The sequence below is a fragment of the Sitophilus oryzae genome, unplaced genomic scaffold (assembly GCF_002938485.1).
Source record: "Sitophilus oryzae breed Bouriz unplaced genomic scaffold, Soryzae_2.0 scaffold_1801_pilon_pilon, whole genome shotgun sequence".
In the NCBI taxonomy this organism is placed as follows: Eukaryota; Metazoa; Arthropoda; class Insecta; order Coleoptera; family Curculionidae; genus Sitophilus; species Sitophilus oryzae.
The window spans coordinates 1,977,445-2,049,533 of record NW_022146504.1 but is presented as its reverse complement, the minus strand read 5'-3'; the positions used below and the strand labels follow the sequence as shown (position 1 = coordinate 2,049,533).

Sequence of the window (72,089 nt, the reverse complement as noted above, 5' to 3'; positions counted from 1 at the left end):
TGCATAAGTTAGTGCAGGGTACAGGGATAGGAGAATGGGTGCAGATATAGAAAGGGGACAAACATAATATCTCTATTCTAGTTTCCATGTATCTTCGTTGATTTTTAAAAAGCGGAAAATTATCCAGCTTTTCAAACAGTATTCTGTCTTGTTATTATCTTGCTGGATACGTTTGTAAATATATTTCTGATGTTCTTGCACTATTTCTGTTAAATTTGTAATTTAACAGAAAATGTGTACTGTAATAAAGTTTAATGTAAATGTGTTAAAAGTAATAAAGTTTTAACCAAAGGTTTTAACCATGTCGCCTTTTCCTTTCAAACAACAAAAGCCGCCTATTGAAAAAAAAAGGTTTTTACAAATTATGCCATGTTTTTACAAATTATACCACTACGAATAACTTGTTGTACATACCTCGTGAGAATCGCAATGAATTTATCTATTTAGAAGTGTAAAAATCTAATATGGCGCCTATAAAAAGATATAAAGTTAATGATGGTGATGTCCACTTGTGACTATCAACACACTGAAGGAAGCTATAGAAACTACCATCATGGCCAAGCAGCAAGAGACGTGGCAACACCGTGAGGACTGCGCTACAGCTCCAAGACGTCACCAGAATGCTTCATAGCAAAAAGACAAAAAACTACTAAGCTAGCACAAAAGTAACCTAGTACACATAATTGTAGGTGTTATCACTGGAAACTGCCCCACAGGGCTAAACCTAGTGAGATGGAAGATTTCCAACGACGACTGGTGCTGAGAATGCGGAGAGCTGGAAGTGCTTTAACGCAAATGAGAGGAAGGTTTGGTACAATAATACAGGGGTATCGCAATATATCGTTCTCCGATTGAGAGATCAAACATGATCCCAAACCCTAGTAACCTAACCTGATGATGGTGGTCAAAAGACGAAACGTCGGATGACAAATCTGAAAACACTGTTGTGTAGCTGGAAAAAATGGCAATAAGCATTTGCTTTTAATTCTGAGATAGCATGTCAAATAACGTCAGGAAACATAAAATCGAAATCTTCAATTTTTAAATTTTCTCGAATATCTCCGGAACTACTGGGAATCTTAAATGTTTATAAACTGCATATTATTAGGAACGTTAATGCACAACTTTGCTCTAATTCAACCATCTTCTTTTATTACCATCTTTTTGCTCTAATTCAACCATCTCCTATAGTGTTCGAGATCTCAATGGCAGGGGTCGGATTTCAATTACTCTGTATGGTCGATAAAGGATGTAATAAACGCAAGGAAATATAAAAAAATATTTTTAGTTGCTCTTATCAATAGGCTACAAAAAAGTGCCGATAGCTTCAATATAAACACTTGCAGACAAAATGCATTAGATATTGTTGCTTCTTTATTTGCTTTTATTGTTTATCACAATGTCACATTACATATCCAACATACACACAGAATCTTTTCAACATGTCCATTATCCGTTTTCATTCCAATTTATATTATCGTATCGATATTTAAAGATATAAAAATTGTGTTCTTTTAGTAGGTATTAAAATTAATATTAATATAGTAGTATCTTTGGGTATTAAAAGCCAGCTAGTAGCTTACTCCACGCCACCGTGACTACGCCCATGGTTGTTGTAATAAAGTTATCGTAATGCAAAATTAAAATGCATTACCGTGATGTCTCATCAAATAAATACGTAGCTACACCAGAGCTACTGTGCAGCAAAACGCTACACTATAGCATAGCATTTTATAAAAATGAAATAATACAACACTGTCGAGCAAAATATCTCATCTAAATATGAAAGTGAAACCCCCCCCCCACAAGTCCAACATACAGGAGGGAAGAATAAATAAGACTTCAAGACAACATGAGATTTGCCAACTGACATTTCACCGTTGTTCCAATGTTGTTGGACACTTTCCACTTATGCATGAGCAAAAATACCCATAAAGATATACATAACAACTATCACAAAAATGCAGCAAAAATGTGCGTGCATACGACAAGCGAGCACAATGCTACATTTTTTACCTACATAGACAAAGCACGAATAGTGGTACAAATAAAATTAAAAGATTATTTATTGCATACAAAATGCATTTTATATTGTTGCTTCTCTAGTATATTTGCTTTTATTGTTTATCACATCAGAGCTCCAACATAAACAGACATAAAACGCGGCCAACGTCGACATTTTCACAGAATATTTTCAACAGTCCATTATCCTTTTTAAATCCAATAACAGTGTGCCCATTCAATCTATACCGGGGGCGCCTAAAAAGTGGCTCATCCCAACTTTTTTTATTTTATTTTAGATAAAAAAACTAGATTTGGTATGTTAGTACATGACATAAAGTAGGATTAATTGACGTATTTAATTGTATTCAGTCAAGTGCCTGGTACCAAATTATTCGTAAAAAAATAATTGTTCCAAATATGTCAACGAGCCACCCTTGTTGCATTTGAAAAAATTGAGATATGATTAAAAATACGATTTGGACATCTTTTAACCGGCCAATACAAGACACGAAAAACATTAGACAATCAAATCTATTTTTGCATTTTTTTTAAGCGAAAATATCAAAAGTTGACATATCATATGCCATTTTACTCAGAGTGTCATTTTCTATCGAATAAAGTAGAAATATACCGAGTCTGCAATTTAAAAATCAAAAGTTTTAGTCATTTCCGGTGAAACAGGAAGTGACCAAGAACAATTCAATACGTAAATCAATCCTAATTTCTCATATACTAACGTACCAAAAATCTCGTTTGTTTATCTGAAAAAATAAAGTTATAGGGGTGAGCCAGTTCTGAAACGCACCCGGTATAATTGTATTGATATTTTATAGATGTCGTAGTCTCATAGTGTATTCTGTCTTTTCATGACGATCCTAGTCACTTCATGAAATAACTAAACTAACTAACCTAACCGACTCTTCATGGAGTGACTAGAATCTTCATAAAAAGACGAAATACACTATGAGACTACGATATAGATATAAAAATTATATTAGCTTTTAGTAGATATTAAAATTAATATTAATATAGTAGTGTCGAATGTTAAAGTATGCCAGCTAGCTTGCTCCACGCCGTGGCTATGCTCATGGTTGTTAAAAGTTATAAAGATATTGTAATGAAAAATTAAAATGTATTACCATGATGTCGCATCAAATATTACTATAGAATTTTATTAAAAAAAAAATAATACAACACTATGGAGCAAAATATCTCGTCTGAATATGAAAGTGAACCCCCACCCAAGTCAAACATTCAGCAGGGAAGAATAAATAAGAATTCGAGACAACATGAGATTTGCCAACTGACATTTCAATGCTGTTCCAATGTTGTTGGACACTTTCCGCTTAGAAAACATGTGCAGAAATACACCTAAGCTTATGACCCTATTTTATATAGAAAGACATAACAACTATCACAAACATTCAGCAAAACTGTAGGTGCATACGGCAAGTGAGCACAATGCTTCATTTTCTACGTACATAGAAAAAACAGTGGTACAAACCCTATTTCCGGCAGCTTTTTGACTGGCACCCTGTTAAAAGTATATTCCCCTATTCATAAATATACGTAAAATTAGGTTTTGATTAAAAATATAATGAGCATAATAATCCTGCAGCCAGATCCTGTACTATAAAACTTGAAATATAACTGTTTTCCTACTTTTCCAAAAATAATAATTTTATATGCATAGGTACAGTTGGTTCCAATAAAATTGAATACGATTTAAAACATATTTTTATTATTTCGGGCAGTATATTCTATGATACCAGTCCCCCATTTCTCTACTCATGTCATGCTGACGTTCTGAAAAATTTATTTGCCACTTTGTCAAAAGCAAAGTTGTTTTATACAATCTCACAATTACCTTAAAATGTCAAAATACTTGACACATAAATATACACTGCCCAAATGTTCGAAAAAAATGTGTAAAGAGTCTTATTCATTTTTTTTTGGAACCAGCTGTACATAAATTTAACAGGATGGCAAATATGGAAGAAGTTGAATCATAGTTAGCAGGTTATAACTTTATCCACAGGTATATGATTTAGGGCAGTTTGGATGGACTCACACTATACTTGATTCAACTACTATTTAGCATTATAGTAATACAGCATAGTAATCCGACCATGTACAGGGTGGCGCCTCTCATACGACTGGAAACTCCAAGGAGAATGGTAATTAATATCGAAATGAAATTTTGGTAGGTTAATTTAGAGCATTTTTTAAAAATGTAGAGTTATACAGGGTGTCCCCAAAAAAAGTTACGTATGAAAGTTAGGTTTTTTGTAATAAAACACGCTATACATTAATTGATTTTCGGATTCTACGAAAAAAATTAAAGTGAGTTTTATTAAAGAAGCATTTCATGCAGAAGGTTTTTGACATATTTCACATCTTGTGAAAATGAAGAATAAATTTTAAATTTCAATAACAGCTACCTAAATTGTGATTAATCCTGTATAGCCTGATATTTAGTTAAAATAACCATAGTATGTGAAACCAAATTAAAATTTGACCCTAAAAGTTATACAAGATTAGCCAAAATTAGTATTAAATGGTCACTTTTAAAAGCAAGTTACTCCTTTATTTTAAATGGAACACCTAGTATATTTTTTCGATATTCAATAGAAAATTCATATATCTTCAAAATACTATTAAGGTTGCCTACCCTTCAAACAAAGGTTTTTCTAGATATTTTCATTTTTATGATTTTTTTATGATCTCTATTAATTGATAAAATCTAGGTGACTTGACATACCTTTCGTTAATTTAACAAAAATTAAAAGATGTAGAGTAAAATATTCAACGGTAATTAAAAATATTTTTAAGATAAGACACGTTTAAACAAAGACATTATAAAGATAGACCGAACATCTCATTCATAAATACTCGTTGGTAGTGTATCAAACATTCCAATGTGTCAAACAAGGACAGAAGAGACAGAGAAGTCTAAAATTTCCGACCCCGGCAACTAGGTGCATTTGGACTGTTCTAATGGCCAGTGGCGTATCGTTTTTTTGGAACGAATTTAATTTTTAAAGTAAAAGTAAATTAATTAGTAAAATTTATACTCCATATTAATATACTACATTAACACTTTTTCGTCAGATTAGTTTTTTTATAAGGTCTAACATAACAATATAATTAATATCCCACATATACCTATGTTGAAACGTTAGTAGGTGGTTTTCGAAAATCGCTCCAACGTCGATTTTCAATTTAAACTTTCAGTTACTTTTGAATATTTACAGGGTGACTCAGGCTTTTTGTCCGAAACAGTTCTATATTAGGTTTGTGGTTGGTGACTTTTCTTTCAATTTTTTTTCAGAATATGGAGGCAATGGTAAAGCACATTTTAGACATTTTTGTAAACATAGGTGGCCGGAACATATTTTCAAACCAAAGTTGTAGATTTGCCATTAAATTTCCATTCCAGAAATACCTAGGGTTGCCGCCTGTCCTTTTTTGAAAAAGACAGCCCTCTTTTGGAATAACTTGTCCTTTTTTTGACTTAAAAAGTCATTTTTATTTTCGTATTTTCCCTGAGAAAATTACCTACAGCAAACAGAAATATTCTTTTCGTCCAAATTTAATTAGAGATGTTATAAAACTTAAAAATAATTTTTTTCTTGTTTAGAATAGTCAACATTATTTAGAACTTCCCGTTTAATCTGAAATGATAGTTTAGGTTTTAGTTTTACCTTTTTTGATCTTAAAAAGAACTTCAAAATTAGCAATTAGTAACGATTTAGTTAGTTCGCAATCGATAGCTTTCTGTGAAGTACTGTATGTAATAGTTGTTTAATCTTGTATTATTAATAACTTCCTATACCTATAATCAATATTTAATGAGAAAATGTTTTTTTTTTTGAAAATATAAGACAAGATTTCACTTTCGGTCTTCTTCTTGTATTATGATGGCTCTGATACGAGGCAATTACCTTTTAGTCTCTCAATAGAAGGCATTTATCATTAAAAGTATCAAATCTGTGTGCTACAGTATGGGATTTCTGTCGCATAATAATGAATATTACGTTTGCTTCGTCTACGTTACCGTAGATGGAGCTCAAGGCTTGGTAGGGTTTGTATAAATAAACAAAATACAAGAAGCAAAAATTATTAAGGCCTAACCCCTACATATATGCCTATTCTCTGCATTAAGTTCATCAGACTGAAGGGAACAGCCATTCGACGGCCGGTTTCGGAGATTTATCTCCATCGTCAGGCCGACTTTGCTGTAATTCTCAATCCGACAAACGAAAAGCAGAAAATAGCATTTGAGTACAAAACGTACTACTATGGCGAGTGCTAGATGGCGAGAGCAGCTAGTAGTAATAGGTAAAAAGCTTTTTTGGAGGCCTGGGTCACTCTGTATATAGGTATGTATAAAACTAGTAGCCTAAGAATTATTTACAGTTCGTCCCATTCTAAAAAAAAGGTAAACACACCGTACAAATAACTCTAGGAAGAGGTATTTGTACAGTGGTAAAAAATTGTCTAAACAAGGCCGAAGGGGCAGATATAATAAAGCAATAAAATGTAAAAAAGGCCGGGTAACACCTTTGTTTATTTGTTGAGCAAAATTCCTTTGGAATATGGTATATAATGACCAGAAATGACGCAATTTTAAGAAAAAAATTTCACTTTCTGGCTTATAATAAAATTTCAAATGCAACGTTTATATTCAAATTTGTTATGATCTACAACAGTTACTAGATAGTCATTGAGACGAATTATAATTCAATTACTGGCTACTACGTTCTTGTTTTAATAGATTAATTACAAATATAATTAGAAATTATTTTGATTGTGAGAGGCTCCCTTGTGGGACGCCTATGTACAATGACGAAAACAATACCCACCTGTGAAAAGACAAATTCGGGTAATTTGAGCTTATTTTTCCACACACTTGACACTGTCGTACCATACTGAATTCGCAGATTCAAAAGTAGGTACGTTAAACAAAAACAAAAACCACCGAAAAACATTGAAAGTTCACTTCCGTCTTGATTCCGACTTCAAACACACCGCAAGCTAAACGCAGTACGCTATAACGGACCATGGGCCGTCGCGAGGGGTGGTGGGACGGACGGCTCATTTCATTCTGGAAGACTAGCAGCGACGTTGCCAATAGTTCTAGACGTTTCAACACATTAAACAGTAAACATGTCCTTTAATAGTAACGCATATATCCTCTGGTTAATAACATATTATTACGCATGCTTCTTTAAAAATAAACTATTAATTTAATTAAGAAATTGAGATTTATTGATATCCGATAAAGGTTTTAAAGTCACCTTTTCTGCAAATCAAACTGAGTAGATAGGCGCAAATTTGAGATGTGGCAATGTCGCCTTCTCTATCTCAGTTGGTTTTTACAGTACGTAGTCAACCTCCGATTGTTTGATCGGGTTAAAATGTCTAATGTGATATCTGTTCTTACTAAATCTATGCGTTTAAAACATATTTTAATTATTCTAGTTACTAGTTACAAACGTATAATTAGGTGACAAAAATTACCTAGATGAAATCAAACGCTCAAAATGCTTCATTTTCTCCTCACTGCATAAAATGATTCTTTTTTCAAAAGACCTTTTCATATTAAGAGGCGCATCTGGAGTTCTACTTCGAAAAGCAGTGACAATCATTCCTCTCATGTTTAACATACCTCAGTAAAAAAAAGCCCAAACTAGATAAATCAGGAGCATTTAAGCCAGTGGTTTCCAACCTCCTTGTGCCTGCGCTCCTTTTTAAAAAAAATTGTTGCGCCCCCCTAATTTTTCTAACATCTAATTTCATAAATTCTCAACTGATATACCTTATTTAATGGGCTACAAAATAATATACAATATTAATATTATGTAAAGATATACAAAAAAATAATTATTTATTATAAGAAATAATAATTTTAAATATAATAAAAACAAATCTTGTATCCGAAAATGATATTCTGGAAACAGCTGCATGCCCTCTTGCAACAGTCTAGAGCCCCTAGGGGGGACGCGCCCCACAGGTTGAAAACAACTGATTTAAGCATTCTATTAATTGATAAATACACACTGCCAGTCACCAATTAATAGAATCATATCAATTCTCTCTGATGTAGGAAGTAGGAAAGTTTCCATTTTCTGCAAATTTCTGACAATATTTTTTATTTTAACTGATACAAAATGATAACTAGTTGTTAAAGGTTTGAAACTAATTTGACAGCATGTTGAATATTGTTGAAGTAACATTAGGTATCTGTAACCTAGATTTTATTAAATATAATAAGGATCCACTGACACTAAATCATAAAAATGAAAATATCTATGAAAATCTTTGTTTCAGAGGTAGGCAACCTGTATAGTATTTTGACGAGACATGAATTCCCGTGAATATCGGAATATACTGGGTGTTTCATTTAAAATAAAAGAGTAACTTGCTTTTAAGGGTGACAAATGTTCAATATTAATTTTGTCTCACCCTGTATAACTTATAACTTTTTGTGTCAAGTTTTAATATGATTTAAAAAGTACAGGGTGGTCGAAATTGGTCTGTTTTAACAGAGAAAACCTATTTCCTGACTAGATAGAGCAAGACCGACATAGATGTCATGAGCTCGATTTCTGAGACACATTTAATGACGTAAACCGCCTGTTGATATTTTCACTGCCAATTGAGATACGGCGTCTTTTAAATTTTTTACCATTTGGAAAATTGCCCATGACTTTTGTATTTCGCGAAATAATAAAATTCTGTAAAAACGTTCTTAAGGCACTTTTTTAAGTACAATCCAGTGGCGTAGTGAGTTTTTTTCTATACTTACTCTTTTTGTCAGAAATGATAAAACATATAATTTTTTAAATGGAAATCATAGTTGACTATGAACTTAAAAAAATGCTGGCATTTAACCCTTTCCAACGATATAAAGTTATGTGTATTTATTTCTAAGAATGAAAGAAATATTAGGGTTTTTATCTTTGTATCGAAGCGGGCCTTGATTTTGTGTTGACCTATTTGCATAATTATTTTTTATCACAATTTAATATTCTATATTATTATTTATCTGCATAATTAAAGACTTTTGAAAAGGTAAATCAACATGCTATATTAGTATTACCAATTATAACTAAAACGCCAGGGTTACAACTAAACAAATGGAGAATTTAGAGATAATTGGATTGAAACAAGAGGGACCCCATATCTTAGCCTGCTAGGTCTTGTGATTTAACTCCTTTCGAATTTTTTATGGGGGAAATTAAAATACCTTATATATAACGGAAGAACCATCGGGACAAGAGAAGAATTTCAGAAGGCTACTAGGTAACCTTTTGTTCACCTAGTAAATCGCTGTAACTGTGCGCGAAAGATGTTAATTGTGTATTCAACAAGGAGGGCTGTTTGAATATCTTTGATGTTTTTTTTTAGAAAACTATATTCGTCACTCGAAAAATTTTTTTTTTTAGTTTTGTTCTTTGTTTATTGTATCGATTTCAATTGTAATTATTAATACTAATATAGAATGTTAAAAAGAAACCTTTTCAAAAGTTTTTAATTTTGCAGATAAACAATAATATGGAATATTAAATTGTGATAAAAAAATAATTAAGCAAATAGATCAACACAAAATCAAGGCCTGCTTCGATATAAAGATAAAAAGACCTAATATTTCTTTCATTCTTAGAAATAGATACTCTTAACTTTATATCGTTGGATAGGGTTAAACGCCACCATTTTTTTAAGTTCATAGCCAACTATGATTTCCATTTAAAAAATAATATTTTTTATTATTTGACAAAAAGAGCAAACATAGAAAAAAACTGAATAGGCCACTGGATTCTGCTTAAAAGGTGCCTGAAGAACGTTTTTGCAGAATTTTATTATTCCATGAAATAAAAAAGTTATCGGCAATTTTTAAAATGGTAAAAATTCAAAAAGACCTGTATCTCAGTTGGCAGTGAAAATATCAACAGGCGGTTTACGCCATTAAACGTGTCTCAGAAATCGAGCCCATGACATCTATGACGGTTTTGCTCTATCTAGTCAGGAAATAGGGTTTCTCTGTTAAAACAGACCAATTTCGACCACCCTGTACAAGAGTTATTTTAACTGCATATTAGGCTATACCGGGTAAATTCTAATTTAGGTAGTTTGTGTTGAAATTTGAAATATAAAATTTGTTCTTCATTTATAGAAAAAGTTATGTTAGTAGATTATGTCAAAAACCTTACATTTTAGTCATATACTTCTCTAATGAAACTCACCATTATTTTTCTACCAGAATCTGAAAATCAATTAATATATAGCTATATTTTTTTTCCATTTCTTGGGTATGAAGTTTTGTTAAAATAAATTGAAAGATGGAAACTTTATTTTATGCGATGTTTCGTTCCAACATAGTGGGCTTTTTCAGGCACTTTATTCTTGAAGACGCCTTGCTAGCACTAGTGTGTATGACTATGATTTCTTGTCAGTCTGTATGACTTTTTTTTTCATGTCAAGAAAAGGAAAAAAAAATATATGGATATTATCTAAAGGTTTAAGAAGTAAGAAACAAACTATAGATATATAGGGTGTTCCATTACAAAAAATACAACTTTGGTGTGTAACTTTTTTGGGGACACCATGTAAAAATCTCTATATATAATATTATATATAATCTTCATATGAGAGGCGCCACCCTGTATGTATGTATTCTAGATACAAGAATAAAGAGATAATTGAATCAAAAAATGTATTAAACTATTCTATACAGTTATAAGACTTATAACAAATGTAAATGTAACAGTAAAATAATAACAGTACACTTGTTACATCTAGTGTTATTTCGAATTTACAGTAATAGATTGAAACTATACATATAAGTCTATCTTCAAGGATTACTCCCGTATATATCAAATCAAAAAATATCATATGATTTGTAATTAAATTAAGACTGTGATGGAGACAGTCTATATAGGACAAATAAAAACTACAACCTGAAGTGTTTTTAGTTGCCTGGAGTAGGAACATTCAGTAGTAAGTTTTGGCCTCCTGGTAAATATGAAACCTGTCTTGACCTTGACAATTGATAAGCAATATCCTCTGCAGCTTCTATCCTTCTTAGTTCAACTAGACCTTCTCCAGCATTTCCAAAGGCCTTGGCCAACAATGTAGCAGCTTGAGCATCTCCTTCTGCTGATATAACTGTTGCTTTTTTGGTTTGTTCGGCCTTTTCTACTAAAAATCTATAAATCACATTAATTAAAAAATTATATTTGTAAATGAATAATTTATGGTACTACCTAGCCTTTTCAGCTTCCTGCTGAGCAACTTGTTTTAATTCAACCGCTTGAGTAAATTCTCTTCCAAAAGTTAAATGTGTGATTGAGATGTCATCCAGAATTACACCAAATTGTGATGCTCTTTCTGTTAAATCATCATTAACTTTTTGCGATACAAGATCACGTTGTGTAATCAACTCTCCAGCATCAAATTGTGCTACGACTGCTTTCAAAACTTCTGTTGTAATAGAAGGAAGGACACGCTCTTCATAATCTTGACCAAGAACAGTATATATTTTAGGTAATTCATCAGCAACTGGTCTGAACAAAATACGTAAAGTAATGTTAACGTTCTGCAGATCTAAAAATCAATACAATTTTTATAAAGTCTATATAAATATCATACTAAGCTATATTTAGTGTACCTTTACTTCCTGTAATAACAGGGACATTTCTAGGCCTTGATCTAACATCAAATATAATTGGCCTTTGCACCCATGGAATAAAAAAATGTGTACCTTCACCAATTACCTGCTTCTTAATACCCGCAAATCTATCAAATATAACTGCTCGGTGACCTCCATCAACTAAAAAAATACACTTGATACTAAATTTAATATTTCTTATGTTTGGGGATGAAGTGATTCCTAGATATACACAAAACGACAAAACCAGACAGTAAGTATTACAAAGAAATATCTTTGATAGCAAAATTATATTCATTTTGAAACCATTTTTATACATATTCTAGGAACCGGTTACTTATTAGGTAATAACATTCTATATAATTTTAAAATCGTGGGAACCGCGTTTCGGGTTTAGGTCTTACCATTATAAAGGGCAGAATTTACAACTCCTCCAACTAAAGCAATTCCTAAACCAAATTGTCCAATTCTATTAAAGACTTGAGAAGCCGACATTTTCTAATCGTATTTTAAAAGTTTGGTTATGTTTCTAAAAAACGTGAGACTGAAATGAAAATAAGCAACCTTTATGAATGCATTTTGTGACTTACAAATTACTGCTGCTATAATAAATAAATACCAATAGTCGGCTTGTTTATTAAAAAATAGCAAATTCAAATAAAAATCCTCAAATACATTCGACTTCGCTTTCTGTGTCAACGTTCAGAATTTCAGAAATGCCAACTTCATAGGCCTACTTGTGATTTTTTGACAGATGACAGATTTATGGCGTCTTCTTATTTTTATATATTGACCCAAATAGAAGAGTTCCAACTGTTTTTAATTCATGATTATATATGATCAGAGTATATGATATAGGACTTTGCTACAGATATTACCAAAAATGGGTATTAATTAATTAATTAATTTTTGCGCACAATTGTCCATACCAAAATTAAATAATTAAGTAAAGGTGTGGATCCGGTGGCTGACCTTGAAGCCCATATTTGCTGCATTTGATCATCGATACTACGCAAGCGCACATCGTCGATGTTGCCAAATTGCAGTTTATTTTCGAATTATTTGCAATTGAAAATTTTTTTTTGAGTGTTAATCAATAATAATACAAATTCTATAATTAATTTTATAATTTCAGATTTATCTTGATATCCAAAATTACGGTAAGAAGGATAATGAAGATTGTGAAATGAAAGTATTATGAATATATAAAATTGTAATAATATAACATTTATTTATATATTTACATTAGAATTAAAATTATCATGTACGGATTTTTCTTAATGGTTTAAACTTATTAGAATTATTTTATTTCTTTCAAGTTATTTAATTTCTAGTTATTTACAGGCAACAATAGTTTTGATTATATGTATTGGTATGTTTTGAAATACTACCATGACTAGTCTTATTAAACAATACACGTCAATGGGAGATATTGAGGTAACATTTTACCTATAATGTTACTAATATAATATACTTTGATTATAATGTTTGTATCGTTTGTATCATAATTTCTTAAAAATATCAAGTTAGTGGATTAATGCAATTTTTCGAAGAGTGTGTTGATAAGATTAAAATAAGCTTTATGTTTTATCTTTTTCTCGTTAGAAGGGAGATGGTTTGTGTCGTAGAATATACATTACTTATATTCTTTTCTTAATTTACTGTAATTTGCACCAAATTACAGTAAAACTTATTTATTACTGCAACCAAACCAAATCATATTATGCTAAGAAAAAAGAAAATCACATAAATTAGGTGTAAGAATAGAGAAATCTTAAGGCAGCAGAAAAATTAATGCAATATATGTATAAGCAGAATTAATTAATTACGGAGGCTAAAAGGCCTTTTAAGGCCTCCGTAGTTTTGATGGAATGTTAAAAAAACCTATTATGAACATGACATGGAGCTACAGTTTACAGCATTTAAAAATAAAAAAAAATAAAAAACTTGGACACATCCCTTTTAATTTCCCGAATTTTTAGTAAAGCACTTTTGAAACGTAGCATAATAATCTAGAGCAATTAGATTAATTATAGGAATCTAGAGTTTTATTTCTATTTAATTTTATTGACTATGAAAATACATAATAAGCGTTCACGTTTCACGTGTTGTGCGAAATATTAAAATAATAATATAAATAATATACCGCGTACTATGATTGAAAAAAATAGCGTCAGCGATGACTATGAAATGAAGATCGCTGTCATTTTATGGGAAATGTTCTCAATCGTCATTTCCCAGGCAACTGGACGCCGTTTTTTCGATCATTCGGTATATATTGACAAAAAAAACACAGCACATATTTGTTTTCTATTGAAAATAATTCCAAAATAACTTGCAATCTGGCAACATCGAAGATATGCGCATGCGGAGTGTCTGTGACTATATGCAGCAAAAACTCGTTTCAAGGTCAGCCACCGGATCCACACCATTACCACGGCACATAAAACAATCGGCACGCCAACTCTACTCAGATTCCATTGTTTAAAATTTCTATAAAATTTGACCTTGTCGGCGCCATTATGGTTTCCTAGTCAGGGCCGGATTAAAACGTATTCAAAAATTTCTCAGAAAATACGACAGGGTCGTATTAAAAAAATACTGTAATTGACTGAAACTGAATTTTATTTACAATACTTTTGTCCAAACAAATGAATCGTTAACCGCGCATACTTCTCGAAAATTAAAAATGAAAAGATCAATTAAATATTTCACTGTAGAGAATAGACAATTAAAATTAAAAAACATGCAACTAACAAAAACATGCCAGGAGTTACAAACAAGAATTAAAAAAATACCAATAAAATATTTATTGAACAATATAAAGAGGCTACGTACAAATTATGCCCATCAAGGGGCGTAGCAAATTTTATTAATATTCAAATTTCACAAATTAATAAATCCACAATTTTTTTGAGAAACTTCTATTTTTTTCATGGCAGGAAACAAAGTAGGTACCGCATTGTATTTTATACGGTTACAAAGTGAATTGGTAAACATTTTAAATTCAAAGTGAACAGAACACAACCTGTACCTTTTCTGGGCCTTATTTATATTTTCAACCAAGTCTTCTCTATTAGATGCAATTGCCCATGTTCTTGCCCTAAAAATGTATTGTTAACTTGTTACTAATCTATTGTTATTTTCGATATACTCATTTTATTTATTTTTATAATTTTATTTAATAATTATTAATATAATTATTTTTAAATTTAATGTTGAATGTCTAGATACAACATTAAATTTTACTAAATATTTAACATTTTAATCTTGCTAATATTTTATATACATATAGGGTGAGTCTTGAATAAGTGCAAATATTTTCAGGGGTGGTATATTTCGACCCTAGGAACACGTTTATGGGTTTTTTTTCGCTAAAAAAGATATTGAAATGCATTTTCTTTTAACTTCCCTGTATATTTTTCGAAAACTTTTTAGAACTGCCTGTTCACCGCAAATTTTCCCAGGGTATAATTTCTTAATCTCTGATATTACCATAGTTACGGCTTTACTCTATGGTTGCGGCACTGAAAGGGATGCAAATACAGAAAAAATCCGGTGGCTCTCAACTCAACATTTAAAAAAAAATTTTTTTTTAAACTTAAATAACTCGGTTATTTTGGATTTATCTGAAAAAGTAAGGAGAAAATATGTTTCTTTTATCGAGATCTGCCAGCCCTGAAAATATTTGCACTTATTTAAGACTCACCCTGTATATAAGTTTGTTAACATTTAATATAGATGCTGAACTTGTATATTGTCAAGGTGTATTACTGGTTGCATAACTGCATACTGCTAAAATCGCAACGTGCATTGAGGAACCTGGCACATTCGCCAGAAAGTAAAGAAAATTATAGAATTCTTTAGAAAAATCTAGAAACAACCGCCAGGGGGTATATAAGGTCCGCGCTTTGACAGTTGGACAAGTTTAAAGTTTGAAGTTTGCAGTCTGAAGAAAGTCTGAAGTTTGAAGTTTAAAGTTTAAAGTTTGAAGTCTAAAGTTTGAAAATACCGCGAAATACCGTTAGAGTAATAGTAGTTGCATAAGTTGTGTTGTAAATAGTATAAGTTGTGCGTACAGAGTGAAACAAATAAATTCGTTAAGTATTTTATCGTGAGTTTAAATAGTGGACCCACGGAATCCGTAACAATTGGTGTCGGAAGTGCGATTCAAGAGGGTTTTAAGAAGAAATTAAGTGGATTGGAAGATTTTTAGACCGAATTAGAGTATTTTTATGGTTGGTACAAGGGAGCAGGCGAAGAAAATGGAAGAAGTAAGCAAATTATTGGGCGATTTTATGGAGAATATGAGAGAAGAGAAAGCAGAAGAAAAGAAGTAGAAAAATTACGCCGTCAAGAAGAACAGGACCGGCTTGACAAAATTTTTGAAGATTTGAAAATTCAACGACAACAAGAAAAACAAGAAGAACAAGAAAGACTACGTAAAAAGATAAAGAAGAGGAAAAATTACAACGACAACAAGAAAAACAAAGAAGAACAGGACCGGCAAGACCAAAATTTTCGAAGATTTGAAAATTCAACGACAACAAGACAAACAAGAAGAACAGGACCGGCTTGAGAAAATTCTGGAAGATTTCAAAGTTCAACGAGAGCACGACAAACAAGAAGAACAGGACCGGCTTCAGAAAATTCTTGAAAATCAAGAAATTAGACAAGAACGGTTGGAGAAAATTGTTGAAGATTTAGAAGTGCGTCGCCAGAAAGAAAAATTAGAAGATCAAAACCGATTTAAGAAGAACTTTGAAGAACTGAAAAAAAGGCAAGACATCCACCTTCAAGAAGCCGTAGAAGATCTTGAGGAACGCCTTCAGCAGAAAATGGAAAAATTAGAGATGGACCTACAGAAGACCAAGGTACAAGTAAAGACACCTGGCGTTCATGGAACTGCGAACCTCAAGGCCCCGACCTACGATGGACAAACCACCTGGACGATGTACCACCGCCAGTTTGAAGCAGCCGCCGCTGCCAACGGATGGACTGACCAGGAGAAAGCAGCGGCACTTGTCATCGCGCTGCGTGGCCCTGCCCTGGAACTGTTGCAAACTATTCCTGCAGCCCAACAGCAGGAATACCAAACTTTGGTCGCTGCACTGGACAGAAGATATGGCGACCAACATCGACGCCAACTTTACCAGGCACAGATCAAGACACGCCTGCAGAGGTCCGGAGAGAGTCTGCAGGAATTTGAAGCAGACTTACGTCGGCTGGTACACCTAGCGTATCCTGAAGCACCGGAAGGATTTAGGGAGGAACTCGCTGCTCAGTGCTTTATCAGCGGACTGAGGGACAACGAATTGCAGAGGGCGCTGCAAATATCCCGATTTTCTAACAGCAGCGAAGCACTGGTCAGGGCGCTAGAAATTGAAGCTGCTTTTAGCGCCATCCCTAGACCGAAGATAAGATCGGTAACGGTCGAGGAACAGCCCGAGAGTACCCACAGAAGTTTGGAGGAGATGTGTAGAAAATTCGACAAACTATGTGAGCTACTAATAAACAAGGGAGTCAACAACACCCAGACAGAGAACCAGAGAAGATCCCAGGACATAAGGTGCTATAGATGTGGCAGGAATGGCCACATCAAACGGGATTGCCGCGTTCAAATGCGATGCCGTTCACCATCCAGAGAACGTAGGCACCAGGAAAACTAAAATCAGTCAATACTAAGGGGCAAGTATTGACTGGGGAGAACTGAGAGCCCCAGGATTTTTCCATTAGGAGTCTAGGAAGAACCGCTGACAGTTTGGTGATCGACAGGAAAGTCAATGGGAAGGGGAATTCGAATGACTGTGGACACTGGCGCTATGGTATCGTTGGTGCGGGCTAACTCAGTGCAAGGATTGAAGCTGATGCCTCTGAGAAAGAAGAGTGTGTTTACGTACAGTTACGGGGAAATGGCCGTTGTACGGGGAGAGAGGCTATCGTCGAACTGAAGTTAGGAAATTTAAAGTTCCAGCATAGCGTTTTAGTGGCAGATATTGAAGATGACTTCATCTTGGGCATGGATGTGATTCGTCAACATGGATTTTCGTTCGATCACCAAAGAAATATCCTAAATATCGGAAACGAAGAGTTTATGTTATCTCCAGACGAGGGACCAGGAAGAATGGATGTAAGATCAACGGAAACTGTCGTGATACCTGGTAATACCGAGAAGATCGTATTAGGTAAAGTGGAGAAAATCGCTGGGTGCTGTGTTGGACTGGTACAAAGTGGCGACAAGAAACAAGATAGGTACTTAGTAGGAAAATCATTGGTGAACACCGACAAGAATATACCGATCAGAGTTGCGAATGTTTTCCCGAATTGTGTCAAGATTCAAAAAGGTGACAAGATCAGAGACAAGATAGCCATCTGCGAACCTGTAAGAAGTGTCACCCGATGTGATGAAGTGCCGTCAGCTGTTACACAAATGGCATCCAAAGAAACACTAAAACATCTAGAGCAGCCATGGGATCACCTAACATCTGAGGAGAAACAGAAGGCTAAGCAGTTCTTGCTAAAGCATGGCAGTATTTTTGAGAAGAACAACAGTGGAAGAACGGATTTTGTGAAGCACCGGATTAATACTGGTCATGCTCAACCGATTCGACAACGTCCTAGAAGGGTGCCCCTTTCCAAACAACAAGAAATGGAGACAATGGTAGATAAGATGTTAGAAGATGGAGTAATCGAAGAATCATCAAGTCCATGGTCGTCTCCTGTTGTTTTGGTGACGAAGAAAGATGGTAGTACACGATTCTGCGTGGATTATAGGAAGCTCAATGACGTCACTAAGAAAGATAGCTACCCACTGCCACGTATAGATGACACATTAACAACTCTGGCAGGTTCGTGCTGGTTCTCTACTCTCGACTTAAAGAGTGGATACTGGCAAGTTGGTCTAGACGAGGAAGACAAAGAAAAGACGGTTTTTTCTACAGGAAACGGACTATATCAATTCAAGGTCATGCCGTTTGGATTATGCAATGCTCCAGCCACTTTCGAACGTCTCATGGAGGTGGTGTTAAGAGGATTAACTTGGAAAACGTGCTTGGTTTACCTCGACGATGTATTGGTTATGGGAAGAACTTTTGAGGAGCATTTGCGAAATTTAGAAGAAGTCTTCGGCCGCATAAGGAATGCGCACCTGTACTCGAACCCGAAGAAGTGTAGCTTATTCCAGCGACAAGTGGAATTTTTGGGCCATGTAGTCTCAGCAGACGGAATTTACACCGACCAGAAGAATATCGCTGCAATCAAGGATTGGCCTAAACTTCGCGACAAAAATGAACTTAGAAGTTTTCTGGGTTTATGCACCTATTACAGAAGATTTGTCAAGGGATTTGCCAATATAGCTGCACCCTTACATAGACTTACAGGTGATGAAGTCGGCTACGAATGGAACACCGATTGTGATGTAGCCTTTGGAAGACTTAAGGCGGCTTTATGTTCAAGTCCTATTCTAGCCTACCCGCAACAACAAGGGAGGTATATCCTGGATACCGACGCCAGCAATATCGGCATAGGTGCAGTGCTATCACAAGTGCAAGATGGCGAAGAACGAGTGATAGAATATTACAGTCGAGTTCTATCCAAACCAGAAAGGAATTACTGCGTTACCCGGAAGGAGCTGCTAGCAATTGTGAAGGCAGTTGATCATTTTCATAAATATCTGTACGGCCAAGAATTTTTAATTAGGACAGATCATGCGGCTCTCAAGTGGCTTATGGAGATGAAACAACCTGAAGGTCAAATAGCACGATGGCTCGAGAAGCTCCAACAGTATCACTTTACCATCCAACATCGTGCTGGAAAAATGCATGGTAACGCAGACGGTTTATCCAGAAGACCCTGTCAAACCGATTGTAAGCACTGCTGTAAAACGGAACAACGTGAAGGCACTGTCATGATAAGGAGTTTTAAACTTGGAACCGATGAACAGTGGACGACGACACAATTGAGGAAAGATCAAATGGAAGATCCAGACATCGGAGCAATACTACGGCTCAAGGAAGGTAACGGCGAGAGACCACCGTGGCAGGATATTGCGGACAGAGGGCTAGTTTTCAAAGCTCTCTGGGCTCAGTGGAATTCACTGGTTATTGAGAATGGATTGTTAAAGCGCATGTGGGAAAGTGCGGATGGCAGGACAGTAACAACTCAGTTACTGGTACCAAGGAAGAAAGTTACCCAGGTATTGGAAGAAATTCACGGTGGTAAAACTGGAGCCCATCTTGGGGTAAACAAGACCTTGAGCAAGCTGAGAGATCGTTTTTACTGGGTGGATTATTGCGAAGATGTCAAGAAATGGTGTCGACAATGTAAAACTTGTGCAGCCAGCCAAGGACCAAGCACTCGCTCTAGGGGAAAAATGAAACAATATAACGTTGGACTGCCATTCGAAAGAATCGCTGTTGACATTGCAGGCCCATTCCCTGAAACGCACAAGGGCAACAAGTACGTTTTAGTAGCGATGGATTATTTCAGTAAATGGCCAGAAGTTTTTGCCATTCCAAACCAAGAAGCATCGACTGTAGCTGAAGTATTGGTCAATAATGTCTTCAGTAGATTTGGAATTCCCTTAGAGCTTCACACTGACCAAGGAAGGAACTTCGAGTCAAGACTGTTCCAGAAGATGTGTGATCTGCTTGGTATTCACAAGACTAGGACAACAGCTTTACATCCGCAGTCTGATGGGATGGTCGAAAGATTCAATAAGACCATTGAAGAACACCTCTCGAAAATGGTGGCCGAACATCAAAGAGATTGGGATCAACACATACCGCTGTTCCTAATGGCGTATAGAAGTGCAGTTCACAACACCACCGGACTTTCACCATCGAAGATTTTATTTGGTCGAGAATTACGGTTGCCTTGTGACTTGGTGTTCGGATCACCAGACGACGGCACCACAAATGTAGAGGACTACGCGGATGAACTGAAGGAAAGGTTAATGGAAATTCATAAGGCCGTAAGAAGTAAGATTACGCTAGCCAGTGACCGGATGAAAGCTCGTTACGACCTCAGAGCCAATTCTACGGGATTTCAACAGGACGATATGGTATGGTTATATAACCCACAGCGCAAGAAAGGGAGGTCCCCAAAGTTAACTCCAGCATGGGAAGGTCCTTATACAGTCATCAAGAGGATAAATGATGTTGTGTACCGGATTCAACGCAGCCCTAGAAGTAAGATGAAAGTAGTTCATCTGGATCGATTGAAGAGATACCAGACAGGAAACCTTGATCGGGACGATCAAATTTGAGAAGGGGGCAATGTCAAGGTGTATTACTGGTTGCATAACTGCATACTGCTAAAATCGCAACGTGCATTGAGGAACCTGGCGCATTCGCCAGAAAGTAAAGAAAATTATAGAATTCTTTAGAAAAATCTAGAAACAACCGCCAGGGGGTATATAAGGCCCGCGCTTTGACAGTTGGACAAGTTTAAAGTTTGAAGTTTGCAGTCTGAAGAAAGTCTGAAGTTTGAAGTTTGAAGTCTAAAGTTTGAAAATACCGCGAAATACCGTTAGAGTAATAGTAGTTGCATAAGTTGTGTTGTAAATAGTATAAGTTGTGTGTACAGAGTGAAACAAATAAATTCGTTAAGTATTTTATCGTGAGTTTAAATAGTGGACCCACGGAATCCGTAACAATATTTTTAATTAGATCTTTCTATTTAGCTGAATGTCCTAATATGTATACTACTGTTTTTTTTAACTAAAATATGTTAAAATAATTAATCACATATGTATATACATACCTAATCGGATCTCTAGAAAACAGAAAGAAACTTTTATTGCAGTTTAGTCCTCTACTCGGGCAGTTTTTGCTGCACAACTTCCCCAGGCACTTTAAAAACACGTAAAATTAACGATTTAAAAATGTTCAGAAAAACAAAAATAAATTATATAACACAAGAAACGAAAATAAACTAGAAAAACCAAATATATAACACAATAAACAAAAATAAAACAACAACTATAAAATATAACTCAAGAAATAAACAAAATAAATTAATCCGTACGCTACTGACTCGAATCAGCCGAAAGTGTGCGCAGGGGGGTGACAGTAAACCGGAAAATTGGAAACAGTTCTGGCGCGGTCTTACCCAGGCAGAAAGCATGGCCTTCTAGACTGTCCTAGACAAAAATCTGAATATTTCTATATGATTTCTGTCAATTTCAATTACGGAACATTTTTATGCACGTCGGCGTCCTCTTCTTTTGTCTGTGTGTCAGCCATGTGTCAACTCCGAGGCCTCTGGCAAGGTCGGGCGCCATTTTAATTTTGCCGTTTTAGATTTGAATGGAAGTTTGTTTATGATATTTCGGCTGAAATTTATAAGTACAAAGATGTTTTTGATATAAAGTTCCTTGTTAACACTTTAATAAAGTATATATGATATTAATTACATGAAGAAAATGATGAATCGACGTTTCTGCGTGTAGTAGGTATGGAGCCATATTTTTATGTAAAATAGGTATAATAAAATTAACTGTTTTATATTTTTTTTAGCTTTTAGATCAAGATCTTGGGATATTCTTTACCAAGGATTTTTCCGTATCTCTACTTTAAAGACTGATCGGTGATTTTGAGCAATTGAAAGCAAGTTAACAAGGTAAATTATGATTATTGAACTATTATTAGCCTACAGCCTATATTAATTATCTACAAGATGAACAGAAATGCGTAATTACATATCACATAGGTACCTATTATGTATTTTCATAGCAATAATGCTATGTATGTAGATTATTTTTAAAATATAAATGAGGTATTAGATGTATATGTATCATATTTTTTATTCATTTTATTTTCATTCAAGTGCTGTTTCATTTAATTCACAAAAGTCTTATGTACCTATATTTATGTTTTTTTTACATATTTGTTTTTGATTCCAGGTTTCGCGTGGGTTCCTGTTTTCTTTTTCCTGCTTCCAGTTAGTTTTACGCCCGTGAAGCTGTGAAAACATTTATTTATCTTCAAGTTTCTGTAAGTCAGTGCACTGTTACTTTACTAATTCACTTTAACACGGCATCTCTGATGTTATTTAAATATTTTGATATTGATACAGTAGTTTATGGGATTATAGCTCTTTAATTGTGTTGATTTGCATATTTACATTGTTCTAAATTCCAAATAAATATCTTTGAGTAATTTTGTTGTATTATTTACAACTAGAAAAAGTAAAAAGCATATTAACCCTCATTTAAACCTCCTGAACAGCCCGCCATTAAAAACCGGAAACGGAAATAAATTTCATAAAATTGAAATTGTCATGTCTATGAAGTGTCTATGTCATGTCAAATGTCCCAGCCGCCATATCTGAAAATTAGTTACCCAGGCAGCCACGCTGTTTCCATAATTTAACATTGACTTGACACTTCTTCTTGTATTTATTATTTTATGAGTGTGCGCAGTCGATGAAAGAAACTACGACACTGGTTACTTTCTGTTGATGGAAACCCTAATGGCAGCGTGCGCGACGGTATGCGCGTAGCGTTCCCGCCAAAGAGAGTTAGCCTGCCGTGTGATTTATATGCCGTGCCATTACTCCATAACCATTACCAATAATTAATTTTGGTATGGTGTGCTTTAGGAGGTTGTGCTAACCTTGAGCACATATCTTGCTGAGCAATATGCTGAACGAGCAACTTGTTTTACACCCTTGCGCTTCGATTATCTTCGTCGTTATCCCTTTTTTATATTCTAGTGCAGTGTTGCCGATATATACCATGATTTTCACGTAATTCCGGTAATTCCTTGAATAAAAACAAGTTGTTCTTTCTGATTTCTGATGGTCGTCTGTTGTCTCGTCTGCTTATTAGTTCTGTTATCTATGGTCCAGGATGGTCTGCTTTGAGACTTGCATCTATATCTAAACGTGACTCCGCATACTACGCATAGACTAATGTCATGTACTAGAGATAGATTGGACACTGACATAAAACAAATGGGTCCGTCATTTAGAGCCACCTGGTGATCCGGAAGAAACTAATGGAGAGTTTTGGCATAACATAATTTTAGCGTTCCGTTACTTATTAACGCTAACTAAAACGGTAACGTTATTCAAGCTCAAAATTACTCCTTGTAGAATATAAAATAATAAATATAGACTTTTTTGTTGCCATTTTATGTTTTATTACATCATTAGAAGTGTAACATAATTAAAACAAAATTAAAATATATACATACATTTTAAACACCAACAATAGAGCACATAGTGCCTATTTTTTGATTTAACAAATAAATTATATATAGCAAAAATATTATAGACTACTAATTAACTGTTACAAAAAATACTATATATTACCAACTATGTACTTACTTATTTATGATTAAACTATTTTTTTTATTTGGTTCATAAATTTATACGTTCTAAAATGTCAGAATGACTTTAATAAAAAAGTTTAGTTTCTAACACGAACATGATGATCGACTCTAAATATCAGAATGCACAAACTAATAAAAACACAAACTATAAACACAAATCACTGAAATCACCGAACTTTCCGATAAATCAGGAATATCTGAATTAATGATTATTTAAATAATGATCAAAATAATGATTTAAAAATAACTTGACGGATCACCAACATTTTGCCAAAATGTCAACATGATGTCAATTAGACAAAAACTAGACCACAGACAATAGTCAACATAGAGACTGTCATGTCATCTTCATATATAAATTAGAAACCTATACTTTAATGTCTTTTGCGCCCTCTGGCGATGCGGAAGAAACTAAATTTGGAGTTCTATAAAATTACCATTGAGTGTCTAGCATAGATAAATGCAACAAGTTTAAATTGGTAAGCCCGTATAAATTTTGGATCGCGAAATTATTTTGGGTCGCGACCGTTATACGCGATCTGGCGCTGCTATAGCGGTCGCTAAGAACAACGGCAAACAAAAACAGAAATAATTTTCTCTTGTCAAAGTCAGAATCTTCAAAAAACATAATAATCTTTCAAAATCTAAACCGCTCTCACTAAAGAAATTCCGAAAAGTGTTTATAGCGTCCATTTTCAAAGTAATTATTGCTATCTTGTGAGTTTAATTCAAGTTTTATTTACTCCAACCGGTAATAATTGTGAAAAAGTGGCATTAAAAACTTAAAAAGCTGTGCTGAGAACTGTAAACTGCAAAAACCATCGTGGATCGTGGCATAACGTCGGTTTCCAATGTTTCATAGGTATTTCATACATGCGTCCTTATATAAAATAAAGTTTCTTGTATGCAACACACTGTATTTTATTTATAAAATTAAACGAAAATAATAATAAATTTGAATAAACAATATTTGGCGATATAATTCCGGAAAAAGCCGAACCGCTCCGAAATTTTCAAAAGTTTTGGGTCGCGACCGTTGCAAGAATAGCGCCAAATAGTGTTTACATTGTCCTTATGGGCACTTTCCAATCTAAACTTGTTTCATTTATCTATGGTGTCTAGGGCATGATACTACGCAAGCGCTATACCGCACGTCGTTTTACGATTTCGTCTTGGCGCCTTCTTATTATAGTTTAATGAACGAAAATAATAACAATCAACCCAATGAACACGAAATTATTTCCAATCATTTATTGGACCGGAAGGCTTTAAGGAATTCAAAGGAACTTGAAACATAATATATGTATACTATAATGATGTATGTATGCCCTTCGTTTTTGTTTAAACATAATATTATTAAAAAATAGAGTTTTATATCATTTTCTTAGTCTATTAGACAAAAATATATATATTTTATTATTTTATTCTTTATTTGTTATGTTTTAATTGTGATACTAAAAGTCATAACTACATTGCTCAACAATAGCTGATGAGGATCAACATTAGGATTTTTTCGGGTTTTCGGTCAATTCAGGGTTCAGGCTTAACTTAAAAACGTTTAAAACTATTATTCAAGCACGTGTAATAAAGTGAAATGTGTGATGAATGTCACTTGGAAATGCGGCACAAAGACATATCAATGAATTTCATATGCTACAAATTATTCATTAAAAAAAATTAAAATTTGATTTAACTGGAAATAGGTGAACATTTTGATTTTTCATACATTTTTTTTAAATAAATTCGTTTTTTTTCCTGGACTAGTTTTGAACCCGATTATTTCTAAAAAAATCAAAAGTTACACATTTAAAAAAATGGAACTAAAAATATATCGCGATATAAGTTCGTGATCCTTATCAATTGTTGATCAGTGTATTTACAAATGACATATTTTGATTTTTATGTATTATATCCAATGTTCCTTAATATTAACGTGAATATAATAATTGTGTTGATGAAATAATTACCTATTATGTGTCTTATTTAATAGAGAATTTTAATTCACATCAAAATGTACATACATATTGTATTTCAGCCACAAAACACAAAAACTATGATTCACAAGTAAAATAATGCCCACTACATAACAAAACTTTAATTCATAACTCGCGCGAGAATATATTGGCGCTTGCGTGGTATGCGGAGTCACGTTTAGATATAGATGCAAGCAGTGCCTTCTATTAAAAGATCTTTTAATAGAAGGCACTGATGCAAGTTGCTTTGAGTGCTTTGTCGTCTGTCTATTGTCTATCGAAACAATAACCTCATTATCGAAACTGTGGTCGAAACAGATATCCGACAATTTTCCGTGTTATGAAGTTAGTTTTAATATTTTGAATGATTCTATTAAATTAGTTGATTGTCAAATTAATAAACATGATTTTTCTATTAAGGAACAATTTTTGTCAGTATCTGAACGTTTTAAAAATTCGGTGCTTGTCAGATATAACACCCTTCGAATTTAGCATTTATTTATATATCAGTCGAAAGCATACACTTAAATAAGAATGTTAAGCAAAAAAAAATTGCGGATGAACCACAATTTATTGAAAAATAAATAAATTAAAAGTGAATTTTTACGTTATGGTGAAGTTGTATAAGCGTGTAATTATTGTAAAATATGACGATTATATATATATTATACATTTTTTTATTAATATAAAGGTCAGAATTAATCATTGAGAAGCATTAGTAAGTCATAAATCAAAAATAGAGTTGGTGATATCTTTTGTAAATTTGCCTGATCGATTTACTCTTTCGATTCAAACTTGCCGCCGGAGCCGTCTGTCACCATTTGTTGTTACGGATGTAAGCTGCGTAAGCATTGTTGCCAAAGTCATTTCTTGTTTGTATGATACCTAATACTGTATGATCGAAAAAAAACGGCGTCCAGTTGGCTTTGAAATGACGATCGATGACATTCCTCATATAATTTTACATATAAAATGACAGCGATGTTCATTTCATAGCCATGGCTGACGCCGTTTTTTTTTTCGATCATATGGTACGTTACATGATACAAAAAAAGAGTTGAAACCGAAAAAGTTTTGATTGCGTTGGTTTCAACCTTTTCGTGAGGGTGTAAATCTTTTGTTTTGTTTTTTATTTTAATACGAATCTGATTGCTTTCGCTTGATTTTACGTACCGGTCGCCTCTTTATACAGTAGCGCTGTCACGAGAAGAACAGATTATAAGTTATTTTAAAATCGAGACATTGAAAGCACTCAGATTCGTATTAAAATATATAAAAAACAACAGATTAACCCCCAAAGAAGTTGAAACCAACGCAATCAAAACTCTTTCGTGCAACTTTGTAGTTATCAATAGTCAGATATCGTAGGCAAAATATCAGCTATGGGTAGGAGCAGTTCCTCAGGCGATCGCCTTTTCTTGATTTTAAAATAATTTATAATCTGTTCTTAACGCCAGTTTTCTTCCGACCAGCACACGTGTTTTTTTTAATGAACCTTTCAACACAAAATAGAAATCAATAGTTGATTTCTATTTTGTGCTTTCAAGAAGAAATGAATGAATCTGGCAACGCCGACAAAATTTGGAGGAGTTTTCGCATAGAAAGTAGCCTGTTGTAGCAATAATTATATGTTAATTTTTTCATTAAATTATGGATCATCCACCCATTTTTTTGGCTTGAAATACTTATTTCGATGTATGCTTTCGAGTGATATTAAAAAAAGTACAAAATTCGGAGGGTGTTATATCTGACAAGCACCTAAAAATTCTCATATTTTTATTTTTAGAGATGCATCTAAAAAAGATAAAAGAACAGGATTTGGAATATATATTCCATATATAAATTTTAAATTTTCTTCGCGACTACCTGATTCTTTAAGTATTTGTAAGGCAGAAACCATAGCTATTCATGTTGCAGTAAAGTTTGCTATTAAAAAGAACTTGCGTAGTGTTATTATCTTTTCTGATTCCAAAAGTTCAATTCAAAAAATTAGTAAAAATCTCTTTAAAGCATCTGCTGATTATTGGACCTTAAGAACCAAACGTTTAATTTGTTTAGCAAATTCTAATGGTTTTGACATCAGGATTGCCTGGATTCAGGTCATTCCAATATCTTGGGAAATACAGAGGCAGATTTGTTGGCTAATATTGGAAAAGATTTAAATATTCCGAAATCTATGGAGATGGATTCAATAGATATTTTTAATTCAATTAAAACTGATATTTTGTGTAATTATAAGGAAAATTGGAAATCTCGTATGAAAGGGAAAAAAGCATGTGTATTTTAATACACAAACAATCTTCCCAGATAAACAATGGTTTAAAAATTTCCAGTATATAGATAGAAGACATATTACAACGTTAATTAGAATGCGTACAGGCCATTGCTTAAAAAAAAAACCATTTATATAAAATTAAAGTGAAGGAAGATCCATTCTGTGAGTGTGGCTCTGTTGAAGACCTAAATCAGATCTTTTTAGAATGTCCTATAAATTTTTTGTTTAATTTGGATTTATATCAAAAATTTATTGAAATGAATTTTCCTACTCCACTATCAATATTTACAGTTTTGTCTAAGCCAAGTGAAAAATTAATAGAAACTATTATGATATTTTTTAACATTAATAGAATTAAATTATAATGCTCAACTTTCTATTTTTTATTTTCTTTTTGTTTCAGTTTCCGAATGCAGTCTGTTTGTGTGACCTCTATCCTATGTGCCTTTGTGTGTGATATAATCTTCCTTTCAGCACGTCATTTATATATTTAATAAATAATAATAATAACATTTTACAGTCACAGGTCACAGGTTACCTTCATAGAAGTTAGTTATATTAAAATTTACCCCACAGAATATACTAACGAAAAAGAAGCCCAAGTTCCTTGTAATAAATCGGTTCCATTTTCGTAACGCCATCTCTCGACATAGCTGACATTATAGGTTAGCCAAAGGGGTGCGGGGCCGGGGGGAATTGTAAAATACACTTTTTTATTTTAATTATTTTTATTTGCTATTTGCAATTTTATTTTTAAAACATATTATGTGAAACAATCACATAATATGTCTTAAAAATAAAATTATAAACGGAAACAAAAGGAATTAAATAATCTGAAAATTTACAAAGTTTATTGATAAAAAGTTAGGCTATGCAAATTGATAAGTATATTAAGTATAACCTCTTTGGTAAAACATTGTTAAACAAACATTAACAAAGTACTATTACATAAAAACAGGTGATACAATACTTCAAAATTAATTTTAACATAATATCAAAACCGAAAAATCAAACTGCAAACACAACCATACTTATCACAACAGAAATTAACACACACGTCCGCGGCAAATGTCCAAGAAAGACTGATCATTCTGATTGGTCCTGGTCCGGTCGTAGCTCACGTCGTATTGTCGGTAAGCAAAATCCCTGTCCAAAAATTTGACGATCAGCGCCATCATCCGTCATAATTGGGAAACTTTTGCTGGAACCATTTTTAATATTTCACTTACATGGCCCTGGACTGATCCACAAACTGATCATTCTGATTGGTCCTGGTCCGGTCGTAGCTCACGTCGTATTGTCGGTAAGCAAAATCCCTGTCCAAAAATTTGACGATCAGCGCCATCATCCGTCATAATTGGGAAACTTTTGCTGGAACCATTTTTAATATTTCACTTACATGGCCCTGGACTGATCCACAAACTGATCATTCTGATTGGTCCTGGTCCGGTCGTAGCTCACGTCGTATTGTCGGTAAGCAAAATCCCTGTCCAAAAATTTGACGATCAGCGCCATCATCCGTCATAATTGGGAAACTTTTGCTGGAACCATTTTTAATATTTCACTTACATGGCCCTGATTTACCCATTATACATTTTACTCAGATAAGAATCAGTGGCCTTGATATGGTTTAGAGCCAGTCAACATCTTGGTCACTCTCAAATTGAGCTGGCGGTTGCCTTGTAGCAGAGCCATCATAAAAAAAAAGAAGAAGAAGAGATATCCGACAGATTTTAAATTATTTAGTTATTAGTTTTTCTATGATAAATAGTTATCAAGATCAAGCTGAAATAGAAGAGGAACGCAGATTTTAGGATATCAAATACTGCAAATCTTACCAAACCATCGCAGCCCATTAACCGACTATCGCCCAACATAAAGGACACAACCTTAAAGAAAGAGTGGTATACCTACCAATATCTATAATACGTGATATGTGTGATATGTGATAGTGATACTCTGATGATATTTTAGAGCCTCCTATCCTATGCTCCCATCTGTAAAGCCTACTCCAGGCTTACGAAAAATAGTTGATATTTTTATTTTGTCAGTTAGGTATGTCAAAGAGGCACAATATTGCTTACGTTAAACCTACCGAGCCTACTTTTATAAGACAACTAAAAGAACAAATTGGATATAAAGAAGGACTGACTGTTGATACTAAACGGGAGGATATTGGTCATGTCGATGAAGATGATTTGCAGGACACCGAGGAAGAACAGCCCCAAGTAGTAGTGCTAAATTCGGGGGATTTAAATGCTGAAGAAGTTGCTCAAGAAAAACTTAGGTTAGAAAGAGAAGAGCAAACAACGCCGGCAGATTTAAATGTTCCCATAGTTTTTAAAAAACCTACCAAGAAAACCTCTACAGCATCTGAAGGTACTTCGGATAGTTCTAGGGACAGAAAATGTACTAAAAGGAAAGATGAAAGTACAGAAAAAAAGAATAAAAAACATAGAAATTACAGCTTACTGTCTTTTGATGATGAAGAAGGGACTTAATAATAGTTATATTTATTTATTCAACACTTGGTTAATAATTACATAGGCATTTACGAATAAGTATAATATAATATATACAATGTACGCGTCCAGGGGACACAGCAGCTTACTGACCACTGAGAATTTTGCTCAGCGGCTGACCTTTGTTGCATGTAAAAATAGACTGTTCAGGAAAGTTACTTACTCAACCACCCAGCCGCCGGCCATCCCTGAACGCGCACAATGAAAGAATCAGATATTTAATTATTGCTAGTAAATACAATTACAATAAATGAAAAATTATACAGGGTTGTTCACATACGGCACGGAGTATTGTAGCTAAACGATTAGATTTTTACAAATTTGAAGTTTTGGGTTCGTTGAAGGACTATTAGAGCTACAATTTAGAAATAATTTTACAAGATACAGAGTGTCCCAAATAAGTAAAAAATGCTATAGTTGTATTTTTTTAAATGGAACACCCTGTATATTATTCTATTTTTAGATTCTACGATTGAAATAAAGGTAAATTTTATTAAGGTTTATCACACTTAAACTTTACCGTTTTTTAAATATTTTCAATTTTGTGAAATTGCAGTAAAAATTTTAAGGCTTCATTTCTCCAAGGGTATCAAAGTTTTTAATACTAAATATTTACTGAAGTTTATTTATTGATCAGTTATTGTGTTGCAATAATAAAAATTATACTACCTTATACAGAGTGTATAAAATTTTATTTTAAATAATTACTAGCTTTAAACGGCAATAACTTGTTTAATTTAAATAGAACGCCCTGTATATTTTAGAAGAATGAGATGCATAATTTAATTGTCTATCAAATTGTATTATACCACTTTTTACCTATCCCTTCAAGTTTTCGTAAAAAATGCATTTTCTTATAATTTAGACCTCATTTATCAATATACCCATGGAATATTGACATTTTAGATTGTTTTTAAAGCAACAAATGTACAAAATGTACAGGCTAGTAATATTATCGTTTTATCAAAATTACTAGCCCATTTGTATGTAAAAAGAAAACTATTCAAAATCTTCATAAAAGAGTATACCATTAATTAAATATACCACCATTATTTCCGCCCAAATACTAATTAATTACATACTTAATTATGTTCGTGAATAAATTATTCTAAATAAATGTGGATTTGAATCAGAAATCAATATAATAATAAGTTATAAAAATAAATGTCTGTGTTGTTACAAATAAGCATTTGTCAAAAAATGAAATATCATTGTTAAGGTGTTACTTTTTACCACACTGTCTAATACACATAAAAATTCAGTTTTTATTTTTTGGAGCAATTATTATTAATCAACGTAAACAGTCAATTAATGTAGTTTGAATACTGGAATCATATTAATTGGTCCTCTTTAACAAATATTTAAACAGTTTTTTTTTATTTTTTAATGAAATAAACAAACTATATCGACAATATTAGTATCTGTACTCTTTAAAAATAATCTAAAATGTCAGTATTCCATGGGTATATTGATAAATGAATTAAAATTACAAGAAAATGCATTTTCTACGGAAACTTGAAGTTATAGGTAAAAAATGGTATAATACAATTTGATAGACAATTAAATTGTGCATCTGATTATCATAAAATATACAGGGTATTCCATTTAAATTAAACAAGTTATTGCCGTTTAAAGCTAGTAATTATTTAAAATAAAATTTTAGACACTCTGTATAGGGTAGTATAATATTTATTATTGCAACACAATAACTGATCAATAAATAAACTTCAGTAAATATTTAGTATTAAAAACTTTGATACCCTTGGAGAAATGAAGCCTTAAAATTTTGACTGCAATTTCACAAAATTGAAAATATTTCAAAAACGGTATGGTTTAAGTGTAATAAACCTTTATCAAATTTACCTTTATTTTAATCGTAGAAACTAAAAATGTAATAATATACAGGGTGTTCCATTTAAAAAAATACAACTTTGATATTTTTTATTTATTTGGGACACTCTGTATCTTGTAAAAATATTTTAAAATTGTAGCTCTAATAATCCTTCAACGAACCCAGAACTTACAATTTGTAAAAATCTAATCGTTTAGCTACAATACTCCGTGTCGTATGTGGTGAACAACCCTGTATATATTCTTTACGTTACTATAAGCCTTGTATATACATTAAAAGCTAATTAAACATCCATTAATGTTTTATTAAAACTTTTTATACCTAGGTACATTATGCTGTTGTTTCTTCTGTTACCCCATAATATTTTTTATATATTTTTGAAATAGTCTAATGTGTGTCTAAAGTGGTTATGACGCGCGATTTCGAACGGGAAATGTAAAGTTCATTTGCAAACATTTCGAAAGTAAGAAAAATAACCTAATTCACTTCTCGCAAGATTTATGTTGAATTTCTACATATTGTTATTAACTAGTGTTAAAAATATTTTACATTTATATCACGGCATATATGCCATAACGGCAATAACTTGTTTAATCACATTAATAATATCTACTAAAAGGCGCAATTTATAATTATTATTTTAATTATAAATAAAAATACGACTTAATATAAAGATTGACAACATTGCACAAGAATTTCTAAAAGGGCGATGACGAAGATAGCCGAACGGCGACAATCAATGTCAGCCACTAATAAGAATCAAGAGAGAGTGGGCATTATACAGGCCATATAGTTCTGGCAGCTCGGGCTTTGAAAATGATCTAAGAACGAAGAATTTGTTACACGTAACCCTATTTATTTTTTCTATTTTTTTATTCTAATTTGTGAATGTAATAAACAAAGTTCACTATATTAAATTAAAGTTTTAAGTATTTATTTAGCTAAAATGGCAGATAATGTAGATAACGACAGGATAAAATCCGAAAAAAACAAGATAATTCCTAAAAACAAAATAACTTTTTTTAGTAGTCATAAAGGTTTTTTAGACAACGATTTGGATAAAAGTTATTTATTTTCATTTCCTAATCCACTTGTTAGGATAGAATACCCCGGTCATGTAAAAAATGTTTCTAAAGCAATTAAAACCTTGGGAGGAATACAAGATATTCAAAGAGTTAGTTTTGTTTTATTCCTTTTATATTTTTAATGAAACTATTTCTTTTTAAGTCTGTGGAAGGCAAAAGCAAACTTGAACTTAATTTTCACCCTAATAGCAAATATAGTAAAGGGTGTGTAGCAGATAAAATATTCAACATGGGTATTTTAATAAAAATTACTAAACCAAATGATTGCAGTGATTACTCATATGAAATTGTGAATGTTGCTAATGTTAGTTTTAAATTCAATAGTGAGTATTTTATAGAAATGTAATGCAGTTTTATAAAATACGGTTTCATTTTAGGAATGTCTGATTTTCAATACCTACCTTTAGTTGCAAAAGAGACACCAGAAAATGAGCATTCTGAAGTAGAATATTTACATGATAAAATAATACCTAATCATATTCCTACATTGGAATGGTTGACGTTAGTATATTTACATTACAATAAATAAATGATGTTAGCGATGAGTATAATCAAGATCATTACTTTATTACATAGATTATTATATTTTAAGACAAATTTTTATTTGTTTACTTAAAAATAATAATTAAAAATGTAATAATATATCATATATGAAGATAAAATCAGAATTTTTTTAACTGTGTTAGTTGAACCGATTTCAATTCGATGCCGATATATTGTCTGCTTGGAAGTGAATAAGTCTAGGCCACAAATTTTCAAAAAATTGGTTACTTCATTAATGAAACTACAAAACATCATATTTTATTATGGTGAATAGATCAAACTGAAAATACAAACTGTTAACGAGTAACAAATTTTCAAAAAATTGGTTACTTCATTAATGAAACTACAAAACATCATATTTTATTATGGTGAATAGATCAAACTGAAAATACAAACTGTTAATGAGTAATTTGACATTTGCTAACAGTATCATGCCACATCCCGTTATGGTAAAAAGGGCTAAATGACTCACTTCTATTCACCACTACATAAATTAAATATTCTTGTGCTTTAACTTTCAGAAGTGAAAAGTTCTAATCCACATATTTCACGGAAAACACCGCTGTTGTCAATTTTATTGTCAAATTAAGCAAGATTTTCCTTTAACGACAAATATTAAAATTGTAATTTCACAGAATATGTGGGTTAGGCCTATTCACCTCCACGCCGACGATATGTGTGTATACTGTTAACGTGAGACGTCACTACTCTCTATCTCGAACTTCCTTAAGTTGAAATATCTCTAAGCCGAATAATGCAAGTATTAGATTAATTTTCACAATCTGAATAGGTGTTTTTATACATACAGGGTGTTTCCTAACTAGTCTAAAATAATTTAGTGTGATTATTCCTCATGTTTTTAAGAAAAAAAGTTTATATTAATATGGGGTCTATTACTTCTTTTCTGATCTACAGGGCTACTAAAAATTTAAAAAAAAATCTTGTAATATTTATTTATTTTTTTTTTTTTTTTGAGGATGAACAGTACCCCTGTATCCCTACCACGTGTATTATCTTAAGCCGCGTCCAAGCTAGGCGAAGAAAACGTTCGCGAACATATATAATTAACGAGATATAAAGTGAAAATTGTGAGATAGGTAGATTTATAAATAATAAAGCTAACAAGTACAGCTAGCCTAGGCTTATTAGGAGCGCGGAGCGCCGAACGGCTAACTTGTACACCAGAGCGTGCGTCTGCCTGCATGCTAGAGCGCGCGCGTTCTTTTTCCGACGGGTGTCGGTAGTCGGTACATCAAAAGAAGTGAACGGCTTGGAAGGGTCTCATTTAATTTCGGGCGTCTATCTGTGATTTTTATTTTTTACCGAGTATTCGACAATGGGAGACGCAGTTATTGACTAGGATCGTAAAAAACATTACAACTAATTTGTTTACACGCAAAGAAAATATTTTATAATTTTAATTTTATTGTGAGTGTGAATAGCTATGTAGCTAGACTTCGTCCATATAATTTCATTTTTGTTAATATAGAACTTAAAATTAAAAATTACTACTTAATAGGAAGTTTGACACCGGAAATGAAATTTTATCATTACATTTTTAGAAATAAATATACCGGGTGTTTCTGAAAAGTGGTTCACTTCTATAACTTTTTTAATTTTTTAGATAAAAAACGAGATTTGGTATGTTAGTATAGGACACAAATTAGGATTGATCGACCTTTTCCATTATTTTCGGTCACCTATTTTACCGGAAATGACAACAACTTTTGATTTAAATGGTACCCTTGGTATTTTTTTACCGTATATGACAGAAAATGACATTCTAAATAGAACGATATATTATATGTCAACTTTTGACATTTTGAATTAAAAAATGGCCATAAATAATCGTAACGACAATTTTACTCCAAATACCAAGTATGTAGTACCAAATTATTCGCAAAAAAATGCTTTTTCTAAATATGCTGAACCAGCCTCGTACCATTTATAAAATTTGAGTTATCATTAAAAATACGATTTGGGCATCTTTTCAGCGGCTATGAAAGGATACGAAAAAAAAATACACGATCAAATATGTTGGGCTGTGCCGTTGTTTACGACCTGCTGCTATGTATATAGTGTTAATTATATATGTTCGCGAACGTTTTGTTCGCTTAGCTTGGACGCGGCTTTAGAATGTACCTACAATGTTTTCTTCATAATACATCGATACAGATTATGTAAAAAAAAATTCACAAAGATTTAATATTATTACAAGAATAATATACAAGTAATAAACTAAGATAATTTTCGTTCAAATTGAATTTTTCGAAAACTAATTTAGATATTTTCTTCAGTTTTGGTATGTAGTATCCAGGTATAAAGGCAGTTTCTTTCCATTATCTGTTGTTTCTCTATTTAAACCAGTGAGTGGAGTCTGTACGCACACAGCCCTGGATTATTTGATTAAAATAAATGAGATGAAATGTCGTATGAAGGTATTTTTTGAGTATGTATGATTTTTTTTCTGTATAATGTATATTTTTTTCTTGATTGTCCTTCCTCTTTAAACAAAATTCATCTTTTGATTTTTTTTTGTACATCGAACAGTTTTTGAGAAAAAAAAAATCAACTAAAAGCTTGCCTTGACGTTTATGTATGCTCGTTTTCTAGTGATTTTGAGATATGCAATGTAGTTGATTTATTTTTCTCGGAAACCGTTTGATGTACAAGAAAGATTCAAGAGATCAATTTTGTTAAAAAGTATTTTCTTTAGCCCGCGGTTACACTGGACGCGTGTCCGTGCGTTTTTTATACGAGCGAGCTCTGACGGAATTTACTCGCACGACTATTTTATTATAGTGGTTACATTAGATGCGCGTTCATGGTTTCTTGTGTGTTGAGTTTGTCAAAACAAGCGCCACTACCACAGTCACTACTTTGATGCTGTGGAGGATATAATGTTAAAATCTACTCATGAAAAGAAGAAAATATTGGGTAAATGATTTATATAGAAGACACGCATCCAATGTAACCATTAAGCAAGAGTGTCGATTTTATTTGAGTTTTTAACACCTTGTAAATCAGAAAGGAAGTACTTTAGACCCCATGTGCGTATAAACTTTTTGTCTTCGAAACGTGAGGAATCACACCCTTAAATTTGTTAGACTACTTAGGAAACACCCTGTATAACTCGAATATCTTTATCTCTACAATTTGAATATTTTTGTTTTGTAGGTATATAACAGTTTGTATTTTCAGAGTGTAACTAAAACTGAAATTTAGAAACATGACTATATCCAATTTCCCCTGAAGGTGCCTTTAGACTGGAGCACGCACGCACTGATCCGTCGCGAATGCTCAAGTGTAAACAGTGTAAACTGTCTGTACGCGAGCAGCCGCGAGCGGGAATCGTCTGGTGTCGGTGCTCAAAGGGATTTTATGTGTTCGCGAACGCTCAGTTTGCACCGGCAATTTGTTGTGTGTGCATGGGTTCCTACGTTCACCAACACAACTCTGTTGTTCGCGCACAAGTGGATCACTTCATTCGTCGAAAAATAAGTTACCTTACGCGTACGCGTCGAAATGCTGTTGGCGTACGCTCAGCTCGTGCGTGCTCAATTCTAAGCGCACCTTAAGAATATCTCACAGGATTTTGGGTCCTATCGGATTTATCGCATGACGGCATGACAAGTTGCCAGGTTGCAACATATACGCACAGTTCGCAAATCACGAGATTTTTGTCAGTTGCAGTAAAGGTGATGCGATTTGACAACGATTTTTTATGTGTGCTAAAAAAAGATTAAAAGGCGAAGCTAAAATTAAAATCAAGTATTCTATATTGTATTTGGAGTCGACTTTTTCTAATAAAAAAATAATCCGGAGTTTAACCATATTTTTTTTATTGCAAATAATTATTAATCTTCATACAATTTTATAACACCCGTATTTTTTTATTTTATTTTAATTTCATCCCATTTTTTTTAAAAAATTAATCAATATTAAGAATTTCAAATTTACACTTTTGCAATCTCTGACGTCACCTATCAAAAGTCTCACGGTTTGCCACCAGGTACAAAGGTAAATAAAAACCATTTTTCTAAATGTATTTTAAAATAGATATAAAATTAATTGGAAAATAAAACTTAAAGAACTTACGTTAAAATGATCTTCACAGCAAAATCTCGTACTTTTGCTGACATATTGTTGTCTTGCCGCTTCAAACCAGGCTCTTTGACGGCTTTCATCCAAAGGAACAGTTATAAAAACTTTTTCTGGAGAGCCTTCAGAGTTATTTAGACAGCCCTTCCCAAAACAAACTTTAACACCCTTCATTACAAAAATAATAAATAAAAAGAAAAGCAGAAAAGTACTTTGCCAGAATGGTCCTGGCAATCTAGGCAACGCAACTCTCTTGAAAAGGAGAGTTTGAGAAAAAAGAAGAAGAAGAAAGAGGGTACAATAATAAAAAATTGAAAACTCAAAGTATTTAACGCCAAACGCAAAATCTACAAAATACAAATCTAAACTCGAACCCTCGAACGCCTCGAACATCCGAACAACTTTGGTAGTGTTTAGTGCTTCGATAAAAAATAAAAATGGCAGTAACCTGTTAATTATAAAAATTTTAATTTTAATTTCTAGTAGTAAAAATATAAAAGTAAATTTAATATTTAGGTAATAAAGAATAATCCCATATAAAAACGTATTTTTTAACGATCTTAATAAAAATAGAAAAATCTAACGTGATTTTAAGATATATGGTGTAAATACGGTAGCAGAGAACTAGACACGCCATAATATTATTCTTCAGAGGCTCGCGCCCTCTCTCAACTATTCAGTCAAATGCTGATAGGTGAGGTCACAATTTTCTACGCGTCACTTCAAACCAGTGAAATTTGTATTGAATTTGATTTATTATTTATTCCTTATTATAACTTCGTTGCATTTCTTTTTGTATTGAGGGAGTACTTTTTAATCACTGCAATTGAATTTTATATTAAAAATAACAAAAATTTACTATGGCTAATCACCGGATTTAGCACATTTTTCTGCAATTCGAATTTTCTCGTTTATAGTTTCGTTTCTTTGGAGATTCGAATTAAGGAAGTTCCACTGTGTAACACTTAGAGATGAGCAAAAAATGGCAAATTGCGATTCAATCGCAACGATTCTAAAATCGCAATCGCATCGATTGCCTTTTATAGTCAGCTGCGACTCCGATTTCTTCTATCTGTGAATTTCAATTTTTACGCAACCAATACTACTATAACTGTGATTTGCGATTTTGTTGGGACTGTCATTTTGGAAACCGCGACCGTGATTTAAAGCGGCCCTCACACGATCAATAATGTCAATATTTTGGATTATTGACAATATTATTGAGCGTTTGAGCGTACATATTGAAGTACTTTCAATATATTGATGGATTTTCGGGACCCTGAAAATACTCGACAATATTAAAGGCGGAGCTAGTCGTATTGACAATATATTGATCATTAGGTCGCATGATTGATAAGATTTGACTAGTTTATTGATAACCATGGCGAAAGACGGAACATCGCCGTCGTTGTTTTCACCAGTTTTGGATCGCAATCATCAGCCTCCTGTTTATTAACGTACTCTAGAAGATTTAGTTGACCAAACCTTTTTCTTTTTGATATCTATTTTTTTTTACCCAACGCCTTTTTATAAATTTTTTTCTCGATTTTTTCTCACTTACAAATGCCAAAATGATGGCAATACACGCTTTTATTATCTTTTATTTTTTGATATAGTGTATAATTCACACTTAATAAATATTGATAAAACACCTTTCAAATATTGATAAAACATTGACAATAAAAAATATTGGCAATATTATTGATCGTGTGAGGGCCGCTTAACTTATCTGCGAGTTTGAATTTTCAGGTAACCAATATTAACATATAGTTGCGAATATGATTTTGTGATCTAATGAAACTTTAAATGAAAGTTTCCAGCGCCAATTTCATAATATATATTATTGCCTAGTGATTTCAAAAAGATAAGTCTTTTAGTTTTTTAAGTTAAGTTGAGTTGTTAATATGATGATGTGCACAAGACTTTGACTTAGCCAAGTTAGAACATTATTATTTAAAATTAATTAATTTCAAATGAATTAAAAATTGTCGTAGAAAAAGGTGTTATTGTTAACAAAGAATTATTTTTTTACACAATAGCATTTTTGATCATTCCTAATTATAATTTTTTTCCACAAACTGTAACTTTGGTTATTTATTATAATTTCAGAAGGAAGGAAACATCTGAACTACCCCCTCTACTTATTTCTCCCAAATTTGCAAGATTTGATCTACCTCAAGTTAAATTTCAAACAAATTCATCTAGAGATTTTATAGCTCTTGTTAGACCAGAAGGCATAGCTTTTCCCGATATTAAAAAAAAGGGACGACCAGACAGACGTGTTTTGTCATTTCGTGTTAGTTTTATTAAGCCAGACGTCACAATACCTATCCAGCCATTACCAGCAGCTGTAGAGATAGTCCAAGATAGACATCTAAATAATCACTTAGCAGTTATACAAGAGGTGAAACATTTATTGATTTTATTTTGAATGTGGTAGACAATGATTCAGTATTGAAAGTAAAAGAATTTCGGACTTCCATTGTCTTTATTTATTTTGCTTACATAACGTTTCGGTCAAAAGTATTACTGACCGTTATCAAGTGGCGAACTAGTCTAAATACTATACTAAAACTACTGAGCTTATATACTAGAGTTTTATAAGTGGTTCCCATATTGTTGAGATATCCATTGGATTGCTAAAGATTTTATTATTGTTAGATATAAATAATACTCTTTAAATTTACGCTTTTTCCAATGGGGTTCTTTGTGGACAACCCGGGCTTCCGTCCATTTTATAATGTGGTCTGCAGTGCCCGATTTATATAACGAATATAAAAAACATATGCATAGAGGCGAAATAATGCAATCGGGAATTGCAGATTATGTGTGGTTCAAGCACCACAACATAAAATGGTTAGAAGCCCGGGTTGTCTACAAAGAACCCCATTGAAAAAAAGCGTAAAGTTTAGAGAGGCCGTATTTATATCTAACAATAATAAAATCTTTTATCTACGTCAGTGAGTTAAGAAGCTCGAATTTTGAGTGAGTTAAGAGCTTCTTAACTTACGCATTTTCATCACCGCACTCCTTGTTTAGATGACTACCAAAGAGAAAAAAATATTTTGTAAAACATTTATTTTGCACTAAATTGGAAAAATATGTTGAGTACATTTTCATTTCCATAGTTGTGTACTTTTTTTTCGGTGCACCATTTTTCATACTAAGGTAAGTGTCCATTTGAGAGTAATTCGTGCGAGTGAATTCGATAGTCACTCTAAAGAGAGTATCCATTTGAGAGCGATTTAAAGAATTTTTGCTATCGGCTAGATATTAAAAACTCTCCAAATGCTTACTCTCACACATATCTGCCAGGAGGGTATCCATTTGAGATTTCCGTTTCATCAACTGCCTTTCTTTGTGTATTCAGGTGTTTTGTGTTTTTTTTATCAATTTACTTATTCCCTCATATAAAACATATATACAACACATAAATAATGTACAGCATATACATATTGTTGCGGACCGGTGTGGACTCGACCTAACCTAACAATATGGCCCTCTCTCGGATGACCTTAACATCGCATAGACACCGCAATGCTTCATTCGAAGATTCGAGAAGGATCGAGTCCCACTGAAATGGAGTAGTACATACGAGAACATTCGAAAACCTTCTCTATGCACCAAACGATCTATGGACTATTCTAGTAAACTTTAACTGTAGGTATAAAAGCCGGCGGCTGTGGCCTAGAGAGGGCAGTTATAAATATAGCAGTGCAGTTGACGCGCTAAAATTCAAAATAAATTTTTAGTTATAAATCGTTTGTAAATAGTTCTATAAGTCTTTTATCGTTATTGTTTTTGTTAATTAGTGTTAAATAAATAGTGTTTAAATAAATTGTGACTTTCTATCCACACGGAACCGACGAAAAACGTAACAATTGGTGTCAGGTGTGGGGTGTGTGATAGAGTAGGAAAATAAAAAGACAGACAATGGCTCCGAAAAAATTGTTGAAAGACTTGAAAGTGTCGGAATTAAAATGCGTACTGGAAGAGAGGGAATGCGAAACAGATGGAAAGAAAAGCATTTTGCAAGCTAGACTGAGAGACGTTTTGATTGAGGAAGGTGAGGAGCCTGACACATTTTGCTTTGAGCTGGAAGGTGACCTTGACTCGCCCTTACAAAAATTAGACGACAACTTGAACAATTTGAATAGTAAAATAACTGACTTGGAAGTTAATTTAGAAGATAAAATCAGTGATAAAATGATGGAAAATTCCCAAAAATTAGAAGATAAAATTAATATTTTAGAAGATAAGATTGCAGAAAATTCCAAAGACATACAGACCAGCTTTAATAATAAAATACTTAATTTAGAAGAAAAGTTAACAGAAATCCAGGAATCTTCCAGGGAATTAGAAGAAAAGATTATAGAAAATTCTACAGAACTACAAGACAAAATAACACAAATTGAGGACGATGTAAATAGAAAAATCGAAATTTTTAAAGAACAAATAGCAAAGGCAAATTCACCAAACTGTCAAGAAACATCGGAGGGCCCGACACTCGTCGAAAATAAGTATATATCAAAGTCAGTTATTAAGCCTCCACAGTTTGACGGAAAAACCGCTTGGGCCAATTATTTTTGCCAGTTTGAGGCCGCTGCGAGAGCGAACGGATGGACAATCGCTGAAAAAGCTACCGCTTTGACTGTTGCACTGCGAGGAGATGCGACTGATATCCTGCAGACACTGTCACCATCGGAACAGAGAGATTATCAGCGATTGGTACGACATTTAGAAATGAGGTACGGCCAAGCTCATTTGGAACATGTCTATCATTCCCAGCTAAAAAATCGCATTCAAAAAGCAAATGAGTCTCTGCAGGAGTTTGAAGCCGACGTAGCCCGTCTCGTTCGCCTTGCGTACCCTGCTACGCCCGAGAATGTTATGGAGCGGTTGGCAGTACAGGCATTCTCCGACGGCTTACGTGACAACGAGACAAGACAAGCGCTTCTCCTAGCCCACCCAACGCACTTGGTCGATGCTTTAGCACGTGCCCTAGAATTCGAGGCCGCGAAACAAAGTTCTCGGTCTTTAGGAAGAGTACGGGCCATCGACGAATGTTCCGACGAATCCGTGGAAGGGATTGTTCGGAAAGTAATGGACCAGTACATGGGCAAGAAGGGACCGATTCGTTGCTGGAACTGCGGACAGGTAGGACACGTGCGAAGCTGTTGTAAGGAGAAGAACGAAGAACCGGCTTCGTCGAGGTCGGAAAACTACTAAGGGTCGAAATGAAGGGGCACACGTCGACCTGTACCCAACATGCCCCAACGAAAACTGCTTTAAGTCGCCTCGCTACAACACAAATTCAACAGCATTTTTGTGGATGGTTTTGTTGATGGAGAGTTCCGGACTATGCTGTTGGATACAGGTGCGACGAAAACTATCATCAGACCGGATATTCTTAAAACATCGAAGAAGGTTAAAACAACACAATGGCGACTACGTACAGCTACAGGAAGCTCCGCTCTCATCCATGGAGAGGTAGATCTTAATTTTGTTATCGGAAGCACCTATTTTAATCATCGAGTGTTAGTAGCAGACATCGAAGATGAACTTATTCTCGGAATGGACATCATGACCACTAGAGGTTTTGAGCTAAACCTCAAACAAGGAATTTTGAAAATAAATGAAGAAGAAGTGGTTCTGCACGAAAATGTGAGGAGACGCTTCGCGTGGTGGTAGCAGAAGATGTTTCGATCCCTGAGCGCTGTGAGATATTTTTGGATGGTTGCCTAGAAGGTAAAATGAATAATGGGAGTATTATTCTGTTGGAGCCAAGGAACCATGACAGCGAAATAGGACGAGGGATCGCTGTTGGAAAAGCCCTGCTACGAGCGAAGAAAACTGTACCGGTGAGAGTAATGAACACGAATTATTATTCTGTATCCTTGAAGAAGGGAACCCTCTTAGGGTACTGTTGTTCGGTCTCCTCAGTCGTTCGAAGCGTGGAAGCCTCCAAAGTTTCGACTTCAAAAATTCCGGACAAAATGGTGAAGGAGTTAGTAAACGTTAAGGGATTATCTCCCGAAAATAGTAGAAAATTGAGAAACCTGATAATCAAGTATCAAGATGTGTTTGATAAAGGAGAAGCAGGACAGAGAGGTCGTACCAATTTAGTACAACATAAAATTGATACAGGAGATGCGCGACCAATCAAACAAAATCCGAGAAGACTTCCGCTCGCCAAACGTGAAGAAGCTGATAAAATCCTTCGAGAAATGAAAGAAGAAGATGTCATCGAACCATCTAACAGCCCGTGGACATCGCCGGTAGTACTAGTAAAGAAGAAAGACGGTACCACCAGATTCTGTGTTGATTATCGGCAGCTCAATAATGTTACCAAGAAGGATAGTTATCCCCTGCCGAGGATAGACGATACTCTAGACACGCTGGCGGGGTTAACGATATTCTCTACGTTAGATCTGAAAAGTGGATATTGGCAAGTCGACATGGCGCCGAAAGATAGAGAGAAGACAGCGTTCTCGGTGGGCTCCGGACTGTGGCAATTTACCGTCATGCCTTTTGGATTGTGCAACGCGCCAGCTACCTTTGAGAGACTAATGGAGTCTGTGTTAAAGGGACTATCCTGGACTACCTGTTTAGTGTACCTGGATGACATCATAGTGGTTGGGAAATCCTTTGACGATCATCTGAAGAATTTGGAAGAAGTTTTCAAGCGACTAGGGAGCTCTGGTTTGAAACTTAGCTCCAAGAAATGTCATCTGTGTCAAGAAAAGGTACACTACTTGGGCCATGTAGTCTCCTTCCAAGGAGTTGCGGTAGATCTACAGAAGACCAAGACAGTGGAAGAGTGGCCAATACCTAAAGACAAACATGAACTCAGAAGCTTTTTGGGGCTATGCACATACTATCGCCGTTATGTACAGGGTTTCGCCACCATCGCTAAACCAATAACCAGACTTACCGAAGGCGAGAGGCGTTTCTCTTGGGACTCAGATTCTGACGAGGCATTCCGAAAATTGAAGAAGGCCCTGACTAGTGCGCCCATACTTAGCTACCCTCTTGGCAACGGAATCTTTATATTGGATACCGACGCTAGCAATGTTGCGTTAGGCGCTGTTCTGTCTCAGATCCAGGATGGTCAAGAAAAAGTCATTGGTTATTTTAGTAAAACCTTGTCAAAACCGGATAGGAACTACTGTGTAACCAGACGAGAATTACTAGCAGTAGTTAAAGCAGTGGAACACTTCTACAAGTATCTCTTTGGAAGAAAGTTCTTGTTAAGAACAGACCATGCTGCTTTGAAATGGCTGTTGCAGTTTAAGAATCCTGAAGGGCAGATAGCTAGATGGATTGAACGATTACAAGAATTTGACTTCGACACAGAACATCGAGCTGGGGCAATCCATCGGAATGCCGACGCACTTTCCAGAAGACCTTGCGTTAAGGACTGTAAGCATTGTTCCCGAGCAGAAGAGAAAGAAGTGAAACTCCTAAGAACAAGTGTGGTTAATGATAGTTGGCAACCCGAAGATCTTGCAAATGGCCAAACCAGTGACCCAGAATTAGGTTTAGTAATTAACTGGAAAAACGCGGACCAAAGACCAACGTGGGAGGAAGTTTGCAGATATTCGCCGAACGTGAAGTCGTACTGGGCCCAGTGGAATTCCTTGGTAATAGATGATGGGTTACTCCGCCGTGTGATTGAGAGGCCAGAGGGACAAGAAGAGAGAAGGCAGATCGTCATTCCAAAGAAGAGGGTCCCGAAGGTCTTGGAGGAAGTTCACAATGGAACCAGCGGTGGACATCTTGGTGTTACCAAGACACTTGGCAAGCCGCGAGAACGGTTCTATTGGGTGAACTGCAAAGAAGACGTGAGGGCTTGGTGCAAGAAATGTGACGTTTGCGCTGCTATCAATGGTCCACAAAAGCGCGGTAAAGCTCCAATGCGCCAGTACAATGTAGGCAGTCCTTTCGAACGAATAGCGATCGACGTGGCTGGTCCTTTCCCGGAGATGAACGATAGCAACAACTACATTGTGGTAGTAATGGATTACTTCAGCAAATGGGTCGAGGCCTACGCGTTGCCAAATCAGGAAGCGTCCACCATTGCCGATGCCCTTGTTAAAGAATGGATCTGCAGGTTTGGTGTTCCCATGGAGCTTCATTCAGATCAGGGAAGAAACTTTTTTGTCCAATCTGTTCCAAGGCGTCTGTGAAGTCCTTAACATCCGCAAGACCAGGACGACTGCTCTACATCCACAATCCGATGGGATGGTTGAACGCATGAACAGAACTATCAACCGTTATCTGGCCAAAGTAGTCTCTGACCATCAAAGAGACTGGGACAAATTTCTTCACCTGTTCCTGTTGGCCTATCGTTCATCCGTCCAAGAATCCACAGGGCAAACTCCAGCCAGCATCGTTATGGGACGGGAAGTGCGCCTACCTTGTGATCTGAAGTTTGGTTGCCGACCGGGAGAAGATGTCGCTGGAGAAGATTATGTCCACAGACTACGTCAAAGGATGGACGACATCCATCAGCGAGTCCGCCTAAATATTCAAAGCGCTAGTGACCGAATGAAGGAGCACTACGACATTCAAGCTGAGCATGGGGATACCAACCAGGGAATTTGGTGTGGCTGTACAACCCGCAGAGATGTCGTGGATTATCTCCGAAGCTACAATCCTCCTGGGAAGGCCCATACGAAGTCATGGATAGGATTAATGACGTCGTATACCGTATCAGAAAATTGCCAAAAGGAAAACCGAGGATAGTTCATTTCAACCGTTTGAGCCCCTACCAAGGCGAAATAGAAGATCGTGCTGGGACCGTGAGAACCTGCAGCTTTGATCCCCCTGATTCGGAGATATCCTTTGACGATTTCATGGCCCGATACAACAGCAGTGAGAAGGCTCGCTATGGTGTAACTAAAGAACATCAACGAGACCTCTTTTCCGTGCCTCCTGATTATTCGCTCGCTCATTGTGTGGCCCGAGATTTGCGGATGTCTAGAGAAATCGCTGCGACGTTCAATGAGAAGTTTGGGCGTGTCGGAGAACTACGCCGACAGGATCCAGAGGTTGGAAGCGTCTTGAGGCTAACCGACAATGAACATGGTCAAGCAAGGCACATTTTCTACCTAGTCACCAAGGAATGGTCCCCAAGTAAGCCGACTTATCTCAATCTATGGAAGACCCTGATTGAACTGAGAGAAGCCCTGCTAAACAACATTACACGATTAGCCATTCCGAAGCTGGCTTGTGGACCTGATGGTTTGAGTTGGCGTACAATCCGGAACATGATTGAAGTCTTGTTCAGATTTATGGGAATCGAGATCCTCGTTTGCTGCTACAACCCAAAGCTGAGATCGGGAGAGAAAACTGTAGACTGCTATTTCTACCAGACTTCTCAATGTACCAGGGGCCAGCTTTGCAAATACCTTCATTCACCGTGTACATCTCGGGTCGAGCATGTACCTAAGAAGGGGGCAGTGTTGCGGACCGGTGTGGACTCGATCTAACCTAACAATATGGCCGGCTCTCGGATGACCTTAACATCGCATAGACACCACAATGCTTCATTCGAAGATTCGAGAAGGATCGAGTCCCACTGGAATGGAGTAGTACATACGAGAACATTCGAAAACCTTCTCTATCCACCTAACGATCTATGGACTATTCTAGTAAACTTTAACTGTAGGTATAAAAGCCGGCGGCTGTGGCCTAGAGGGGGCAGTTATAAATATAGCAGTGCAGTTGACGCGCTAAAATTCAAAATATATTCTTAGTTATAAATCGTTTGTAAATAGTTCTATAAGTCTTTTATCGTTATTGTTTTTGTTAATTAGTGTTTTTTTTACTAATTTTGTTAATAAATAGTGTTTAAATAAATTGTGACTTTCTATCCACACGGAACCGACGAAAAACGTAACAATATCATAGAAGATCTGGGTGTCATCCTTCTTCATCTGTCGCAGCATCAGTGACCTGTTGGTACCAGATCCTGGCCAGATGGTATCGAAGGCATTCTTTTCTTAATTATTTCTGTCGTCGATTTCTGGATTTAGTGTATGGTTTTATTTAATATTAACCATTTGATCCTCTTTTCGAATTGTATAAATTTCAATTTTTTTACCTCCTCTGCTAAACTATTGAATGTTTAAATTGTTTTTGTTGTTAGTCTCTGTGTTAATGTCTTATTTTTTACTTTATGGCATCTAATATGTGAATTTCTCCTTGTTTGGTAATTGTGAACTTCCTTGTTTGTATTTAATTTAATATTTAGCAAGCTATTAAAAAGTATTAATTGTTTTATATCTAGTTCTTGCACTGTATCAAATAATGTGTGTGTTGGTGTTCTTTTGTGTAATTTATATATTAATTTTAAAATTTTATTTTGTTGACGTTGCAATGCGTTGAAATTCTTTTCGATCGTATTACTCCATATATTCATTAAATAGTTCATCCTTGAGGTAAACAGTGCCAGATATGAAGGTTTTCTCATGTTATTTGGTATCAATTTTTGAATTTTTATTAAAGTTGCAATTGTGCGTATATTTTCATTTTTCGGCTTTACTACATGAGCATCCCATTTCAAATTATTTTGTATTTTTAACCCTAAATAGTTGATTGTTGATGTTTCTCGTAGAATATGGTTTTGTAGTTTTATTTGTAAGTTTAATTTTAGTTTTGTGGTTTTAAATATCATGTATTCTGTTTTTAGCTCGTTTATGGTTAGGAGATTAGTGTAGCACCATGTTTGCACTGTTTGCAGGTCTTTGTTGATGTTTGTTTCGAGGATGTTCTGATCTGTTCCTGTATATACTAAACATGTATCAACGGCATATCCATATATGACGCCATTTAATGCTAGTTCGCAGAGATCGTTTGGATAAAGGATATACAGGAGAGGTGATAGGGACGCGCCAAGTATTTTCGGCGCCGTCGTGCGAAATATGGGTAGGCGCCTTTCTCCAATATTATAATAGTAAGCCAAAATTTCCAATGACCAGCGGCGCGGCGCTCGACATTGGTGGATAATATATTTTACCACTAGCGTTCATAGATAAAAGTATTACTTAAATTTTATGTTAATTTGTTGATAAGCTCCAAAAAATGGTTTTAATATTTTTTTAAAGTCGGTGATCGCAGGAGCCTTTAGGGCCCTGGCGCCGTCGTGCGCCGCACGACCTTACCCATATGGCGCGTCCCTGAGAGGTGGTAGATTTCCTCCTCGCGGTGTCTCATATGGCGCCATGGTAGTTTTACTTTCAATATTTTCCATGCAAATTTTTTGTGGGCGATTTTTTAAATAGCTTTCCGTTAGTTCTAGTATGTGTTGATTCAGTTTGTATTTTTGTAATTTTTCATTTAATTTGTTTATGTGTAGTGTGAAAGAAACATAGAAGTGCAGATAGTTAATCCCATGGTATCCCACAAAACTGCATTTTCCTCTATATACTTATCAAAGTATCATCTTTTGACAACTCTTTGCGAGTAGCTGCCATTTTAAATTAATAATTCTCTGCTAGAACTATTACAATACGAAACGTAAAGGTAAGTGTCCATTTGAGAGTATTACTCGCGCGAGAAACTCTCGATAGTAGTTCTCGGATGTCGATACACGTCTGCGACTACTTATCGGAGAATATTCATTTTACTATCAATAGTTTACTCGCAACGATTTGTTCTCAAGTATATACATATTATTTTTAATAGTGGATAGTTACTTCTGAAATACGATTACGTTTCGTATTGTGATAGTTCTAGCAGTTATTAATTTAAAATGTCAGCTACTCGAAAAGAGTGGTCAAAAGACGATACTTTAATAAGTATATACGAGGAAAATACAGTTTTGTGGGATACCATGGGATTAACTATCTGCACTTCTATGTTTCTTTCACACTACACATATTATTTATTCATTTATTCATTCACTAACAAATTAAATGAAAAATTACAAAAATACAAACTGAATCAACACATACTAGAACTAACGGAAAGCTATTTAAAAAATCGACCACAAAAAATTTGCATGGAAAATAATGAAAGTAAAACTACCATGGCGCCATATGAGATACCGCAAGGAGGAAATCTACCACCTCCTGTATATCCTTTATACAAACGATCTCTGCGAATTAGCATTAAATCATTAAATGGCATCATATATAGATATGCCGATGATACATGTTTAGTATATACAGGAACAGATCAGAACATCCTTGAAACAAACATCAACAAAGACCTGCAACCAGTGCAAACATGGTGCTACACTAATCTCCTAACCATAAACGAGCTAAAAACAGAATATATGATATTTAAAATCACAAAACAAAAATTAAACTTACAAATAAAACTACAAAACCATATTCTACGAGAAACATCAACAATCAACTATTTAGGGTTAAAAATACAAAATAATTTGAAATGGGATGCTCATGTAGTAAAGCTGAAAAATGAAAATATACGCACAATTATTGCAGCTTTAATAAAAATTCAAAAATTGATACCAAATAACATGAGGAAACCTTATATCACGCACTGTTTACCTCCAGGATGAACTATTTAATGAATATATGGAGGAATACGACCGAAAAGGATTTCAACGCATTGCAACGTCAACAATAACAGGAAAATATTGAAAGTAAAACTACCATGGCGCCATATGAGACACCGCGAGGAGGAAATCTACCACCTCTCAGGGACGCGCCATATGGGTAAGGTCGTGCGGTGCACGACGGCGCCAGGGCCCTAAAGGCTCCTGCGATCACCGACTTTAAAAAAATATTAAAACCATTTTTTGGAGCTTATCAACAAATTAACATAAAATTTAAGTAATACTTTTATCTATGAACGCTAGTGGTAAAATATATTATCCACCAATGTCGAGCGCCGCGCCGCTGGTCATTGGAAATTTTAACTACTATTATAATATTGGAGAAAGGCGCCTACCCATATTTCGCACGACGGCGCCGAAAATACTTGGCGCGTCCCTATCACCTCTCCTGTATATCCTTTATCCAAACGATCTCTGCGAACTAGCATTAAATGGCGTCATATATGGATATGCCGTTGATACATGTTTAGTATATACAGGAACAGATCAGAACATCCTCGAAACAAACATCAACAAAGACCTGCAAACAGTGCAAACATGGTGCTACACTAATCTCCTAACCATAAACGAGCTAAAAACAGAATACATGATATTTAAAACCACAAAACTAAAATTAAACTTACAAATAAAACTACAAAACCATATTCTACGAGAAACATCAACAATCAACTATTTAGGGTTAAAAATACAAAATAATTTGAAATGGGATGCTCATGTAGTAAAGCCGAAAAATGAAAATATACGCACAATTGCAACTTTAATAAAAATTCAAAAATTGATACCAAATAACATGAGAAAACCTTCATATCTGGCACTGTTTACCTCAAGGATGAACTATTTAATGAATATATGGAGTAATACGATCGAAAAGAATTTCAACGCATTGCAACGTCAACAAAATAAAATTTTAAAATTAATATATAAATTACACAAAAGAACACCAACACACATATTAGCTTTTTTCGTTTTCCTGTTATTACCGATTCTGAACCGTCCTAGAACTGTGATGCGTATGCGCAGAAGGAAATATGAAGACATTATTTCATTTGCGCATGCGCTGCAGAGTTCTAGGACGGTTCAGAATCAGTAATAACAGGAAAACGAAAAAAGCTATTATTTGATACAGTCCAAGAACTAGATATTAAACAATTAATACTTTTTAATGGCTTGCTAAATATTAAATTAAATACAAACAAGGAAGTTCAGAATTACCAAATAAGGAAAAAGTCACATATTAGATGCCATAAAGTAAAAAATAAGACATTAACACAGAGACTAACAGCAAAAACAATTCAAACATTCAATAGTTTAGCAGAGAAGGTAAAAAAATTGAAATTTATACAATTCAAAAAGAGGATTAAATGGTTAATATTAAATAGAACCATACACTAAATTCAGAAATCGACGACAGAAATAATTAAGAAAAGAATGCCTCAGATACCATCTGGCCAGGATCTGGTACCAACAGGTCACTGATGCGGCAGATGAAGAAGAACGACACCCAGATCTTCTATGATATGTATATGCTGTACATTATTTATGTGTTGTATATATATATATATGTTTTATATGAGGGAATAACTAAATTGATTAAAAAAAAACACGTTAATACACAAAGAAAGGCAGTTGATGAAACAGAAATCTCAAATGGATACCCTCTTGACAGATATGTATGAGAGTAAGCATTTGGAGAGTTTTTAGTTATCTAGCCGATAGCAAAAATTCTTTAAATCGCTCTCAAACGGATACTCTCTTTAGAGTGACTATCGAGAGTCACTCGCACGAATTACTCTCCAATGGACACTTACCTTAATCGTATTTCAGAAGTATCCGCTATTAAAAATAATATGTATACACTTGAGAGCAAATCGTTGCGAGTAAACTATTGATAGTAAAATGAATATTTTTCGATAGGTAGTCGCAAACGTGTATCGACATGCGAGAACTACTATCGAGGTTTCTCGCGCGAGTAATACTCTCAAATGGACACTTACCTTTAGAGTATGTATATTCATACTGTAAGGCTATTTCTTTGGTTCTGTGAAAAATAGCCTTATTGACGCCTAGTGGTAAATCTAGATCTCTCGGGCGCCACCTCTGTGATTTATAGTGGCAGAGGCCCACGTTTGCCAGTACGGGTAGCCTTTAAACAGTGGAGACTCCAGGTATGAAGGGGTGCAGGTAAAGTCAAAATAAAATTGACTCTCATATTGACATTGTCATGCATGGTGTTATTTGAATAAAGATATTAAGGTAATTGATTTTTAGGATAGGTATATATTTAGTTAAGGACAATAATTTTTAAAATTCATTGTGTGTTTTTATAGTTAGACGTAGATAAAATATTGTACAATACACGCGAGTTACACACAATATGAGGAATATAATATGTTTTTTTTAACGTAACACCCTATTTTTCTCTTTTACATTTAGATTTACTTAGAACATTTTAACTTTTTAAATACATTTGAATTATATGCTACAGGGTGTTTTCATTTATCATTTTATCATATCATTTTAATAACATTCAAAAGAATAATGCCTATACATTTGCGGTAGGTTAATTTCTAGAAAAATAAAGTTTAAAATGTATTTTTTTAGACTGCTGAAAAATCTCAATTCATATTTAAAGTTTCTCCAATGTTTGGTTTGGTTGCAGCCACCATTTACTTCGTTTCGCCTATTATATCAGTTATATCATTTAAATAAGCACCTTGTATAGTGTAAAATAATTAAGAATTCTTTATCGTAACATTCCCTAAACCTACTGTGTGAAATATGTTTCAATAATTTTTCAAACAAGAGTTAACATTGCTCTATGGTTGAGTCACTACCCTGGACAATAGTTAGTTATTTAAAAAAATATATTCGAAATTAAACTTACTCCATTCACTATGTAATGTATTTATTATAAAATACAGGGTGAGTCTTAAATAAGTGCAAATATTTTTAGGGTAGTATATTTCGATCCCAAAAACACGTCTGAGGTTTTATCCGCGAAAAAAAAATATGTAATTTTTTGAAAAAAAATTTGGAATTTTTTTTAGTTTTTAATTAAAAAACATAATATCTTCATATTATGGCAACATAGGTAGTATATTAAATGTACCAGAAACAAAAACCCAGAAAAGAACTAGTGGTTATCAAAATTTAAGCAAACAATATATTTTTTTGCAATTACCTTAATTTTCAAACTTGAATAACTCGGTTATTTTGGACTTATTTGAAAAACGGTAAAGAGAAAATATGTTTCTTTTATCGAGATCTACCAGCCCTGGAAATATTTGCACTTATTTAAGACTCACCCTGTATATTTCAGCTATTTCAAAAAAAGCCAATATGGAGGAAGATAAGTATTATGCATAAAACAGGAATGAGTAATGACACAATAAGAGTTCTTTTACCTTGTGTCTCGTATTACTGTAGCGGTGGACCTTGGCGACTATGTTGGATAAAATTTGATTATAACCCATTGAATGACTTTAATTCTCGTATCTATCAAATACTTGATTTCAGAATTCGTTCTAAAGGTAAGTTGTTTTGAAAAAGTTTATATATAAAAATTAATTCTTAAAGTGACCTAATCCGGAATTTTAGCATATTTTTATTATTGGGAATAAAACTCTTAACTCTAAACTCTCTAAAACCACTTCAAAAATTTCGAATTCTGAGTGAATAGTGGTGCTTCTGTCGTCACTTAGGGTAGTTACATGGGGTAGTACCACTCACTGCCGTCAAAGAGATAATTCTTGCCGATGATAATTTGAATGATAATGAAAATTACAAAATATTAATAACAAAAATCCAAAAGCTTTTATTCGCGATTAAATTATTAAAAACCCTATTTAAATACCGCATGACGGAGAAAAAAGGTTGGCGTGAAAATGACGGTCAATGACATTCTCCCTATAATTATTAAATACATAATGAGCGATCTTCATTTCTAAGCCATCTCTGTTGCCTTTTTTTATCGTATTTAAAAAAGTAATTCCAATTACTAGACTAGATCTTTTTAATAATAAAATAAGCTTTACATGTGCGATCACTTCATGGCTGAGCTGCATAATATCCCCATCTTAACATTCTGTTAAATGTTATTTCTTGTTTTAGAGGGATTGCATCTTAAAGTCGAAAGAAAACGTGGCTTCCTGGCAAAATTGTTTAGGGATACTCCTAATGATACTGTTTCAGAAAAAGATTATGTTATAAGGCCCAATATAATTCCACCGGCAAGACAAATGCTTTACCAGGTAAGATATTTTTTGAAATAATCATTAATTTTTTTTCATTGAATTTGTATATTATTTTGAATTTTATGCATGGCCCAAAATTCCTGAAATGAGCACAAACCAGGGTTGGCATGATTTAAATCAAGTGATTTTTTTAATTTTGATCATGTGATTTAAATAAAAAAAATCAACTTTTTTAAAACTTTACAATAAATCGAAAAATAACTATAAAAGTTATAAAAATGTGTCCTAGAAAACTATAAAAATATTTCTATAACATATATACCCTATATCTATTCGTTAAATGAAATGTTACACTTACTATTGTAACGTTTAAATACGTTTAATAAATTGAAAACAAATTGTAAATGTTATAAAACTATATAAAAATGGTTTGTATAACACGTATACCTATTACATATCTATTCATCAATTAAAATGTTGGGCCGATATTTGAAGTAATTTCGTATGAATCCATTAGACTTCTAAAGGGCAGGGATTTATTTTGAAATTTATGTACAAGTGACAAAAAAATGCTGTTCGAATAGATTCCATTCGCAACCTCTAGTGCAGAAAAAGGTTCTTTTGATGTTAGACTATATCTTCAAATCGTTATCAGAAAATATGCTGTTTTATATCTTTTTATTTTACACTTTGACAATAGATAATACTAATTTCATTCTCGACTTAAGACTATTTTCGAACAATAATGTATTGTGTAAGGAGTAAAAATTATACTTTTTTTGGCGAAGTTGTACGTTTGACGGACTATATAGCGTAAACAGGGACGCAAAAAAGTACATTTTTACTCCGAGTAGAATATACTATATTTTTACAAATTAAACATTAAAAATAATTTTTTTATCAATTTCAAACGTTGCAAATAATATAAAAAGCAATGCCTTGTAAGTAATCGAGTAACAATTTGTACACTCGTTGAAATTGGCGCTTAATATCAGTTTAATAATATATTTTGGTACTTTTGTGCTTAGGCGTAAAAGTGATTTACTTTTATGCCTAGGCGTTAAAATGACAAAAATTAATACTCTTGTGGCATTTCAAAAAAATCCTTTTGATCTGAAGCGAGCGACTTTTTTTGCAGAATATATTGGTGACCGATGTCTGGGAAAATGACACGCGCCGTAGAATTGTTAATGTTGTCAGTATTGGGCAGAGTTATGACGATTTAACCATTTAGGATAAGAATTTAATTGGAATTAAGTCCTAATTATTTGGAAATCCGATTTAAATAATGTTTTCTATTAAAATCAAAAAAAATAAAAAAAATCTGATTTAAATAAAAAAAATGATTTTTTCCAACCCTGGCACAAACTGATCAGTAAATAAAATTTATTTCAGTTTTTATTTACAATAGCCAAATCGATCTTATATTCTCTCCAGATTTAAATCGGTTTTTTAATTTTCCGCTTGCGAAATTACTTTAATTTCGACTGACCAATCATCAAAATTCTAAGGTACTTTGGAAGTTTCAGACTTCAAATTTTGAATTTTAGGTAGCTTTAGGTAACTAAGTATTTTGGCATCATTGTAGACCAACACATTAAATGGCAACCTCATACCGACTATTTATGTAGTAAAATTCGGAAATTAATTCATAAGTTTTACTTGATGAGGGAATTTCTAGATAAAAGAACATTAATAACTGTTTATAAAATATTCGTTGAATCAATTCTTAGATATGGTATTTTTGTGTGGGGCGGAGTTTATGGTTATATAATAATTTTGGCCTTATATAAATTAAACATTGTCCAGAAGTATATTTTGAAAATATTTTTAAAGAAAAATAAATTATATCCCTCAAAATTATTGTTTACTCCAGAAATATGTAATATAAGAACACTTTATATATTAACAATTTGCTCCTATATTCATATTAACAAAAAAAATTTGAATTGCATTAATCACCATTATATAACTCGGGCTAATTTAAATAATGATCTGCAATTACCAGTGAGCAACAACAACTTGAATTTGAAATACCTGAGTTATATTGGCCCTAAACTTTATAATATGCTTCCAACCATAGACTTAAAATAAAATATAGACTACACTATTTACATCTAAACGCGGTCAAACAATCATTTTTGTACACATGTTTACTTCTGGGTACACTCGACCGCAGCCGACCAAACCTTCCTCGTCCAGCCTATGTTGTCACGTCTTTAATATTATCAATATTTTTTTACTTATTATACACATATATTGAGCTATTAATACTGCATTTTAATAAAGTAGGTTCTAATATTCCATAGATGTATGAAATAGTCCTTATACTACTTAATTATAAGTAGAATAATATGTAAAAAGGATAAATCCTTTACAATATGGCAACACCGATTAGAGGCGAGGTCGCCTGTTCATTCTTCTATTAGATAGTTAAAGCAAGGCACAATACATATACGTATCTCTCGACACGTATCGCAGAAACCTACGTTACGTCTGCCGTTGCGTTGTCGTGTAAACAAGAGTTAAAGCAAGTATTTTGACGTACGTAACGCAAATGGTACATTTGTAATTCTAAATTATTTTGTAAAACAATTTATTTAATTTTAAAACTGAAAATGGATATCTATTATTCCATTGATTCCACATTAAGCTCCGCGCGCACTGAATAGGTATCGGCGAGAGCGAGCGACACTTAATTTTCAGTTTACGTTGAAATAAATGTAAGCCCGCGCACCGCATTAGATCGGCGCGCTCGGTGCGCTCGGTGCGCTTCGAGCTATCGGCGGTACTCGCGCCATCAGGCGAAATCAGAGAATGCATGGGAGGAGGCGAATAGTCTACGCCGAGCGACTGTTTTTAGTGGAGCGGTTTTACATTAAACACGTCCGATGAATTATTAATCGAAAGTGTACGAGACCATATCATACTTAATATGCGGTTTTTTATAAAAATTTCTTACAAGCACGTAACCTATATTGTTTACTACACTTATTCAATAACTGACTTAGAAAACCTTCCGATTAAACCCATTTATTTCTCATCTCGTTTTGATTATCTCACATTATTTTGAAAATCGAATTTAAATATCGTCAAAAAACTTATCATATTATTTAATTTTTGGTTTGTTTTGACGTTAGTAATAACAGCTGATAAATAGTCATCCTATGTTACTATGTTGATCGCTCCGTAAAAGGTACAAATAGAGAAAATAATATTTATGTTTGAATAATAATCGCTGATGCCGTTCCTTTTCGATAATACGGTACTATAAAAACTATTTATATTTTTTCTTTTTTCAATTTTCTTTGACTTTGTTATTATATTTTAAGTTTTTAAAATCTTGGTTTGAAGTCAGTAGGGAATAAAACGAAACTTGTGTTTACATTTTGTTTAATGATTGACGTTTCTACTAGTTTTAATTCGGTCTTCTTTAGAATCTATAATATACAATATAATTTTATCAATAACAATGTGTTTAATATATTATTTTTTCTTACCACAAACGTAGAAAATTATTTATACGGAAATTATTTTATTACAGAAAGTAGTCCTTACAACTTAAAATGCTCTTAGTAATAAAAATATTGTAAAACAGACACAGTTTTATGATTATTTATTAGATTCCATCTTTTAGAATCCTCATATGTATTTTGGCTAAGAACTAGCATTTACTGAAATAGATTCCAAAATGAGTTTATTATGATGCTTAATATTTTCATACTAATTTATTGTAATAAAATAGGCTCAGTTCTGTTACACTGGCCCCAAAATTTATGAAATAACTTAATTACTAGCCAGTTGTGGAAACAAGTTGTTTGTAAATTTGTACGTTCGGCATCATTCGGTTGAAAACCGAAACTCCTTCGGCTCGATTCGTTTGCGTTTTGTACGTACGTAAAGGCACGTAAAGATACGTATCACGTATCCGTAAACGCAAGTGAATTTCTCACTGCGCAAGCGTACATGTCAAACGATACGTTTACGTCTACGTCTTTGGCCGTGCTTTAACTGTCTATTATCCTGTAGTACGCGTCGCACGTGTGTAGTAAAGCATTGTTGCCGCTATTTCTCTCTGGCTGTATTATTGCATTTTCTTAGTTTGTAGTCCTTAAATGTTTATTTTATTTACTTTTTGTATTCAAGAACTATAAAATATGGTTCGCCAGTGCCAAATTTGCAAGAAATTTGACTTAAATAATCCATTTGAGTCTCGAAACAACTTTCGACCGGTAAGCAACTTTCAATTTACGATTTGGGAGTCAGTGTCTTTGTTGTAGAAAGGCACTTATTTAGATAATATTTTAGTAAAATGTAAAATCTGAATTTTTTCTATTACATAATCATTTATATAAAAGTTTTTGTAACAAAATCATAATTATAACCCCGTTATTATACAAGATAAATTATATTAGACATCGGTTAAAAAATTAATCATTTTTTTATTAAAAATATATTCCGGTTTATTCTAAAACTATCTTCAGAATCTAAAATAACATACAATAATTTTAAAATGATATTACATTATGAAACATTATTTTTTAATATACCGGATGCGTCTCAAAAGTGGCTCCCCCCTATGACTCTTTTATTTTTTCAGAAAAAAAAACAGATTTGTATATTAGTATATGACTTAAATTAATTATTATTAATAGAATGGCATATCATATGTCAACTTTTGACATTGTCGCTTAAAAACAAATCGTATTTTAAATTTCAATTTAGGGTACCTTAAGTTTTAATTAATGAGCCTTGGAAAAATAGTTTTGATCGTATAATAGTGTCTAATCTAGGCCGGTTAAAAGATGCACAAATCGTATATTTAATCATATGTCAATTTTTTTCAAATGGAACAAGGGTGACTCGTTAGCATATTTCGAAAAAGCTTTTTTTATGAATATATTGATACTTGGTATTTCGAGTCAAATTGTCGTTATGAACCGCGTGTTACAATTTCAATTAAACCATATGCGATAATGTCAAAGTTGACATATGATATGTCATTTTATTCAGAGTGTTATTCTCTATTGAATAAAGTTAAAAAATAAAGAGGGTGCCATTTAAAAATCAAAAATTGTAGTCATTTCCGGTGAAACAGGAAGTGACAGAAAACAATATAATACGTCAATCAATCTTAATTTATGTCATATACAAATATACCAAATCTCGTTTTTTTAACTGAAAAAATAAAAAAAAATTATGGGGGTGAGCCACTTTTGGGACGCAGCCGGTATAATAAAGACAGTACCGAGTTAAATAAATGTAGTTTTTATTTTATCCACTTCCTAAAAGCTTGTTTTAATGAACAGATTTGTGTTTCCTCTAATTTGCATAATAAGACATCACTTACCAGAAAAAAAAATACAACAATCATATGAAGTTTCTTCTCTTTTCATGTCGCCTATTCTATTATATCTATAGAATAGATAGTTTTTATTTTTAGACAATGTTTGACTAAAATTAATAATTTATTATTAATTTCAAAAATTAAATACGTAATTTCGATTATTAAAATTTTTTCTATGTATTTTATTATTTTTATCGTTTTTTGACGTTTTTCTCTAAACTTTTATTCAAAAAACCTCTCCTAAATTAACCTAAACCTCTCCTCCTTATTAAGAAATAAAATATAAAAAAGTTAAATACGGTATATTTTTAATTGAATTATAGCTTCATTAAAATAAAAAAAATTACCCGGCTATGGTACGGAGAGTTCAGGTGTACTGAGGAACGAAAGACAGTGTTGAATTTTTCGTCAGAGTCGTCAGGGAACGACCGTTACGACGGAGACAACCTATCTATCGCTCGTGTCGCACTCGTTAGAGCCTAAAACAATGACACAACAATAACAAGACATTGTCTGACCGCATTTTCCAGCTATTTATGAATGAGATGCTCAGTCTATATTTTATTTTAAGTCTATGCTTCCAACGAATATTAGAAACACCGCTAAAGAAAAAACATTTAAAAATTTATGCAAAGAGTTTGTTATATTTTTAAAATTATAGGTAGTTGGAGGGTTTCTTCTGGAAATAAAACTTTTTTTCCTTTTCGGTACTTGTTGGATTCTTTGTGTTTGATTGCTTAAACTCTTTTATATTGCTTGAATGTTTTAAGATATAAGTAATACTGTTATAATTATTACATTTTGCACATACAGCTATTTAGTTAGCTAGGTGCTACTTCAGCTAGTAGTGTAATAAATTGTAAAAAAGTATTTTCAAACAAGTGAGACTAGATTCGCGTTCTTAATATAGTGTTAAATATCAAAATATTTACAAAGCAAAATCCTCTACATTCCTTAAGTTATTGAACTTATTTATAGATGAGATATATTATGAACTGTATTAATATAAAGCTGAAATTTATATATTTCCTTTGAACTGACTGTTTTAAAACTGAGGTGAGTGAAATGTTTACAAAAGTCGTTGTTAAACATGAAATCTAACAAATAGGTTAAATCTCTAAAGAGGTTAAATCTCTAAGTTTCTAGAGAATATAATATCTAGATCGGAGATTTTTTGCATATCATTGTTTCACAACACAAGTTTCACAAGTCGACAGAAACTTTCTTATTTTAAATGAGTGCCTCCATTTTTTATTACATACTTAAATTCTCTGTAAAATTTTATAAATTTTAATATTAACACTCTATACCTAACATTATCCGTTTTTGAGAAAAAAAAAATATTTAAAATTTTTGGACGCAAAAACTGCCTGTCAAAAATATGTGTATAGCCTAAACGTCAAATTTACTGATTACCACAGCCACTGTGCCATAAAGAGAAGACATGTAGCTATCTATTTCAAAAATGAAATTGTTCGAATGTAATGACCGCAGCTGTCATGGAATTGAGCGATTAAAAAGTATCATAAATCATTTTATCAAATTTTTCAAATGAAAACCCACTTTTTTTATTTCACTAGTGAAACGGCTTTTCAATTCTTTACTTTTTGACTATACTACATATTCCTATACCTAAAATAAATTGTTTTTAAGTTATTTAAGATTTAGTTTTAAAGCGTATATTTTTCTTAATTTTAACTAGTGGCCTATGACTTTAAACGTCAAGTGATCTAAAACAATAGAACTGGTCATGTCATATTGTGATGTTTTGTTCAAAAAGCAGTATGTTATCGATCATCATTTCCAACTTTGCGCTGTTTTTTTTTCGTCATACGGTATATTAATGATATCAACTATTATACAGGGTGGTCCGAACTGTATTCCGGAAACTTCAGCAGCATATTCTGCAGATAAAAATAAGTAAAAAAGTTCGTATAAATATATGTCCTAAGATGCTTAGTTTCAGAAATACAGGGTGTAGAAGTTTCATTTTTATTTCGATTTTTTCTAAATAATTTCTGAAATAACGTCAATATTTGGATGAAAATTGGGGTCTGGGAGTTTTTTGACATGACAAATTTGATTTTGATGTCAATATGTCTCCTACTAGTAGAGGGCGCCACCTACATGTGTTTTAACTATTTTGAAGCGTAATAACTTTTTGTCCGTACCTGTATAAAACTACCGAGCGCAAGAATATACATCTCTGTGACTTTTTACGTAAAAAATATCTCTTTCTAAAAATCGCTACGAGCAACCGTTCTTAAGATATTTAGAATGGAAATAGTCAATATATGTCATTATTGACGAAAAATAAACACGTTGAGTAGATAGTTATTTCACTGAATTAATAAATTTGGGAAATTTTAATTTTTTTAAATTAATCATAAATTTTTCAGCAAAAAATGATGGTAAAACAATTTCTGTTGAACTTTTGGCACAAAAACATTTCAAATTTATGATTTCAGTCTAATAACTATTTAGCCAACATATGTTTAATTATGTCAATGATAACAGGTATTGATAATTTCGATTCCAAATATCTCGAAAACCATTACTCGTAGCAATTTTTACCAAGAGACCTTTTTCACGTAAAAAACGTCGTGAATGTATATTTTTTACTCAGTAGTTTTATACAGGTACGGACGAAAAGTTATTACTCTTCAAACCAGTTAAAAAATATGTAGGTGGCGCCCTCTACTAGTAGGAGTCATATTGACATCAAAATCAAATTTCCCATGTCAAAAAACTCCGAGACACCAATTTTCATCCAAATATTGATGTTACTTCAGAAATAATTTGGAAATAATCGAAATAAAAATGGAACTTCTACACCCTGTATCTCCGAAACTAAGCATCTTAGGACATACTTTTATACGAACTTTTTTACTTATTTTTATCTGTAGAATACGCTGCCGAAGTTTCCGGAATACAGTTCGGACCACCCTGTATATCACTAAAACGAGCGAAAACACAAGATATGTTTTTATAAATACACCTTTTAAACTCTTAAGCAGGCAGTACTATTTATAATATAGGAAATTCAAATAATTCGTTTTCTGACAGATGGAAATAAATTGTCTGACCGTTTGACACTTAATGTCAAAAGAAGCTAGATAAAATCAAGAAAAATATACACTTTCAAATTAAATTTTAAATAATTTAAAAACGATTTGTTTTAGGTATAGGAACATGTATATTTAAAAAGTAACGAATTGAGAAACCTTTTCATTAGTCAAATAAAAAAGTGGGTTTTCATTTGAAAAAAAATATTTATGATAATTTTTTAATCGCTCGATCAATTCCATGACAGCTACCGCCATTATTATATGACATTTGAACTATTTAATTTTTGAAATAGATAGCCACATGTCTTCTCTTTATGTCACAGTGGTTGTGGTAATAACTAAATTTGACTTTTAGGCTATAGAATTTTTTGACAGGTAGTTTTTTTCGTCCAAAAATTTTAAATATTTTTTTTTCTCAAAAACGGTTAATCTTAGGTGTAAAGTGTTTAACATCAATATTCATATAATTCTACAGAGAATTTAAATATGAAATAAAAAATGGGGGCACCCATTTATAATAAGAAAGTTGAGGTCAACTTCCGGTATTTCCGGAAGTGCCGCCATATTGAAAATATTTTTAATCGATGGATCTCGTTGTAAAACGATGTGCAAAAAATCTCTGATCTAGATATTGTGGATCTCTAGAAACTTATAATGCACGCTCAGCTCGGGACACCCTGTATATCTAAAATCCGTATATTATATCCGTCCAATGTAACAATAATAATTCAAAGTTTATGAATTATCGCTAGTCAAACTTCTTTAATATTATTTTTAAAAAAATATGCAAGGTGTTCCTTAATAATATGCTAATGAACCTCATATGGATGTATAACCTAAACATCTTAACTTTTGAGATACAGGGTTGTACATTTTTTATTTTTTTTTAGTAGCTCTAATATTATTGTGTATATCTTATGAAATTTGATATATGTTTTCTATGCATAAAAATGTCTTTTTAGGTACAAAAAATGTTATGTTGTATCTCTTAATTTCCATCCAGCCGATGCAGAAACGACTTCCACACACGTATCAGATTTTTATAATTTTGAAACTTTAGTAAAATGATCGAAAAAATCAAGAGATGAAAATTGTTCAGAAACGAATAAAGATTTTAAAATTAATGTTTATTTTAAATGAAGTCAGTGGTGTAGAATTTTTTTCTTCAAAAATATCCAATGTAAACAAAATAACTAACGATATTTGTACATCAAGAAAGGCATTTTGGAGCATAGAAGAAGTGTAATACAAGTTTCATGAAGCAAAATAATTTTTTTAGAAAAGTTTACCACCCTGTATCTCAAAAGTTAAGATGTTAAGACATACATTCATATGAAGTTTTTGTTTCTTTAAATGGCTCCACCCTCTTAAATATGTATTTATAATATATACGTTACAGTTAAAGTTTGATATCCGGGGTTAATGTCGATATTAACAAGTTAATGTTTCGGTTTGGTTTTGTTCTTGGTTGTTTTGCTTTGTGTTATTCTCGAGATTAACGGGGTTATATTGAGATTAACTTTATTTCGGACCTTAACCGTAACGTATATACATATAAACCTGTATATTACCCGCGAAAAAATACTAGGATGTCCTACAAGGAAATGAGATAATCTCATAAAAAACATAGAATGTAAAAAAATCCAAGTCTAGCAACAAACCAAGTTAACAATATATTAATATATATTGTTATAATAAGTTAATAATATATATATTGAATATGGGAAAATACATCCTGAGAAAGATATACATGGTCGTCCAAACTGTATTCCGGAAACTTCGGCAGCACATTCTGCAGATAAAAATAAGTAAAAAAGTTTGTATAATGTCCTAAAATGCTTAGTTTTGGAAATACAGGGTGTAGAAGTTTCATTTTCATTTCGATTTTTTCCAAATAATTTCTGAAATAACGTCAATATTTGGATGAAAATTGGCGTTTGGGAGATTTTTGACATGAGAATTTTGATTTTGATCGTATTTTTACATATTTTTATCTGCAGAATATGCTGCCGAAATTTCTGGAATACTATTCGGACCACCCTGTAGATTGAAACTGTTTTGGTTAATATGCAATTTCGCAATACACTCCGTACGTGTAGCAATAGGATGTGAACCAATATAACAAATATAAAGCACCTATTCAACAATTGTGTTATAAATTGTTACTATCTTAAACGTTAAACAGCGCACTTTGTAAGAATAAAGTATTTTAATTAGTAAAATATCCTACTGTGCCATTGCCAAGTTATTATAATAATTATTATTACAGAAATAAAGATGTCTAATATTGATACTAACAAATTATAAAAAAATTGTTGAATAGGTGCTTCCATAGAAACTAAATAAAATAAGCTGACTTTTTACATGAGATCTCACCATGAGATTTGCATGAGATCTCACAACTTTTTGTAGTGGAGAACGGCGTTGGGAGACTTGGTATTTTTTTACATTCTGTGGTGCTATTCTTGACATCGTTCGCACTTTGCGTATACGCATTTACATGTATTTTTATATGGCTTTCTCGGAGATGCGAGTAGTCAAGAATAGGTACCTACATGGTACCTACCCTGTTTTTGATGGGATATATTATACTTATAATTGATATATATTTCTTATTATTTAGTACTGTGATGTTTTAATACCAGAAGTTCAAGACATGTTGGCAAAATTGCCTAAATTACCTCCAAGTGCAAAATTTGATATTAGAAATGGATGGCTTCCGCTAAGTTTTACAGAGCATTGTAGAGAAATAGTGAATAAGTATGTCTTAGATGCCGTACAAAATAAAATTATGGCTGGAAAAGAACCAAATCCAGGTAGTTCAGAGAGAGCGGTGGAGTCTTCAGATAGTATAGTATCATTATACTGCAGTAAATTGTTAAGTAATATTAGAAAAGGAGTAACTACAAGAGACAGCTCAACAGAAAATGAAGAAAGTATAGAAGAAATCAGTTTAATTGAAGGTACATAAGTACATTTTTCTTCGTTTTTCTACTAAAATTTTGTCTGCAAATTTTGCATCTAATGTATGAGTTAATCTAGGATTAAGTATAGTCTATCCAACAAGAGCATACTTGACAGTGACAGTTGTCTGTCATTTTTATTCACACGAAAATTGTATTTTCGGTCATTTTTGGGGTGTTTTCTATCCAAATCTTTCCTGACTGGTTGGACAAACTATACCAATTTAAATAATGTCTAAATTAAACTAATATTATTGTTAGTGTTGTTTATTATTGTCTAATATTAAACTTATTTCTGATTTATAATACCAATTTAGTATTAAATAATATTTTTCTTTTATTTTATTATACCTATTTGACTTCTTGCAATTTAAATATTGAATTGAATACACACTACTCAGTCGATTGGCTCCATAAAAACTTTTGCAACTATTTAGTTGCAAAAGTTTTTATGGAGCCGACTATTTAGTCGGCCGATTAAAAAAAACGTAATTGAGACAATTCAAAGGGTCTTGTTTTTCAAACTAATATATTATATAGGGTGGCGCACCTCATTCGCCTCGGTTGATTATACGAAAACGGAAAGATGTAGAAACAAAATATTTTATGGGTATATGTGGGGAGGAAATGTGCACAATTTAAAATTATTTTGAAACATACAGGGTGTCTCAGAACTAAGATTCATACCAAAGTTATATTTTTTCTTATGGAACACCCGGTATTTTATTTCATTTTTGGATTCTTAATTAAATCTAATTCTCTAAAAAGGCATTTATTATAAGGGTTAAATATGTTTAAAATCTTTGGTTTTTGAGATATTTGAAGATATTTAAATATGCATGCTACAAAAGAATTGATTATTAACACCCCCTTCATTACTTTTCAGAATTAATTCTTGTGCTGAGTTTAAAGATAAAGGAATAAACTTTACTGAAAAATGTTATTGCTTCCTTAAATTTATACAAGGGTACCAAAAATTGGTGATCTATTTTAAGGATTTATTTTACATAAAAACTTTGTTATTTCAAATGCAACACCCTGTATTTTTTTAAATAAATCGAAGCAGATTCAAATGCTTTTTCAAACTATATTAGGGTTTCCTATACCTATCTATCTCAGATTTTGAATAAAAAGCGATTTTTAAATAAAATGACCATCAAGATGGCTGGTACCGTCATGGCAATTTTATCTTCAAAATCGACATTAGTTTATGGACATTATTATTTAAACAGTTTACTAAAATTTACCCACAATAGTTTAATAAATAAGTATTCTTTATCTTATGAAGAAAAATAAAGCCGTATCTGCTGGCGGAAGGAATGGATATGTTACTAGTGATTTTATTTTGTGAGGTTATAAAAAAAACTATTAGGCAGAAACCTGTCGTTGGAAGTGAAGAAATTGGATTTGCCGTAATTGGCTCTTTTATAGAAAATCCATATATGTACAAGTTATCGTAAAATAAAACAAAGAACTACTTCTTCATTTTTCTTGATAGAATAATAAATACATATTAATATTAATAAATATTATTTATTAAGCTATTGTAGGTAAATTAAATAAAAGTAAACTGGTATAAATTTAAATAAAGTCTATAAGCTAATTTCGATTTTGAAAATAGTTACTAACTGTCACTAGAAAATTACCATGGGCGATACCAGCCATCTTGATTGCCATTTTATTTAACAATCGCTTCTTATTCAAAATCTGAGGTAGATAGGTATAGGAAACCCAATAAAAAAAATGAAAGAGCAATTGAATCTGCTTCGATTTATTTAAAAAAATACAGGGTGTTGCATTTGAAATAACAAAGTTTTTATGTAAAATAAATCCTTAAAATAGATCACCAATTTTTGGTACCCCTGTATAAATTTAAGGTAACAATAACATTTTTCAGTAAAGTTTATTTCTTTACCTTTAAACTCAGCACAATAATTAATTCTGAAAAGTAATGTACAGGGTGTTAATAATCAATTGTAGCGTGCATATTTAAATATCTCAAAAACCAAAGATTTTAAACATATTTAACCCTTATAATAAATGCCTTTTTTTGGGCCCAAGAATCCAAAAATGAAATAAAATACCGGGGGTTCTATAAGAAAAAATATAACTTTGATATGGATCTTAGTTCTGAGACACCCTGTATATTTTAAAATAATTTTAAATTGTGCACATTGCCTTCCCACATATACCTATAAAATATTTTGTTTTTACATCTTTCCGTTTTCGTATAATCAACCGAGGCGAATGAGGTGCGCCACCCTGTATATATTTTATAAATATGCCATAATTGTTTTGAGTAGTTTATGTAATGTAAAATTATATCAAAATTCTAATATCTATAGTTGATATATCAGTCAATCACAAGTGAGAATAAACATATTGTTTTAAATCATAATATTATATTACCCCAAGGAAATTACAGAACATTTTTTTAGATGAAACTGTGGAAACTATAGATACAAATGAAGTAGTCAATAGCCTCCCTGAAAGAATATTGGAAGAATCTGATGAGGAAGATTCAGACATGGATCTTGATATGGAGGCGATTGAAGAAATAAATGAAATGCTCAACTAATTCACAATATACTTTTCTCGTAAAGTATTAAGTTATTTTTATTTAAAAAAAAATCTTATTGTATATGTACTTTATTATCTATCTTACTTTCCCTATTTATTGTGTACGTACTATTATTATCATTAATATAAAGACTATGGATACTGACTTGAATACTATTTTTATTTGACCTTGTTGCTATTTTCTGTATTAGTTCTTACTAATGATTTGGACTTGAATTAGATTGAGATTATTTTGAATCCAGTGACAGCGCTGGTGTGGGGGCCAGGGGCCCTTATACGGTTGGGGAGGTGGTAATGTAGGTAAATTTGCCCCTCTAGAAATTAATTTATAAATAAAATAAAATGTGGCATAAAAATAACATTATAAAAGGAAATAATACCATCAAGATAGACACTAGAGGCACACACACACAGTGTATTTTTTTCAGTCACAATACTATTCAGCGTAAATGTAATTTAAATCTAGTACTTTACTTAAATATTGTCAGTAATATGCCCAGTACCCCTACCAGACTAAAACTCTAGATGCGACACTGAGGGTGGGGGGCACGACTTTAGTAAAACAAATTGTCAGGATTCACTATCAAATCGTCAATGTAAGGCAGCAAATTAAAGAATTTTACTTTATTAAAAAATTAAAACCCCGCCTACTACAATTTGGTTATTGGTTTTAAATACTGCAAGCTAATATAATTTTTGTAGTCCGTGAAATCAGAAGACCCAATACGACGCTGATAATTCCAGTGGCGGCTCGTGACTCGTGTGACTGGGTAGGCGACAAAATTTTAATTGCGTCTATTTGCACCCCCCCCCTCCTAAATTTACATAATACCCTAACCCAGTTCGGAAGTATATGTTATCTCTGGGTTAAAAACATAGCTCAATAATATTTAGGACAAAACTAAAGCAAAAATGACAGCATTCAACGTAATGACATAATGTACAATATGTGTTTTTTTTATCTATTACTATGGAGTACATCATAGAATTTTATTTTATTTTTATTTACGCAAATAATTGAGATATACCAGTACCTATCTGCAAACCTTATTTCTAAATGTTTAACAATGTTATGTAATATTTCATAAAATAACATTTATTAGCATATCGAATTGAATTAGCACACTGAGACTTTTCTGTAATATCTGTTGTAATCGTCTTCTTGAATCTAATAAAATAACGCGCTCTTTTATTTTGGATTCTTTTATTTCTGTGGCGTGTTCTGAAATACAACCGGTTATATCATTTTTTCACTTGCCACAAGGTTGAACGATCAGGTGCGGTAGTTGCTAGATAGCTGTTTTGTGACTTGTGCGTTGAAGTTATTCTGAATATCGTTAAACTTTTTAACAATTATGGTGTACTCACTTGCAGAAAAAGTGAATATAATCGAACTTTATTTTGAAAAATAATGAATGTGGCAATCGGTTTGCGCAGGTATTCAATGAACGCCATTCTGACAAATACCTTTATGGCAAAATTGTTCGCGATTTAGTAGCAAAATTTCACGAAACTGGTTCCGTTATGAATAAAAAGAGGCAGAGGGAAAATCCTGTAGTAAATGAAGCTATGGAGGTATTCGTATTGGACCAAGTTGCCATGGATAAGTACGCTGACAGTACGCTGATAAAAAACAGCAAATTGGTCGAAGGAATTTATCCTTATCATTTACTCTGATAAATGTTTAAATAAACTTTTCAAATTTCAATCCTTCATATTTTCTTAATGACTCGACCGATTTTCAAAAACGAAGCGGGGAAATATAGAGAATAGAAAGCTCTTTTCATTGCGGCGCTACTTGACCCCCCTTCCCATTTGAAAAAAGTTGGGGGATGACACCCCCGCTTAGAGGGCTGAAGATTTTGCAATCATTTTTTGGGCAAAAGTTGTCCCCCTCACAAACAAAATTGACGTGTTTTTGGATTTTTTGAAAAAAAAATATCCTGGCCGTTATGTCTTGCGGAACGTTTTTGATGGGCCACCCTGTATATATATCCGATATATATAAAGGTCTAAGACACTTATTTAAGTAAAAACAATCTTCGGATTGTCACGGGGTTTCTAACAGGACACTGTCTCCTCAACGAACACCTCAGTAGGCTGAAACTGAGAAACAACGGCGAATGCAGATTTTGTGGGGAAAATGGGGAAACACCAGAACACCTTATCACTGAGTGCGCCGAGACGACGACCATTCGTGCCATGAACCTTGGTACGTCTGATGTCGAGGATAGAGAGGTGGCCTCTGTGGAGCCGTCTCAGATACTGGCTTTTCTTAAAGCCCTGAGACTGTATGATGAGTTATAACTCAAGAAAGGGGAACACACAATAGATCTATAAGGTCGCGGTGATTAACTCCCCTCCTAAACATTCTACATTCTACATTTATCAAGTTTTGATATTTATTTTTGTTTTTATTTTTCATGTAAAACTGCGTTTAGTATCAAGTAAAATCAAGGGCTCAAGCAAATATTTTTATTTCAACTTAATTATTGTTGCTTTGCACATAATAGGAACAACATTAAAACAAAAATATATAAAAAATATACATAAATTCTAAAAAAATAAACAGAACTTCTAAAAAATAAACAGAAATTCTAAAAAATATACAGAAATTCTAAAAAATAAACGAAAATTCTATAAAATAATCAGGAATTCTAAGAAATTTATAATTCAAAAAAAATAAACAGATATTCTAAAACTAACAACAAACAAATTTATATTTGATCAGAGAGTAAGTCTTTTCTTGACTGAAATCATTTTAAAGACCTGATTTTAAGTCTTTTTTGAAAGACGGCTTAACTGCTTAAGACTTAAAGTTTAAGTCTTTTTCAAAATGATTTGTGATTTAAATATTTATTCCGAAATAGAAAAAGATTTTTTTTTATGTATATATTTTTAACAGCAGCATTTCTTTTTAAATTGTTAGGCAGCAACCCAGGAAGCAGATAAAAAAAAACAATACTCAATACCTCCAGGACTCTCT

The 72,089-nt window shown here is 33.2% G+C and overlaps 3 protein-coding genes across 4 annotated transcripts; 2 read left to right on the top strand and 1 right to left on the bottom strand.

Moving 5' to 3' along the window:
• Positions 1–10,709: 10,709 nt before the first annotated feature.
• Positions 10,710–12,419, bottom strand: LOC115882990 (protein l(2)37Cc). 2 transcript variants are annotated; one of them, XM_030901265.1, is made up of 5 exons: positions 12,268–12,419; positions 12,082–12,221; positions 11,678–11,839; positions 11,274–11,613; positions 10,710–11,216 (listed from the first exon to the last, which is right to left on the bottom strand). In XM_030901265.1, exons 2-5 carry the CDS (start codon positions 12,170–12,172, stop codon positions 10,979–10,981), a joined length of 831 nt encoding a protein of 276 aa, XP_030757125.1. In that variant the 5' UTR covers positions 12,173–12,221; positions 12,268–12,419; the 3' UTR covers positions 10,710–10,978. The 2 variants fall into 2 exon arrangements, with proteins under 2 accessions (XP_030757125.1, XP_030757124.1); XM_030901264.1 differs by having other exon boundaries at positions 12,082–12,206.
• A 17,425-nt stretch (positions 12,420–29,844) lies between these two features.
• LOC115882948 (uncharacterized protein KIAA1143 homolog) lies at positions 29,845–31,113 on the top strand. The gene is made up of 2 exons (XM_030901215.1): positions 29,845–30,164; positions 30,235–31,113. Exon 2 carries the CDS (start codon positions 30,318–30,320, stop codon positions 30,759–30,761), a length of 444 nt encoding a protein of 147 aa, XP_030757075.1. The 5' UTR covers positions 29,845–30,164; positions 30,235–30,317; the 3' UTR covers positions 30,762–31,113.
• A 2,370-nt stretch (positions 31,114–33,483) lies between these two features.
• LOC115882947 (general transcription factor 3C polypeptide 5) lies at positions 33,484–69,248 on the top strand. Its single transcript, XM_030901214.1, has 8 exons — positions 33,484–33,808; positions 33,862–34,042; positions 34,097–34,220; positions 40,473–40,767; positions 54,272–54,482; positions 55,063–55,202; positions 66,184–66,523; positions 68,962–69,248. The coding sequence occupies exons 1-8, from the start codon at positions 33,581–33,583 to the stop codon at positions 69,099–69,101; spliced, it is 1,659 nt and encodes a 552-aa protein (XP_030757074.1). The 5' UTR covers positions 33,484–33,580; the 3' UTR covers positions 69,102–69,248.
• Positions 69,249–72,089: the final 2,841 nt, after the last annotated feature.

What these genes read in the sequence shown, in the direction of transcription:
- LOC115882990 (XM_030901265.1), bottom strand. Translation starts at nt 12,172, where the DNA reads ATGTCGGCTTCTCAAGTCTTTAATAGAATTGGACAATTTGGTTTAGGA. An exon ending in TGTTATTACAGGAAGTAAAG is followed by an intron (nt 11,614 to 11,677) that starts GTACACTAAATA and finishes ATTGATTTTTAG; the next exon opens with ATCTGCAGAACGTTAACATT. An exon ending in CAGGAAGCTGAAAAGGCTAG is followed by an intron (nt 11,217 to 11,273) that starts GTAGTACCATAA and finishes TGTGATTTATAG; the next exon opens with ATTTTTAGTAGAAAAGGCCG.
- LOC115882948 (XM_030901215.1), top strand. Translation starts at nt 30,318, where the DNA reads ATGTCAAAGAGGCACAATATTGCTTACGTTAAACCTACCGAGCCTACT.
- LOC115882947 (XM_030901214.1), top strand. Translation starts at nt 33,581, where the DNA reads ATGGCAGATAATGTAGATAACGACAGGATAAAATCCGAAAAAAACAAG. An exon ending in TTTCAGAATTCGTTCTAAAG is followed by an intron (nt 54,483 to 55,062) that starts GTAAGTTGTTTT and finishes TTCTTGTTTTAG; the next exon opens with AGGGATTGCATCTTAAAGTC. An exon ending in CAAGACAAATGCTTTACCAG is followed by an intron (nt 55,203 to 66,183) that starts GTAAGATATTTT and finishes CTTATTATTTAG; the next exon opens with TACTGTGATGTTTTAATACC.